The sequence below is a fragment of the Vanellus vanellus genome (assembly GCF_965231255.1).
Source record: "Vanellus vanellus genome assembly, chromosome: 5".
In the NCBI taxonomy this organism is placed as follows: Eukaryota; Metazoa; Chordata; class Aves; order Charadriiformes; family Charadriidae; genus Vanellus; species Vanellus vanellus.
In genome coordinates, this window is record NC_138910.1 from 74,959,665 (window position 1) to 75,031,753 (window position 72,089).

At 37.9% G+C, this 72,089-nt stretch overlaps 1 protein-coding gene across 5 annotated transcripts; it reads right to left on the reverse strand.

Annotated features, from left to right (window-relative positions):
• Nucleotides 1-382: 382 nt before the first annotated feature.
• EPS15 (epidermal growth factor receptor pathway substrate 15) lies at nucleotides 383-55,739 on the reverse strand. Of its 5 annotated transcripts, none has more exons than XM_082483422.1 (26): nucleotides 55,702-55,739; nucleotides 47,976-48,017; nucleotides 42,812-42,901; nucleotides 42,412-42,459; nucleotides 41,285-41,380; nucleotides 40,798-40,863; nucleotides 40,226-40,351; nucleotides 39,697-39,756; nucleotides 37,876-38,076; nucleotides 36,138-36,283; nucleotides 35,091-35,250; nucleotides 31,654-31,739; nucleotides 25,761-25,833; nucleotides 20,148-20,309; nucleotides 19,329-19,526; nucleotides 16,845-17,042; nucleotides 16,173-16,244; nucleotides 15,725-15,815; nucleotides 11,850-11,885; nucleotides 10,871-11,007; nucleotides 9,048-9,117; nucleotides 7,807-7,883; nucleotides 7,140-7,302; nucleotides 4,047-4,147; nucleotides 3,460-3,510; nucleotides 383-2,285 (listed from the first exon to the last, which is right to left on the reverse strand). In XM_082483422.1, the coding sequence occupies exons 1-26, from the start codon at nucleotides 55,726-55,728 to the stop codon at nucleotides 2,139-2,141; spliced, it is 2,724 nt and encodes a 907-aa protein (XP_082339548.1). In that variant the 5' UTR covers nucleotides 55,729-55,739; the 3' UTR covers nucleotides 383-2,138. The 5 variants fall into 5 exon arrangements, with proteins under 5 accessions (XP_082339548.1, XP_082339546.1, XP_082339547.1 ...); XM_082483420.1 differs by having other exon boundaries at nucleotides 4,047-4,225; XM_082483423.1 differs by having other exon boundaries at nucleotides 2,147-2,285; nucleotides 3,460-3,496; nucleotides 4,047-4,225.
• Between the last annotated feature and the right edge of the window lie 16,350 nt (nucleotides 55,740-72,089).

Below are 72,089 nucleotides of genomic sequence, written 5' to 3' on the forward strand. Positions count from 1 at the left end.
TTAGAAGAATCATATATGCTGGGTCAAACTAAAGATCTCTTAAACCCGGTATGTTGACAGTAGCCAGTAGAGGATGCTTACAGATCTTCACAGATAAATCTGAAGTATCTAAGTATCTGGGCTCTGCAACCCTCTGCAAAAATCCTTGGACAAGAGTAGCCTGAATTTTCTTTGAAGCAGCCACATCTCCTAATGAAGCAAGTGACAGCTGGGATTAGTGTGCACTTCAGCTAATCTCAAAATTCAGGCAACTTTTTTCCCTGAAAATTAACCCACTCCCATCAGACTACAATCAGAACACTTTATATTGTTTGCATTACATTTACATGTTGGTTTAAAGCTCACAGCACGCTTTTGAAAAAAATAGGCAAACAGGTCACACTTATGTACTTAAACTTTATTTTTTTTCATAATTACAGGCTATTGTTAGAATTTTTAAACAAAAGGGAAGTCTATAAATAGAGGCTAATCCCACCTGAACAATTTTAAAAAAAAAAAAAAACAACAGTTAAAACTTCATAATGTAATGCCATTTAGCTCACAGCAGTGGTTTATTGGTAGTCTGAGTAAAAGTACTATAGTCAGAGTCAGTAACATGAAATGTAACATCAAATGACTCAAAACTTTAAATTCCGTAAAGGAAAGCGGGAATATATATATAATATATACATATAATATTGTGTTGGTCCACTGAGTATACATTTTTAACAAAAGATAATCTATGTAATCCAGTTAAGCATATGATTTGCAAGATTAGTGTACACTCATTACAAAGATGTATAGATAAGTTATAACTATTTAATACTTGCAAAACTTTAAGTTACTTTTTTTGAGCAGGTGTTTAAATGCTCATTTCCCAGTGCAATAGAAAAACCATCTCAGTCAGGTTACCCATTTTTCCTGAAAAATTGAAAACTACCCTCAAACACGTGCAACAGCAGCATTGATAGGTAATGGGAAGAGCTTAAATATACTGAAGCATGGCTGAGTTCTCCCCTTTCCCTGCCCAGTGCTGTGGGTTGAAACACTTCAGTTTCCTCAACAGAAATACCACAGGTTAAAAGTGCAAGAAAAAAAAAAATAAATCTTTTGATGTTTACGCTGCTGCCATCCATTTTGTTATATAGGGCAAAACAGTATTCTTTTTGGAATTATTTTAATGAAACTGATTCTCCAGAATAGATTTCTTTCAAAATGAACAATAAGTTATTTTCATTAAGTTATTTTCATTAATATTCTATCAAACCTCTGACTCAGTGACCATAAAGAAATAATTCAGTTTAAGGTGCAACTATCAGTTGGCATTCAATAAATTACATATACAGAAAACAACTGTGGTTAAAAAAAAATATAAAAATCAGACTACCTGTTTTTTCTTTCTGTTCTCAATCCTATTTCAAATTGAACTTATTAACTTGCCAGTTCAGCTGCATATTTCACAGGCAAAAGTGGCTCAAATAGCAGTGGGGTCTCTCATTTGACAGTCGTCTTGGCCAACAGCAAACGCACATGTATCTTCAACTTAATTGCTTTATAAAACAAAATAAAAGGTCTGTCTTAAAATCTATGACCATGCAAGAAAAGCATTAAAGGTTTCAGAAAGACACACTCTTTCTGACTTAAACTCTATGAAGATTGTTCTTTCAAATCCAAATGCAGAATCTTCAATGAAGAGAAAAATCTATATGCGTACATATAAAATAAAGCACTCCACAACTCCGGCATTACTAAAACCTCTTTAGAAGGATAAAAGGTTTCAAATGACTAACTGCTTGATGGGAGACAGTCAGCCATGGCAGAATAATTGCTATGTTCACTTTATGCTCAATTACCAACTGCTGACAGATTACAGTCAAACTACAATCTCACTATCTGCATTTTAAACTGATTTGCTTACAGCTGGGAAAAGTACTTCGTTCTCCTGGAAACTTGAGAGAAATTGAATGCTAAACTTAACAGTTATTCAAACAATAACCAAAAGGATTGAATTTAGCAGAAACATTCACACCACTTTCAGAAATTTAAAACCTTTCATGGTTTCTTGTATATATGTATTTTCTGATTAACATTTAAATAGGTTAGGTATTCAGGAAAAGGGACGAAAACAGTTGACATAAGACAAAATCTTTTTCTAAACTTCATGCTTCTGATATTTCAGATTTACTGAGTGCAATAGCCAGTTCCAAGTCTTCTTGCTCTTGCTGTTTTAGTCTTGCCAATCTTTCTTTCTCTTCTCTCTCACTTTCCCTCTTAGCCCATTCAATCATGTCCTCCTCAGTAGAATACTGCATTTTTAAAAGACAAAATAAACCAGATTAACAATACAATGATAACCAATAATGTCAAAGTCCTTGGTTTAAGTGACAATTACAGTTTTTCAAAAATTGTATATATTCTAGTCTTCAAGTATTACTTGTTTTTTAATTTTAATACACTAATTTTAATACACTAAAGTGCTATAATTTAAATTCAAACTATTTTGGATAAAAGCCAGTCTATACAAGAAAAATTTTGAATAAATCAGGAGAACATTTCGCAAAATATACTCCTATCCACACTGTGGGACATCCTGCTTTACCCTACTTTCATTAGGGATAATTTTTTCCAGGTGAGAGTGACTGCAAAAATTAGCTGTAGAACGACTGTTTTTAATTGTGCAGATGAAAAATACTTCTGCCAAGCGACAGCAAAATAATAAGGTAACACTACAGTTTGAAGCCTAGTAGAAATACAGAGAAAGGTTGGTGTGATACAAGAGAAAAGAAGAACAGATTCTTTCCACGGATATTGATGTGAACAGAATGTGAACTAAATTTCTGTGGTACAATGATGATAAATCAGAGACAATTAAGGATATTATCTTGAATAAAATACAAAAGATTATGCTAGAGTTTGTTTCAAGTCAGCATGCAGTAAAGCTAAGAGAAGCCCATGTCTTCATGAATGTCCCAATGTTAAGTCTGAAAGGGTTATCATAATATACTCCAGCTAGTTTCTGCTTTGAGCTGCTGCTTTGAGAAATAAATGTAGAAAAGCTTGAGTTTTCTCCATAGTTCACTTAGTATTTTCAGTAATTGCAGCTGGAAAAGAATACTTTTTCCTTCATAAAGATAATGAACATTTTTTGTTTCTCCTCCACATTTCACATTCTCTCCTCCAACCTGGCTTCTCGGTTCCTCTAACTAATAACAGTGATAACAATAACAGCATTTCAGAAGTTATCATGCTACAAGACACATCAACCAGTGCAAGTCAATTTTGAGAGCCTGTCAATCCTCAGTTTACTTCAATCAAGCACAGTTTATTAGGCCTGAAAATAAAAAAAGCAGTATGATCAAGATACTGTAAATGCAAACTGCATTTAACAGGTATCAAGCTTTAAAGTGAGAAGATGCCTTTCAATACTCCTATTTGCAAAAGCTCAAAAGAAAAAAAAAATAAATAGAGGCATGCACAAACCTTTAGATTTGCTTCTACTGCTTGGACACCACGACTTCTATGAAATGGATTCTGGTTATAAAGAGACACTTACTACTTTTTACTTCATTGTACATAAGTCTGGAATTTACTAGCCATTCAAATCTCATCAAATTATATTTCATTAACATACACCGTTATGAGGCTGTTTATCAATATTTCAGTACATTGAAATTATGACCAAACAGTTCAGTGACAGCTAAATTAAAATCACACCTTTTGTTTTATTTTTAATTGAATAGTTAACAGTGTGCTTGTTATAGACACATAATTTAAATTTGCTGCATGCTCTGATGAAATGGATAATTCCTATTTTCTAAAAGGTAGGAGGCCTCCATGAAAAAACTCATGAAAAGCAACGCAATTTAGACATTAACTACAACATTTTGCAGTATTTTGTTTTAGGACAGCCTCAGCTGTAAACTAAATGTAAATACTGTTTTAGCTGGAAGCGATATCCCTTTTATACATGGGATATGTTTTAATGTTTTAAATTAGACTGAAGTCTTCAGTGTGAACAATTCAAAGCTGTCATTATACTGAAACAAATGTAAAAAGTGTTTACTCACAGTACTGAAGTTTGCAAAATTGTTGGGGTCAGCCTCTTTACTGATGCTGGTGGGAGCAAATGGATCACAGAATAGATCTGCTTCTTGTTCTTTGGGAATTTCTGGGGTGGGAAAAGGCTGAAATGGATCGCTCGGTTTAAAGGAATCTGAAGCGTCTATTTGATTGATAGGTCTTTTCCCTTAGATTAAAATGAATTTAAAATGAATTTTAGATAGCAGGTAATAACATGCCAAAAATAGTTAAAAAAACAAATTCAAAAGCTACTTGGCATGCAACCTCTTCTAGTAAACTAATGGAGTTGCAATCACTTCAGAGGAAGGGTTGCCAATTTAAAAAAAAAATAATGGTATGGTCCATAGTTTCTTAAAGGGTAATCAGGTAAAAAGGAACACATGTATGTTAATGATTCAAGAACGCAGTTATGTACTAATTAACTCTTTTGGGAAGAGAATTTCTAACAGTTTTGAGCCCCTATTCTATCAGCAGAGTACTTTTTTCTTCTGCTTATCAACTGTCCATGATCATTCCAGCAAGGCTCTCTTATTATTTGTTTTTACCAAGTTAACACAATTCCATTTAGAGACCAGAAATATATTCTTAAGTCTTCAAAACACGATGTCCTCTCACTCTGTTAACACCTGGAATTTCTGTAGTTTTTAAGCTAAGAGAATGAAGGAGTACGATAACAGACTTAACTGTCTTGTGAATCCTTGCCTAAGTAGCTGCAGATATAACAGAATCAGGCACAAGCCCCCACTTATCTTGTTCTTTTCTCAGCTTAACCCCAGTCAGCTTTCAACACCTTTAAGGACATTAACCCAAATATTTCCAAGAATAGTTGAGCTGAAATTCATCCTACCATTCTCTCCATATGTCACTGCTTACAGAAAAGGTTTCATTGCACTTTCCTGAATTCAACTAGTGGGTCCTGCAAGCGGTTCGACAGTTTATACGGTCACATTTTAAAGCATGCTCCTGTTGCCATTTTAAACTGCAGAATTGAACCAAAGTACTTATTATTTTGCATATCACTGTTTCAAGTTAGTCTAAAAATTCTTTCAAAGACCAAAAGAGATTCTAATTTGGCAATGAGAATCCTGCCTTGGGAATATATGATTTATTTAGACACTTCCCAGCTAATCATAGAATGGTTTAGGTTGGAAAGGACCTTGAGTCCTTTGATCATCGAGTTCCATCCCCCCTGCCATAGGCAGGGGTACCTCCCACTAGACCAGGTTGCCCAAGGCCACATCCAGCCTGGCCTTGAACACCTCCAGGGATGGGGCCTCAGCCTCTCTGGGCAACCTGTTCCAGTGCCTTACCACCCTCAAAGTGAAAAACTTCTTCCTAATGTTCAATCTGAACCTGCCCTCTTCTAGTTTAAAGCCATTCCCCCTCATCCTATCGCTACATGCCCTAGTAAAAAGTCCTTCCCCAGCTCTCCTGTAGGTGAGATCTTGCCATGATAGCCCTCACTCACTGATGATGTTCTATTTCTGGCAAACAACGCGTGTTTATTTCTTGAATAATGTGGGAGAAGCAGCTTCAGATGACATCCAGGGAATTTTATTTCTACATGGGAAGGATTAATAATTGTAAGAATATGAAATTTACAATCTCCAAATCTGCCCCAAAAAATCATTAAATGGGGGTGCTTATCAGTATCTAGAAAGGCAATAGCTTTCAGAAGCAAGCAAACAGCCCTTCTGCACACTTTCCACTGGCATGACGAATTAAGAGAAAGATTTTGAGGCATTTCTTTGCAAAAGCATTCCCTTGTTTTGAATCAGGCCAAGGGAGTACTTAAGAATATTTGGTTTTAATTATCTCCATTTTTTATTTCTGTTAGGAGAATAATTTATTGGGAACGGTTACCAAGATAACCACAGTACCATTTTTAATATGTGCAAATCAAAACAGGCTACTTTTTTTTTTTTACAGTCACCTATTGATAAGGATGCTGCTGTTCTGCCATTAGGAGTTTGCATTCTAAAAGCAGATCTGCACACCACGTCGTAGCCCCTCCCATACAATGAAGTCAAAAATAATTTTTTTTTTAAATAAGGCCCACCATAAGAGGAAACACTACCAAACATTCAAATTATCGCCACTTAACATTAAAACAGCTGACATGACATTTACATTGAAATTGATTATTTGCAAGGCATAAGGATGAACCAGATCTCACATCAACATTAGAAAGTAAACAGCTGAGCTTAAACTTTAGTATTAATACTCCTATGTTCATGGTATCCCCCTTTTGAGGAAAAGCTGAATGCATGTTTAAGTTTCATGCTACAATTTTCCAAAACAGCTTAAGATTCATCCATATAGTGTAATAGTGAAAAAATCATGCAGCAGAGTTTTTAAAGAAAATGAAACAAAGGACAGAAACTTAAAAAGGAATACTGGTAATGTATTTCCCGATCTACGCAAAAAAAAAAAAAAAAAAAAAAAAAAAAAAAGAGAGTGAGGAGTCTGCTGTAACATGGGCTTGTTGCAACCACTAGAAGGTGGTGTTATCTTTGACAATCATAGCCTTTTCTGTAAAGCGGAGTGGTTTGTGTCATGGAGTAGACTAGAGGACTCAGCTATCACTTGAACAGAAAATGGCATAGGAAACTTGGGTTTATTACTGTTCCATTGGCTAGGTTTACTACTACAGATCTCTGGCAAGGACACCCGGAAAACTTTAATCTGAAAACCTGAGATAGTCATTCAACCCTATTTAATTCATTTTGCATTAAACCCAGAGGTTTTGCAATGGATAAAAAGCACTGACTTCTCATTTTAAGCATAATTTAATGCAAGATTCAATGTGTCACATTAGTAACCATTTAATTTGTAGCCATGCTATGTTCTTGCAGATACTTGTAACAATTCTATTTCCCTGTTTTCCAAATCCTTTCTCTCTTCAAAAAACAAACACTGTGTAAAATTTAACTCTGAGGAAACAACCAACAGATCAGGAACGGACTTGTGTCACGTCTTGCTCATTCATTCTAAATTCAGACACTTAATCTCTTCATAATTCTCCCATTGCCAATCTTGAAGAAGCTAATTGTTAACAACATCACAGTATCAGCTCTTACCAGGTGGTGGTGGACAGGGCCGTGTGGGAGTTCCTGTTTTAGGGGGCAACGCGGGAGGAACATCCTCATTTTTAGCTAGTGGTTCCTCAAATAAATTTTTAGTTATGATCACACTGTTGACAGAACCTGATGTGGAAGAGCTAAAGGGATCCTCATTGTTGACCTTCAACAAAGAAAACAGCAACATAAACATTTTTCACTGCAATTCTACTATACTCCCCTTTCTTTTCAATAATGCAGTATTTATTTAGAACTTAAAGTTTGCAATAAGACAAAAAGAAAATACTTTTGTTTTATCATCCACATACTCCAGGAAATTGAAGAAAAATCTGGGATGGTTAGTGTGTTCAGCAATATAAAGTTGAGCGCAGTTGTACGTGCAAAAGTATTACTTTTGCTGTTAAATTCAGCAAACTTTTAAAAAATATTTATAATATCACTTCAAATACAGAGAAAATACTTATAAAGCCACAAAGATTACACTGCATTCTTTACAGTGCAATTCCAGGACAATTTACTATAAAGACCTCTTTTCCCAGAATGTCAGCCATTATACATTTTTAGTAGTGGCAAAACTGTAACGAAACTGTTGGTAGAGAGATTAAGCTATGTCTCGTCACTGTAGAGGTTCATGCATTTTCCATGAGTGGCAGTAGCTTCACATTACCTTTGACAGCGTGCTAAAGTCAGCAAAGCCACTTCCAAAGGGTTCATTTCCAAACAGAGAGGCAAAGGGGTCTGTAGCTAAATACACATAAATCAAGCAAAGAGAATGAAATTAAAGGCTAAATATGAAAGAGAGAGAAAAAAATCCTACAACACAAAAAGCAACTGTTACATATTTTGCAGGATAGACTAATTCAACTAAAGTATTTTATGAGGTGGGCACTTTAAGTAGCTTTTACAAAAACTCCAAGTGTCAACTACTGATTAAAAATAATAATTGTCCTGAACAGGGAGAAATTCAGAAGAAATACCGGTATTCTGGTTTCCTACATTAAAAAAATATTAAATTCCACTGGAAGTATCAAATAACAATACTACTTGATGTTCTGCCGAGATATACACACAGTATTTTTGTGTGCGTACACCCATAAATACACATACACAGACATATATATGGACATGAACAAGAGCTCACTTCTCACTGTAGGCCCACTTGTAGAACAAAGTATCTAACTTCCTATTCTCTCAGTCTAATTCAACAGTACCCTTTCATTCTCATGTGCTTCAAAAGGTAAAAACTGCTGTTCTACTGTAAAGCAAGAAGTACTGTCTTTACCAATACTCACTTCTGTGTCTCTAGAAAACAGTGGGTTTTTTTCCCCCTACAACTAAGCTGAACAGGTTTACAATACGTAATCACAAGGGGATTCATGTTTTGGATTACCACTTGTTAGTGCAACTTGGGAAAATTGCAGATTAGAGTCTTCTCTAAAACATTTTTAACACTCAGAAGAGGGCTGTAGCAAAACAAAAGGAGCAAACTTTAACAGTAAAAATTCTGGATGAAGTACTTATTCTATCCCACATCTTCTCTCATAGTACAAAGCTATCTTGTATGTTACTTACAAATCACCATGAAATCTCTAAAAACAACCCTAAGGGGAAGCACTACAAACCATTCAAAGACTCCAAACACTTAGATCGGTATTTCACCAGTTTTGGTAAGGCAGAGGAACATTTTTGTGGAATCAGTGATATGCACTACAGACAATGAGATGGTTTTGTTTTATAAAAATCCCCCCCCTTGCAACTTATGTCATACTTTACAGGAAAATTCAGAAAAATGTAGGAAATCCCTAAAATGCTCCATTGCAAATTCAGTTAAAAGACTAGAAACAAAAACCAAGCAAAAGCAAATAAAAATAAAACCCATGAAGTCTGATGTGTATAATCTACTCTTACCTAGATCATTTGATGCAGTAACAGTTGTTCCACCAGGAGCAAAAGGGTCATTCTTCTTCGATATCTCTGTCTAAAATAAAAAAATACCTTTGAAGGCAAATTTGTTTTACAGCTTAAAAGATTCCTCATTCTAAGAATACAATCACGATTTATTTTAGTTTAGATGTTTTAAGATAAAATATTTTGAAAGTAGCTTTTATCAGCATCAGTGAACAAATCTGTTAACAGAAACTCCTCCTCAAAACAGTGAGGATGGAAAAAAGTACAATAAATGCAACATACTTGGTAACCATTAGCGCAAAATTTAAGAATATCTACTACTCATTTTGGTCTCAAATTTCTACAACCAGAGCCACGTTCATGAAAATATAACCAAGATAACACCACCACAAAGGTGTGGTAAGGCATTTAGGATGAATGTGTAACTTAACTTCAGTCCAGAAATACAGATCTCACAAGAATCAACTGCCAATCCCACACCACAACTCTGACCCACCCTTTTTTTTCCCCTCCCTCTTCTGTGCTTCTCTCATTATCAGACTGTAACATGACCAAGAATTGGTTATATTAGAATATTAAGACTTGGCAAAGAATAGTGTGTTGAGTAAGTATTGAAGATTGTCGAAAACTAATTTTGTATGTTGGAGGTGTAGGCTGTGGTGCGTAATATGACCTTGAGATCTGCATAATGTGTACACCATGTGGAAGGACAAGAACACCACTGTTAGTGGTGCAGTGATTTCTCGTTATCTTTGCTGTTGTGAGTTCACCTCAGGCACACTCTACAGCCACTTAAGTTGCTTCCTAATCCTAATCCACATGTATCTTTAATTTTTATATATGTCTACACATATTTTATACACACACAAAATTGGAAGTGAGGCATAAACAGAAGCAGGAAGGAAAGGAGATGGCAAAAGAAAGGAGACAAATTTGTAATACGAAGAATTTCAGCTTCTTAGATTAAGGTTTGTCTATCAGCCCTAAATATTACCTCATCTTCATCAAGAGGCCCAGTCCCTGGAGGTGTTCAAGGCCAGGCTGGATGTGGCCTTGGGCAACCTGGTCTAGTGGGAGGTGTCCCTGTCCATGGCAGGGGGGTTGGAACTCGATCTTCAAGGTCCCTTCCAACCTAAACCATTCTATGATTCTAAGTTCTATCCTACATCAGAAGGTTTCATGCCCAACTCTACCTTATTATAGGCTGAAGACTAATCAGTAACTGCTCAGTTACCATGTGAACAGCTAAAAGTTACACCTGAGTACACTTGAAAGAGGTAAATTCAGAAAGAATCTCCATATTATGAAAGGGCTTCAATGACTCAGGTTAAAAAAAAAATTCACAACAAAACTCAAACAATATATACCTGTAAAACAATTTGAGTTTTCAGAGGGGAAACCCCATACCACATCAGATTTCAGATAAGATACAGAACATACTTATTGATCCTATAGGCTTTGGAGGCAAAAATCAAAGTGTCTCAACATAACTTGGTGAGATTCTTGGGATTCTTACAACGTTCAGTAAGTTCCACCAGCTACCAACTGAGCTTAGTTTATTATTCTCAAATGTTTTTACCTGTGGAGCAATGAAGCTCCACACTGAAACATTTTTAAAATGTTTTTATTTTTACTTCTACCTCACCTGTGACTATTTCTAGAAAACAGGACACAAAAAAGACAAGCCAGAGTCATGGGGTAAGAGGTAACCTTTTATCTATATGATTTCTGAATATCAGCTTTTCAAGGCATGTCTAAATGCTCAAAATAGGTTATTTTGTCCAAATCATATGTAGATGTAAAAGGTATGCTACCAAACTTACTGTGATATTATTACTGTTGTCTGCGGTGCTAAATGGATCAGTGCCAGCAGTCGCAAAAGGATCAGTGGAGGATTGTTTGAAAAAACAGTCAGCTGCAAAAGGGTCTGACCCTTTGAAGGGATCACCACCAAAGGGATCTAAAAAGTAAACAACTCATTAACATTTCTGCTGGCTTTACTTAGCTTGATACCTTAAAACCTAAACATTATATTGCTTTTTCCATATTACAAGAAGGTGACATATTTAAGACCAAAGATCTTTGAATTATGAAATTAATCTGTGAATAATTTTTATTCTGTGATTCAAAACATTAGACAAGCCAACATTTTCTGCACACCATGAAAACTTTGGATGGTGCCAGTAGTTCAGTTCCAGAATCATCTGAGCATATAGATTCTTTAACCAAGCCCCCTAAAAATGATGCATATTACAAAACCTAATGTTTCTCAGAACTCTCCTACCCTCACAATTGATGTTTTCTTATTTGGCACTCAGTGCACAACGCTATTTTGCTATAGCCTTTTTACTGGCCATTTTGCCTTTTTCTCACTAGTTACTCCATTCAGGACCAAGCAAATAACATTGCCTATACAGCCAGTCTAGAGACTTCTCCCCTTTTCCAATATTTAGTTCTAAAGAAAGTTGGTAAGTTACGAGCCTTTAAAGGAGTACAGTCCTACTCCTTTGCGTACAAAATAGGCAGCAAGAGTTTGGGGCTTTCTGTTCAACCACCTTCACATACTTAAATCCTAAGGATACTTCCAACGGCAAGAGGAGTTCACTGGCAATAGGCTTCCCTGAAAAACTTTAACACAAGTGGCCAGTTGCTACTGCCATATCTATGTCTATCTATCCTATGGTGGCTTTTTGTGTCATTTCCACCTTTTTTTACACTGGAAGCGGTGACACCTTTCCCCACATACTCTTCTAGGAGGAATCATTTAGAAAAACAAACACATTAGAACACAAAGTTACTTACCAATTTTCCCAAAAGGGTCATCTTTGAAGGGATCGCCTGTTTTGTTTTTGTTTTTTTTTTTAAAAAAAAAAAAAAAAAGTTACCCGTCACAAAGCAAGTACGCAGTTTAAGTCTTTCACAAACACTAATTTCTACAGCTAAAATGTAAACAACTTTCACTCAGAGGAATATTTTCAGTGGAACTACAAGAACTAGCATTAGACGAAGCAAATATTCATTAAGTAGCGTTACCAGCATGAAACACACACAAAAGCTGCCATCTTAAAGATGTATTTCTGTTGGGTGTTGTAAGTAAACACCCACGCTACCCCCCCCAATAAGCAAGACTGGCAAACTGGTAACAACAAACAAGGAGAAGGCTGAGGTACTCAACAAATTTTTTTGCCTTAGCCTTCACTGACAACCTCTCTTCCCACACCCCTTGAGTGGATGGAACACAAGGGGAAGCACTGGGGAAGCAAAGTCCCTCCCACTGTAAGAGTACATCAGGTTCGTGACCACCTGAGGAACCTGAACATACATAAATCTATGGGACCCAACGAGATGCATCCCAGAGTCCTGAGGGAACTGTTTGATATAGTTGCCAAGCTACTCTCCATATCTGAAAAGTCATGGCAGTCAGATGAAGTCACTGGTTACTAGAAAAAGGGAAACATTGCACCCATTTTTAAAAAGGGTAGAAAGGAGGGCCGTGGCAACTACCGACCTGTCAGCCTCACCTCTGTGCCTGGGAAGATCATGGAACAGATCCTCCTAGATGCTATGCTAAGGCACATGGAGGACAGGGAGGTGATTCAAGACAGCCAGCATGGCTTCACCAAGGGCAAGTCCTGCCTGACCGACCTACTGGCCTTTTATGATAGAGTGACTACAACAGCAGACAGATATCATCTAGATGTCATTCTGTAAGGCCTCTGACACAGTCCCCCACAATATCCTTCTCTCTAAATTGGAGAGATATGGTTTTGATGGGTGGACTGTTCAATGGATGAGGAATTGGTTGAATGGTTGCATCCACAGGGTAGTGGTCAATGGCTCAGTGTCCAGATGGAGACTGGTGACAAGTGGAGGCCCTCAGGTGTCCATATTGGCACCAGTACTTTTTAATATCTTCATCAATGACATAGCTGGATCAAGTGCACCCTCAGCAAGTCTGCAGACGACACCAAGCTGAGTGGTGTGGTTGACACACCTGAGGGATGGAATGCCATCCAGAGGGATCTGGACAAGCTCAAGAAGTGGGCCCATGTGAATCTCATGAGGTTCAACAAGGCCAAGTACAGGGTCCTGCACCTGGGGCAGGACAGCCCCCAGTATCAATACAGGCTTGGGGATGACGGGATTGAGAGCAGCCCTACCAAGAAGGACTTGGGGGCACTTGTAGATGGAAAGCTGGACATGACCCAACAATGTGCGTTTGCAGCCCAGGCAGCCAACTGTATCCTGGGCTGCATCAAAAGCAGCATGGCCAGCAGGTCAAGGGAGGTGATTTTGCCCCTCTGCTCCACTCTCCTGAGACCTCACTTGGAGTACTGTGTCCAGCTCTGGAGCTCTCGGCACAGAAAAGACACAGACCTGTTGGAGCGGGTCCACAGGAGGGCCACAAAAATGATCAGATGGATAGAACACCTCTCTTATGAGGACAGGCTGAGAGCATTGGAGTTATTCAGCCTGGAGAAGAGAAGGCTCCAGGGAGACCTTATTGTGGCCTCTCAATACTTAAAGGGGGCCTACAGGAAAGATGGGAACAAACTTTTTAGCAGGGCCTGTTGTGACAGGATGAGTGGTAATGGTTTTAAACTAAAAGAGCATAGATTAGACTAGATAGAAGGAAGATTTTTTTTTTTTTTTTTTTTTAACAATGTGGGTGGTGAAACACGGGCATAGGTTGCCCAGAGAGGTGGTAGATGCCCCATCCCTGGAAACATTCAACATCAGGTTGCATGGGGCTCTGAGCAACCTGATCTACTTGATTGGGGTTGGACTAGATGACCTTTAAAGGTCCCTTCCAACCCAAACTATTCTGTGATTCTATGATTATGCAGTATTTACCACCACACTAATCCAAGCTAACCACTGATAGAACCTTAGTCCCAGTTTTGATTAATTCTCACAAGCACCATGGATGGTAGCTCCTACGTATTCATTTCTGTACTGAATGCATGGTCCCAATTGCATCAGTTCTACTCCCTCATCTACATCTAAGAGACTTAGCTGTAGGTATCTGTCTGTCTCTTAGCTGTAGGTATCTGTCTGTCTCTTAGCTGTAGGTATCTGTCTGTCTCTTAGCTGTAGGTATCTGTCTGTCTCTTAGCTGTAGGTATCTGTCTGTCTCTTAGCTGTAGGTATCTGTCTGTCTCTTAGCTGTAGGTATCTGTCTGTCTCTTAGCTGTAGGTATCTGTCTGTCTCTTAGCTGTAGGTATCTGTCTGTCTCTTAGCTGTAGGTATCTGTCTGTCTCTTAGCTGTAGGTATCTGTCTGTCTCTTAGCTGTAGGTATCTGTCTGTCTCTTAGCTGTAGGTATCTGTCTGTCTCTTAGCTGTAGGTATCTGTCTGTCTCTTAGCTGTAGGTATCTGTCTGTCTCTTAGCTGTAGGTATCTGTCTGTCTCTTAGCTGTAGGTATCTGTCTGTCTCTTAGCTGTAGGTATCTGTCTGTCTCTTAGCTGTAGGTATCTGTCTGTCTCTTAGCTGTAGGTATCTGTCTGTCTCTTAGCTGTAGGTATCTGTCTGTCTCTTAGCTGTAGGTATCTGTCTGTCTCTTAGCTGTAGGTATCTGTCTGTCTCTTAGCTGTAGGTATCTGTCTGTCTCTTAGCTGTAGGTATCTGTCTGTCTCTTAGCTGTAGGTATCTGTCTGTCTCTTAGCTGTAGGTATCTGTCTGTCTCTTAGCTGTAGGTATCTGTCTCTGAATATACTGAGCACACAAAGCCCAAAAAGCTGGCTACTAACAGACACACCTTTCTCCTCTGAAAGAAAGGCTATGTCACGTGCTGTAAGGAGGACTACTTTAGTATATACAAAAATGAAATATCTACACAGAAACATTCAAGCTGTTTTTAATTAGTTTAGTTTATTTGTTAAAAGTATTAATCTGCACTGATATTTTTCAGAAGCAAAGTGAAACAAATTTAGGTTATTTTCCTTTTGAAGTGATACAAGCTAAGTTGATCAGGCCATGTTGATTCTGAAAGCATGTAAAATCACATTAATGTGGCTGAAAACATCTGCTTCAGCAGTTAATCCAAATTAACTCCCCTTCTCCAAGTGGCTCCATAGACAGATCATTTCTTCCAACACAAAAAAAAGATAAAATCCGAGCGACAGCATTCGTAAGTGGCAAGCTCTTAAAATAAAGCATAGCACTTCCACAAGATGAACAGATGGTGCAGTTCCACATTACCTTTTTCTGAGTGCCAAACTCACCACAAGTAGGCCACAGCCATTCATTCTCAACCACCCACACCCTCCCTACACCACAGCTCACCGAACCCTCAGTTGATCTGTTTGTGGATCTGTGCTGCAAATTAGTTTAACGACACCACATGTATCACAAGTATGCCCACACCTTTAAGACCAAAATGCAACTGGGTTTGGGGTAGGGGGAGGTAAGAGAAGTAGTCTGGAAGAGCAGTGAGGGAAAGGTAAAATTTTCACAGCTAATTAGAAAGTCAAGATGAAGGAAGGAGAAACACCATGGAACTCTCATTTCTATAATTTCTATTTTTTTTAATGCTATTGGCTCCACACACTCCTGTCACTCAAACACCTTCACATTTATTCTATAAAGAGCAGTTCCAAGGTGAAGATTTGTCTGAGATGTGTTCATACAAGACCCATTTCTGGAAATCTGCACTTAAAGAGAAAAGTTTACTTACTGCCAACAAAAGGGTCAGACTGGAAGAACTCTAAGCTGGCTTCAGAAACTAGATCAGGCAATGGATGAGATTCAGCATCAAACGGATCTTCCTGAGCAATGCAAAAGAAGTAGAGAAAGGCATTAAATTTTTAAGACGTGCAGGACAAAAACCACTCGTGTCGTCTTGTGTTATCATTTAGTAGCTTCCTGAAGCTGAGGAAAAAAAAAAAAAGAGACAGCTAGAATTCTACATAATTCATCAACAGAGATCCAAAATATTTCTCAACAACAACCTGCCTGCTACATGAGATAAAGTGTTTTCATCGCACTCTAAATAAAAACAAGAAGAAGTGACAATTTTATTTCTGTTGTTCTATGACCATGATGCAAGCCTGAAACAGTTTTAACTAGGGTTTTTTAAATTTTTTAATTTTTTTTACTTTTTTCTCTCCCAAATCTGAACTCACTTTTTTGGTAATAGTTGCAGCTGGGGTCTCTTCTTCCACAACAGAGGCTGTTGTTTCAGGACTATTCCTTATCTACATAAGGATAAAAGCAATTCACCGTAAGTAAATAGAAGACTACATAAAATAATTTTAAGTAATAGCTAAATAGTAATTTAAATAATTAGTAGCTAAAAGAATACACTAAAGGATACTTCAAAAGGTTTATATTTATTATGGAACATTCAGAAGTGTTCCATAAACGCTGTAAAAGTTTCTTTTAAAAAAAAAAAAACAAAACAAAACAACAGTCAAGAATCTACTGGGACATAAGAAGGGACATTTAAAGCAAGACAGCTTTAGATTTGCTATTCTATTCCTTACTCCATTCTTGTTGTACCAACTGGAGACAGCTGCTCTCCTTTAATGTTAATTCTACTATTCAATTTATGATATTTTGCTTTGGAAACAAATACAGAAAAAATTTCATTGCCATTTTCCAGCCAAGCTAAAATTGCCTCCTTTTCTGCTTTATCAAGCTTTCAGATTGCTAAAACGTAGTCCCTCAGAATAACACCCTGAAATTTCACTTGTGCAACTGTTTAAAAACATAATCAATCTTGATACATTCTTAACTTATTCCAACTTCACAGCTGCATTGCATCATGATCAAGTAGGCAAAAAAACACTACTCACTGGAGACACACTGTTTATTTGTTCATCTTCTGCTATACTTTCCCTTTCAGCATTCTCATTAAGGTTAGCAGTTTCGCTGCTGCTGTTGCTAAGACTAGAATGATCTGCAGTTCCGTTAACAAGTGTATCATGAGGCTGAGACTGCCAACTAAATTGGTTATTCTCCAATTCTTTCAGTTCAAGAAGTTTTGTCTGCACCTGTAAACAGAAATAAGTGTATATGTATCAGTATGGCAGTACACAGAAGCCTGTATATGACCATCCTCTCCTAAATATAAAATGGAAGTTGTATGTCTGAAATTGTTATTTTCAAAAGCAAATGTAATAAACCACATGTTCTATCAAATGAAAGGGTGAAATTTGAGAGACAAGCACAAGTCTGATTTAGAAGATATATAATGTAATTGAAGGATCGACCTGAGAACCTCCTCCTACCAAGGAAGCAGACTGCATCACTGGCAACATCAAGACTTGCTGGGTTTTTTCTACTCAAACTCATCAGAAGAGTTGCAAAGCTTTGAGGGTTTTTTGTTTGGATTTTTTGTTGGTGGCTGTTTTTGTTGGTTTTTTGGTTGTTTTTTTTTTTTTTTTTAATTATGCATTTGCAATTGCCTTAAGCTCTAAATTAAAAAGGCTGCTTTATCAGCGTTCTCATCTTCCAAGAAGGGAAGTTACAAATTCATTATTTTCTCCCACACAGTTTTTGAAGATACATTGTGGATTTTGTAGACTTCCTAAGCAGACAGTTACATTCATGTTACTATTGCTGCAGTATGCTTAATGCAGTGCCTCAGAGCAAACATTTACAACCAACCTGCCAGTTATGAAGGAATTGTTGGATTTGGCAGATTATGCAGAAGGATGAACATAGTTCAGATATTTAGGTGTCTAAATCCCACTGATGTCTGCTAGGTCAGTCACCTAATAAAGTTTTCATTGCCTTGCATATGTCACAAGTCATTTGGCAGCAAAGACAACACTAGGTGTCTTTCAAATACACTGACCTCAAAGCAACCATTAGATAATCTTACCTAAAGCACCAAAGCACCTATTGTTCATTATTTGTGAGCCAAGAGCAATCAAGTCAGGAGTACTGATATAAAAAGGTGTTTGTAGTACAATCAAGCATAACCACTCATCAGCCTCAAATCTGTTCATGGAAGTACCTCTTGCTAGTATATTAATATTGAAATAGCACAACCTTCTCTCTACTTGTGATGAAACAATGGAAAATCCATTTGTTTACTACTCAGTTTCTAAACCCCAAAGCCAAATTTAAAAGTTTGGAATGTTATAAGGCTTTTCAACAGAAGAAAGTGTTCTTGCATGAAGACTAGCCGTGGAAGTCTTAAGGAAAAGAAAAAAGTTGTTAACAAGTTAGACATGAATTGTGTGAAATGACCAACCCAGAAGTTAGCCATTTCTAGGGTTCAAAATTAACAGGAAGACTTTTTGTTTTGTTTTTAATTTGATAATGATATGACTGTGGCTCATATATTAGACAGCAGGCAAGTCAGAAAAGAAGAATGATGAGGAAAGGGCGTGCAAGATAACACATCACAGAAGTAATAATAACTCACTGATTACAGACAGGAGCTGAAAGTGTTGCTTTAACTTAACAGCAGACACTTCAAAGCACAGTTCTGTGCATAAAAATCAGCACAGCCACCTCTCTGCTTCTCAGTATCTAGTCTCAATCCAGTTTATTCTTACACTCACCTTACTTTCCCCCTTCAACAACGCACTAAGTAAATGTTAGCAAAGTTATATTGACTTGGCGTACAAGTATCTAAAGGGTGGGTTGAAGGAGGATGGAGCCAGGCTCTTTTCAATGGGTCCCAGTGACAGGACAAGGGGTAATGGGCACAAGTTAGTACACAGGAAGTTCTGTTCAAATACACAGAAAAACTTCTTTACGGTGAGGGTGACAGAGCACTGGCAGAGGCTGCCCAGGGAGGTTGTGGAGTCCCCTTCTCTGGAGATTTTCAAGACCCGCCTGGATGCAGTCCTGAGTAATGTGCTCTGGGCAATCCTGCTTTAGCAGGGGAGTTGGGCTAGGTGATCTCTAGAGGTCCCTTCCAACTCTGAAAATTCTGTGATTCTGTGACTTCACATCAATTAAAGAATAGTGAGAGCACGCCCCAGGCCACGGCTGAGCAAGAACACTTAAATAACTACAGGACACAGGGACTTTAAACATGCATTATCTATTTTTCATTCATTACATTAAGACAAATTATTTATGAAGTATAATAAACTAATCCCTTTTTACTAACAAAACTTGGAGAAAAATCATTAAGTATCTTGAGTGACTTAAGTCAGCCTCTAAGAATCCTAACAACTACTAGCTCGGAAGGCATGTGTAAGCAACTACAGACATGAGCAAACAGTGAAGAAAAAAAAGAAAACAACGCCTTCCCCTTAAGAAAACCACACTAAAGGTTGTCAGCTAAAAAATTTTTTTTTCCTTTCACACTGCCTTACTGAATTGATTTCCTGTTGTGAATCCTGCAGATGTTGCTGAAGAGGTCCCAGCTGTGCTTTCCCAGACTCTATGCAATGCTCAAGCTCTGCAGTTTCTTGCTGCAGGCGACTCAGCTCCTCTTGAGCTTTGGTCAGTTCATCTTCATATGCTGAAATCTTTGATTCCTGGCTTGTTATTTCAGCCTTCAGCATGGCAATCTAAAGCATGAACAAATAATTCAAAGCCAAATAAAAAACAACAGACAAACCACCCCCAAACACATCCAAATACTATTATTTATGACCATAAAAAGTAAAAACCTCATAGCTATTGCAGAGATTATAGATCGCACCTGAATAAAAGGTTAATTCTCTATTGGTCTAAATAAGATCATGGTACTCTAGCTGTTTTCCTGACCAACACAGGTATTTCTAATACTGAAAATATCCTTTTAGTCCTTAAAGAAATACTATTGCTTAATATTAGAAAAAAATTACATAACCATAAGATGATTTTTTTTTAATGGTGAAGAAATCAGTGCCAGTAATTTGCGCTTCTAATTACACTTACATTGCATTATAATTTTGCATTAATTGTTTGCACTTAACATTATTTGTGCGCAAGTATATCTCGGCAAATTTGTTGACTCTCTGCTACTAAATTAGGAAGTCACTGAAATGAGTGTCACATTTTCTATTCTGTTGGCCACAAAATCTTGATGCTCAGACTGCTTATTTGTTAAAGTTTTTTGTCCTGCCCCAACAACTGTAATGCTGCAAACCTGAGTTCTTCGAAATGAGGCTTTTACTGTTTCAAGTGCCTTAGCCACTAGACCTTACCAAATGGGCCTCCTCCACACACTTCTGTCTGATATCATTAAGTTGCTCTTCCAACTTGGCCTTCTGCTCATCAAGATCATTAAGGGTTTCCTGCGCTTCCTGCTTCTGAGCTTGCAGTTTTTGCAGATTACTGCTCTCCCGCTTCACTTCATCTTGTAGATCCTGTAACAAAACAGATTAGCTTTGCATTTGTTCCCTCTATCCTCCTAACCACTAAATTCCACAGCATAAACTGCAGTACTAACTCAGATTTCAAAGTATCAACAAATTATCTTTCAAAAGCCAGTATTTATAACATGTCAGACAAGCAAGTGTTCTCAAGTTTTAATAATAAGAATAATCAGGTTATTTGCTTTTTCTTTTCTTTAGTAAAAAGAATCTTACTGAAATATTGAAAATCATGCATCAACTCAGATTAACTGTCTTACTCACTGGGAGGTTAGGGTTTCATTTTTGATTTAGAAGTTGTCTTTATTCAGGCTGCCACATTGTCTCTCCTATGTTTTAACGATATGTTTTACTGAGTTCCTTAATAATAGAAATTCCCTATTCTGTTCCCTCCCCCTTCAAAAACACTTGGCCAAAACCAGGAAACTTGTTTAGCAACATGGTAAAGGACCAAACCAGTGCATTATTAACCCAAATGCACTCCCTTCTAGAGGCTCCCTGTCTCTGATTTTACCAAAAAAAAACCAAAACCCCAGTCAAAAACTTATTTTCCATTTAAGAAATGCACGTTCCATATGCAACAATACAGTATCTTTTAGTTTACGAAACAGCAGTATGTATCTTGTGTTCTAAATATATTAAGTACCGTCATATGTTAATTAATTCATTTCTGAGCAACAGGAAAGGTTGTACTTCAAACTGCATAGATAACATTGAAAAAAGTGTCAAGAGAAGAATTTAGGAAGAAGAAAGAATCGTCAAAGTCAAAAGGAAGAGATCCTGTATTACAGGGAGATCAAAAAGGATTAATACAAAAGGAAAAGTATTAGATAAAAAAGAGAAGATTGCAGCCTTTCTGAGAAAACATGGTAATTGAAGGAAGAATCATGAACAACAGTAAAAAATGACTAGAGATAAAAGAAAGTTAAGGAGGATAAGAAAACAAGCTGATGTGAATTTCTGATTAGATCATACATTCGTGTGCTACTCTAAGCTAAGATCCTGTGGTCCTTTCCTATGGGTGTTTTGTTTGGGCTTTTTTTTCTTTGTGAGGGAGATAAGGTTATCCACATGTGCTAACACCTCCAGATAATCACGACAAAGAAGCCAGACAGAAATAGAAAGGCATATGGTGCAGCAGTCAGATGCTAGGGAAATAGGTAACCTCAAGACACTGGAAGTCTAATTAAAAAAACAGCATAGATGCTTTTATGAAAAAAAAAAAAAAAAACACAAAAAAAACACAAACACAAAACAACCCAAAAACCAAACCCCAGAAAAAAAACAAACCCCAAAACACCAAACAAAACACAAAACACACAAAACCCCCCGAAAATCACATCTGAAGTTCAGTAAAGGCGATATGACTGATGTACATCAGTCAGACTAGCTGAATTACTGGTTATTTCTAATCTATGAAAGACAAACCACCACACACACACAAAAAGCCCTTACAGCAGCTACTGACTTGGATAATTGGGACACTCTCAATCCATTCATATTTTACATCGCTTTGAAAAGCGAGCATCAGCTGACACTCAACCCAAGCAACGGGGGAAAAAGTAATGGCTTAAAGAGACTTCAGCCTCCTTTCACCAAAAGGAAGCAAGAATTCACATACACACAAGTTAAATATAGATCACCTCCACTCTTGCTACTGTTCCTTGAATCCCAGTGTCTGTCCTAGGCACAGCAGTAGAGAAGCACTGAAGAGACCTGACTAAGTCTGATGGTTCCCAGAAGAGAAAAGAAGGAAAAAACAAAACAAAAAAACCCCAAACCCAAACATGTTCACATAACCACTCCAAAATTAAAGGTTGAAGTAGATACAATGCACAGAACTGGGGCTAATAGTCGAAGATACACCTTCATAAAGTAAATCAGGCTCCAATTAAGCTTTGATTTCAAAGACAACCCTCAGCAGAGAAGCAGCATCTTTATGTTCAAGTACTGAATGAGATTCTATATGAAATCCATTAACATATCTGAGGTGGTATAAACTAGCATTTTTATGATAATAGTAATCCTCGTATTAGATTCATTCATTCCGTGACAGAGCACTGGCACAGGCTGCCCAGGGAGGTTGTGGAGTCCCCTTCTCTGGAGATTTTCAAGACCCGCCTGGACGCAGTCCTGAGTAATGTGCTCTGGGCAATCCTGCTTTAGCAGGGGAGTTGGACTAGATGATCTCTAGAGGTCCCTTCTAACTCTAAAACTCCATGATTCCGTGATTATTATTATGACTCTACATACTAATGTAGTGTAGGACAAGGAAAGTCTAGAGATCTGTATTTCCACAGATAGACAATGGATTTGAGAGCTTGTCAGTCTGTACTTCACCAAACAATTCACGTGCTAAGACTTGTTAAGCCTGAAACTTCACTTTCTAATGGCTTTGGTGCACTGCAACAAACAAATAGCGAAAATCCAATGCTGAGTGGGATACTCTCAGGGCATAAATCTGTTTAAGAAAACTTAGGCCAACATGGAGATCAAAAGGCTAGAAGAGAAGGACAGAAACATTCTGGACTACTTGGAAGGTCACAGTCCCAAAATACCTTTCACTTCCCCCCAGCCTTCTCCGAAGCAGTGTGTCACCTGCAGTTAGTTTTTTTCCCCAATTGATGTAAACATGTATTATGCTTTGTTCAGAAGTTACATGTGTTTGTTCTAAAAAATTTCTTTACAAAGTTTCAGTGTCCCACTGAAAAGTAAAACATAGACCTTTTGACTTCATGTCAATAACATTTTGGAGAACATGCAAGTAATTGTTGGGAAAGACAGAAGCTCTACTTATTTCAGAGTCTCAGCAGGTAGACTGACAAACCATGCCCATACATGTGAAATGCTAGATGAAGACGAGTGTCTTGTGAATGTGTCCAAATGCCCCTTGCTTGAGGCAGTGTCTAGCTGCTCAGCCACACTGTCCTTCAACATCTCTGTCTAGAAGAGGAAGCTGGTGATGAGAGAGCAAGGGGACAGCCAGGTAAAGGCACTTTCAGATGCCACTTGGTATACAGTCAAAACCAAATGTTTTAGTTACACGTTCACAGATGATAGGGGTTGGAAGGGACCTCCAGAGATCATCTAGTCCAACCCCCCTGCCACAGACGGTTCACCTAGAGCAGGTTGCACAGGACAGCACCCAGGCAGGTTTTGAATGTCTCCAGAGTCGGAGACTCCACCACCTCTCTGGGAAGCCTGTTCCAGTGCTCTGCCATTCTCAAAGTAAAGAAGTTCCTTCTCATGTTTAGATGGAAGTTCCTATATTTAAGTTTGTGCCCATTACCCTCTTGTCCTTAACACTGACTCTGTAAAACAAAGTTCTCTACTGCCAAGAGGAACATTTCATAGATGAGTTTATTGCTCCTGTATTTATAGGAAAATGCTAATCCAATCACAGAATAAGTTAAGGAAATGGTGCCTTAGAAATGTCTTGATCTTTGTTACTCTGCCCATAAGGGATGTTTTTTCATGAAAAGTTAATCTTTCCTACTAAAGAGCTGATATTTTAATAAGCACATTAATTCCCACCAGTGTGCTATGTTTTTGCTCCAACTCTTTCTCTGTTTTTGCTTTTTAGTATCTATTTACATAGTATGTAAATTATTTTAGAGATGAGAAACTGTCATTCTTTTCCTCCTCCCACAGAAAACAATTCAATCCACCACAGACCATGGCTATATTTGAGATCATAATTTGTATCCATGAAAGTAATTCTGGTATCAGAAATCCTGGAGTGTGACGCCATAAAATTAGCTTGATCCAAAGTGGCAGACAAGAACATACTGGTTTTGCACATCATCTTTAGAGATGTAACCATTAGAATAAAATCAGAAGAAAAAAAAAAGCATGATGTAAAGATATTCTTAGTCTGTTACCACTATTGTCTGAAGTTCTAGAAAGTTTCCTGAAACATGCAGGTCCTCCAACATTCAGGAGCAAGAAAGGGACTAGAGATAAAGGGCCACCAGCTTAAATAAATGCTGCAGCCATAGCCTATTTAATCCTGATGGTTTCTTACTTTTCTGACAAGCCAGTAACAGCCTGTTCCCTCTCTGCAGACTGACAGAACTCTATTATTTAACAAGGGACAAATAGCTTGTGTGGTCACTAAGAGGTTAAAGACCTGAGACAGTTGCTTCCAATATCACTGCTCTAGATACAGTGACTTAATTGATTCTGTGATGCTGCTGACTATCAAACACTAAACATATGCAGGTGACACTAATACTGTAACATTAACAGTAAGGTTTTTATTTAGCTTTACATACCTTTTGTGCAAAGGCACCAGAGAACTCAACCTTCACATGAACACACACAGATTCCAGAACACATTAACAAAATCCTGTTTGGCACGCAGGAATACCCAGAATAATTTTTAACAGCATGAAAAGGCAATCTGCAGAGTGGGGAGGGGAATGCCCGCTGCACACATGGACAGAATCATAGACATGGGCAACTTCTGCATGCATTCCTGCAGCTGCTGAATCTGGCTGCCATTGTGACTAACAGGCCAGCATCTGATTATCTTCTGGAAGGTCAGACTATTAATTATCATCCAGGTTTTAAGGATATTAAATAGCCAAGCACTAAATTCACAAGAGTTGTAACACATTGGCTCTTTTTATGCCCAACACAAAATAGAATGCAGAAATCTTGTGTTATTTGCTCTTAATCAAATCAAGATTATTTGTAATAATAAAGATTCCTAAAATAAATGTAAGTGATTAAATATCACACTGAAGTTTTTTCTTAAAGCAGCAACTCCAGCTGCATTTGCAGCTTAAAATTTAATTGAAATATTGCTTTGCAGCATTTAATTCAGGGCTTGGCTAGACTGTTAGCACCCTAAACACTGGTGCTAACTGTATAATTTTTAATCCCAGTAAAACACTTGTAAAATTTAAGTTTTCCACCCAATGTCATCCTTTTAAATAAAAATAAAACAGATTATTTCTAAAATTCACTTATGTTAAAAATTAACTTGAGGCAACATTCCTCCCAAGCTGGTAATTACTGTGACTCTCAAGAAGCAGCCCCATATACAACCCTTTTAATTCAACCACTTAAGTTTATTAATTTGCAGTGCTACAATGTCTCCTTTAGTTTTAATTATACATTAGATAGCCTTACTAAAAATCAAACAACAACAAAGAAACCTATTCGTTTATAATATTTTTCATTTAAAACTCCATGCCAGCTACAAGTCCTAGCAGCTTGCACATTTATATAAATATACACACCTACAACAACCCGCATTCATATAGAAAATCCACTTCAAAATACATTCTTTTTCTTAGCCACCAATTTTTTTTCTTTTCGTAGTGATGATCACATCACTGAATAAGTGATGTGATCTTAAGACTCCGTAATCCCACTGCCATTAAAGCACCACATGGTGCAACATCAGGTGCCGGAACAATAATTCTGTGTCTTATTTACCTGGACCTCACTTGTCCTCTGCTTGATGGTGTCTTCTTTCTCCTTCAGGTCTTGCTCTACATTATTCTTTTCCCTAGAAGACCAGCAAACAATGCAAGAATACTTAAGAACATCAGCTACAGCAGGTACAGTTATCCAGCCCCCTAAACCTGTATCTCTCTTTAAATACATAGTGAAACATTAAAGACAAAAGATGTAAGGGACTTCTGCTTTCCAAATTATTTACAAGACAGAAGCCCACATAAGCGTTCTGCATAAAACCCCAGTCTTTTCACCCAACTGCACTTCAGTGATAAGAATGGCTCAAAAATGGAAGGGGGCGGGAGGGAGAAATCAATGAAATACTGTCTCCAGTGATCTCACTGTTGCTATGGAGCACTTGTCTAATGAAAACTGCTGGGAAAAGTGGGAGGGATTGCATCAGATTCCATCTATTAACCCCTGAAAACACAGTAATTCCTATGCTAAGAGCAGCTAGAAAACATTTCCAGCAGGCCAATCTAGCTGATTAATTAACTTTGACTATCAGATTTTGGATACATCTGTTGGTAAACTCAGTCACAAGAATAAAGGTTAGCTTGCTGTAATCACTATCCGCTTAGAGACACCATACGTAGCTATTTGCTGTGTCATAATCAAGTCTGTCTCTACAGACATTTATTCAAGTTTAAAAGTGGCTACTGATGACAGGGGAATTATCATCAATAAATTCTTGGCAGTCAAACATAACCATAGCTTTAAGAAAGGGGGAAAAAAAAAACCTACACAAGTTGGAAGTGTTACTGTTTTAAAAAAAATCATAAGAGCATTTATCTCTTGACAGCATATGGAATCTTTTCTCCTTTCACAGATGCAGAAAAGCATTAAGCTTTACAGTTTTAAAACTACCTTCTGTATATATATATTTACTTCATAAAGACTTTGTTAATAAATTGGCACGCACATTAAAAGTTAGAATTTGTACAACGATAAACCTAGCATTTCTAAATGAAATACCAAAGTGAAAAGCCATCAAATTATATTACTAGTACATATTGAAATTAAGGTAACTTCATATTTTAATAGCAGCAGATTGGTAATCAATCTAAAGCTATTAATCTTATCGTTTACTCTTATCTAATACAGAAGAAAGCATTTCTGTCTCCAAAGTAAAGCAGGTCTACTGTAAGTTCTCTTTACTCAAGCTGAGGAATAGTTTAATGCTAAACCATGTACAATGGAAAATAAAAAAAAAAAAAAAATCCAGACATCACAGATCTTAAATGAACATTTGCTCTGAAAAATAATTACTATAGATTATGTTCTGCTATTATTTATCTCAGTATCTGATTAAAGAGCAACTTGCTGCATGTGCTCAAAGGGAAGGTTTACATGGAAGGAAGAGGGAAGGTGCAGAAAGAGAGACTTTGAAACACAAGGCGAGTTATTTTCAGTATGAACCTTCAAGTTCATAAAATCTTTACCATTTTCAAGGCTATAGCACACTTCTCTAGCTAAATAAACTACTATCGGTAGCACAGTTATACTTAGATATTTAAAGCACTGCAACACAGGGTTGAAACAAGTTCTGTTGATTTTGTCTTCTGTAACTTCTCTTGAACAAAGGGCCTCAATATCAGTAAAGCTCTTCCACAGATCTAAATACAAGTCAGGCTGAAAAATACCTTCAAGCCCTTAGACACGCATCAAGCACAGCAAACATTCAGGCATATTATTCCTGATTGAAAATAAAAGAGAATAATTGACTAGGTAAACAAATACTTGTCATTTTTTCTGCTTGGGTATGAAAACTGAGCAGGAAATAGAAATGCAAGCAGGTATATAAGCTTTAATGTACAGCCCTTCCACACTGATGTCACTGATACGTCTAAGAGGCTGTCAGAAATGAAGATCACTTTCCTTTTATTTCAACAGAAGCCAGGCACCTAAACCTTGCAATCTGGAGTATGCTAAGCAAGCAACAGGATACAATACCCACCCACGGGCAACTTACCCTAGCCAAATCGCTACACAAACAATGAATTGGAAAAAAATCAAGTGAATGAAGTATTGTCAGGCAGAACAAGAAAAGCTTAGGAAGCAGTCTCAGGCAAAGGAAAACAAGCTGAGTGTATATAGTCCACACATAATACATCCCCTCCTCCCCCCCAGTAATGGGTCTTTGTTTCAAAAAAAAGACAACACAGACCTACTTAATTCACTAATTCTTCTGAATGCCTCCATTTCTTTTACAAACTATCTGGTATGCCCCTGTAGGAATGCTCAGCAACTGAAAGAACCAAAAACAAGTAACAAAATTGATTTATTGGATACGAGAGATTTCCTGGATCATAAAGTCCTTTTCCACATCAGCACTTTAAAAAAAAAAAAAAAAAAAAAAAAAAAACAAACAAACAAAAAAAACAAAACAAAACAAAAAAACCCCAACCCAACTGTGGTCTTGCCAATAAAGGACACTTGTAACCAATTCAAGTCAATTTATAAAAGCAATACATTTTCCCTATGTGTTTTAATAGTAGTCAGGTTAGGAGAACCTCACATCAAATAAATTAAAAGCAAGGATTAAAAAACCTCAAAACTAATAGATGATTTCTCCAATGATTTGCAATCAAATAATCTTAGTAAATCCATAAGTTTTATGCTATTTCTGAATGGAGTAATTTATAAATGGGAGCCAGCATATTGCAAATATTTGTGATGGCTGACAACTGAGGAGTCCCTATGTCAGTAGACACATTCAAGCCAAATATGAAGCAACCCTGGCCAGGCTTCTTGATGGCCAACACTTAGAACCACCTTAGTTACAAAAGCAAAAAAATCATAGTTCTTTTCCATAATAAGTGGCAGATGACAGAGCTGGTAACATTATCTACACTCACAGTTGCCCAACAGTTCTTATTTTCACATACATTTGTAATTTGAGGGATTCCTAGTGTTGTAGTACTTCAGTTTGGCAATGCTAGAAGAAAAAAATGCCTACGGTTTGCCCAGTTTATTCTCCCCTTTGTTCCCCCAACCTTTTCAGCTGCAACAGCTCAGTTACTTCCAAACCAGAGGTTAGAAGAAATAATCTAGCCTACATTAAAATTTTGACCATTGCTTTGCTAAGAAGCTGTAGATCTCTGAACTTTGAAAAAATGGCTTGATACAAGTGTATGGCAGGGTAAGGTTGCCCAGTTCTTCTGGGGACATTTTGCTATTTCCTTACTTTTGAGAGACCAATTTACCAGCTTTATGGTCCTTTTAACCTGACTTATATTCAAAGCAATATAACTGTTGCTATCCAACATATGTGAAGGTTGGCACCTCTGGTGAGATATCCTCAGTTAAGCTAAACTACTTAACATGCTTAGAGAGGAATGCAGTATTGGTAAAGCTTGAAGAAATTCACAGAATCACAGAATGGTTCGGGTCAGAAGGGACCTGTAAAGACCATCTAGTCCATCCCCTGTGCCCTGGGCAGGGACATCTTTCACAATTCCACAAATTTGTGGGCCGTATCTAGCTTTGAATGCACAAAACCAGATCAGGGTTTGCTGGGAAAGAAAAAGGTTTTATGGCTCAAAAAATGAATATTAAGAACATCTGGTCTTGCCTCCCACAATGCTGATCAAAAAAGCTTCAAATAGCTTTCTAAAAATATAGTGCAACTGAAACAGAACTTACAGGCAGCAGTGCTGACAGGCTCAAAATGATGCGGATTCCACAATGTCCCCAGGCAAATCATTCCCTCTACCAGAGGGGAATTATCCTCTCTAATAAATGTTCTGCATTTTATTCTTCATCTTATGCTCAACCTCCACCTTCCTGATATTGCTTTTATTGAATTAGATTAAAAAGCTATTGGCTAGCAGAAATCTTTCCCACATAAACTACTGAGGCACAAACACATCACCTCTGTATTCTTTGCTCAGCCTCTTAAAAACCAACATTTTCCAGACATTGTAATTATTTTGAGGCATTTCCTCTGTTGCCCTTTTTTTTCATATGACTTCAAAAATACATTCAGTTTCTGTTACTGGGTCTCAGAAATGGAGCTCTCATGGACACTTCTCAATGGCATCATGGACTAGAATTATTACATATTGAGTTCAACAGCTGAATAATATATCTTGTTTGATAATGAACTTAAGTTTAAATTACGTTTTCATATGATAACTATCAAGACTGAAAGTGTACTTCACCAGTTATAACAGAAACGCAGATTTGCCAAAGATGAAAAGTTTCCTACATTTACCACAAAGATTAATCTGTTGCCTAGCATTGCCACCTGTGCTCAGGGAAGGTACAGAAAAGTAACATTTACTCTGCTACCAAAATAACTCTTCTGCAGTGGCCAAAATATTTCCAAGTAATCAAAAAATTAATTTTCTTTAAAAAAGATAGATAAAATTTTACTTGAGCTACAACTAACTTTATGACATTGTGAGTTTGACAGTCATTCTCTTACTATTATACTACAGTTTGACAATACAGGTTTAAGCCTCTGATTGTTAATCCAGCTTTGTTCTGAACCTCTAAATTGTGTCTCAAAGTAAACTTCACCCCCCTAAAAATAAATACCTACTAATAGTTGCCCCTACCATATCTTCAACCTAGTATCTTCGCATGTGTCTTGAATAATTGTCCAAGTATATTTGCCATGGAAGAAATGGAAACAATGACTTTCCGAAGGCCATGGTTCCTTCATACCTCACAGTAGGAAAAGATAACAAGACATAAACAGACTGGCTTGCATGTTAGGCTGCAAGCCCACCTACTGAAAACTAACTTCAGCTAAAAATTCATCATGCCTGTGCACAATTTCTTTCCCTCTAAGATACTAACAGCAAATATACATGTATTTCAGGTCAGTAAATGTGAAAGTCCAAAATTGGAATTAATACAAGCTAAAGAACAACAGAGGAAGGCAGAGCAGGAGAACTGAGGAGGCAGTGGGAGTAATAAAAGGAATAATAAGCAGTTGAAATGAAAAAAAAACATTTATGTATTTAGGAAACAGACTGTGCTTTGACACATTGCCAAATTAAATCATTCCTGCCAGTGACATGAATAATACAGGCAGATTTCATCATGACAAAGCATCCTCACTTATAAAATAGTAGCATTAACTGTTCTTAATAGAATTTTCAGATTTATGATAGTACCAAAAAAAAAAAAAAAATCACTGAAGAAAAATATCTGCTATGCCTTGAGTGTATAATGAAGACTATACAACATATATGAACTTCATTTTCGTAGCCACTTGAAGTCACCTTCTTAATTATCTTAGAAATAATTAATGGAACCCAAGGGTCTGCAGACCTCAAATTAAAACAATTTTTCTCCGTGCAACAGTTTATTTTACTAAACAGAAGAGAAGCACATCCATTTTTATCACCATCAAAACCCTAGCAGAGGTCCACATACGAACTGTCAGCTTCCCGCTCTCTACCCTACGTACTTCTTGATCTTTCCCATCACAATTCTTTACTGTCACTAGAAAAAAAATCCTTAAAATTCCCTCTATAAATGAGAGACAACTAATACAAATTTATATCATGGTTCCAGCACCCTAAGGATCTGCTGCGTTCTCATTTGCCAATAAAGATGAGCAAGAGAGAATAATTCCATCTCAGGATGCTAAGATATGCAAGTGCGCTGAAACACACCCAGAAGGCATGATGGACAGACCTCTCACAGACTTGCTGTTATTAAATGCCCTCATCTGAGTGAACAAAGAGTAGAAGTGTTAAATGTTAATGTAATACCGTTTACAGACACGCTAACCATTTATTTTAGCAAAGCAGACTATTACCACCTGGTTCTCTCTTATGCATTGAATTGTTTTTGGAAAAACAGTAAATAGCACAAGTGCATCTAAGGCAATTATGACTATTCCTCCTTTACCTACCTCTGCAGGTCTACTATTTCATTGTTTAATGTATCAAGTTCTTTAATCGCAGAAAAATCTGCTACAGAATTCGGTCCTTGAGTGCTCTGAAAGATAAAAAAATAAATATTGTTAGTTTACAGTTTATGCTGTTCAACAACTACATTCACTTCACTTTTTGTGACAGCATGAGCTATCCTCTTGCAACAACTGTTGGTACCACTGTATTTTAAATCTTCAATCTTAAAAAGCCCAAACCAGTCCAAATCCTATATTAACAGAACACAACATACATCCAATGCATCTAGTAATTAAAACAGAGTGTGCCTCCTTGTAAAGTCTTGAAGACATCTTCCACAAAAGCACAGGACCACCTGATCATAAAAAAAAATAAATAACTCTAGCTCTAAAATGAGATTTAACTTACAGTTAACATTTAGCTGGCTTCCTAGCATTCATTTAAGAGTGGTTTGGTTTGTCTACTACATTTATATTTCTTCACCTTGGTGATCCTCCTGTTGCAGAGTACAGCCGCTTATTTGCAATGCTTTAGGTGATATTGAGCTAGTTTAACATGAATGTCCAGAATACTGAAGGAAACTTTGATAATACAAAGCCATAGGTAAGTTATATCCATGAGTTCCCATTTACCTAATGTCTTCGTAATAAGACAACTGTAATACAGATTATTTCTGTTTCAAAAAAGTACACATAAATTACTAGAGAACCAATGCTGAAGATACAAATTAGCACATACTGTAATTGTTCTACCATGCCTTATCACAATGTGAACATGTTTAGGAAGCCATAGTCACTGTAACTACCTTCTATAACTACATCAGTTCCTTCAAGTCATCCAGGACAAAACACAAAGTTCAGAGGAAAAGTATATACATATAATTAAAAAAGGCAAATGGTACTCCCAAAATAACACAGAAGTCTTTAAATGCTGAAGTTTCTCTAAAGATAAATCAAGATACTATTAACTACGTGTTTATTCAAACTTATACTTTGGGGAAAAAAATCCAAAACAAACCATTATTCATTTTATTCATTCATATTTTACTAGAACAAATGGCATGAGCTCAGAATAAAGAAACCCATACAGCTATTCTTAAACTGGTTAGTGTACAGCTTCTCAAACTGGCAAAACAGCTATGAGGTTCAATCCTGTTCTAAAGGAACTACACAGGAGTTTTGTAGAGTGTTCCAATGAGAAAGTTTTTATTTCTCCTAGGAAGGGGACAGAAGGAAAACATGGAACTATTAGCTACAAGTACAAGTTCTTTCCAGGCCTCCTTCTCTCATCAGTTAAATAAATTCAGCACACTAATACTAGCATCACACTTGAACAAAATGTAGTTCAATCTTATTTTCAATTGTTCAGGACAACTGGTGTGGAGGAGGAACATAAAAGTCAACATTTTTAGTTTCAATATGCAAGTTAAAGACAAAGGTTAGAACTATTTGCTGCCATTTACTACACTGCAACATGCATGCAAACCAACGCTCCGAGTTTCTAACTCAAAATAGTAATTAAAGTAAATTCCTGTCAAAATTTTAAAAGGAACTTGCATGTAGTAATGCAAGTGCAATTTGGTGACTACAAACAGTTCTAGGTAAAGAAACACAACAAGTATGACACTGCTGCTGTATCCCATTCATGGGATCTGCATTCAGACCCCAAACTTGAAATAGAAGTTACACTACTGTGGTAATAAAAGTCTGTAATGAAACCAAACATTAGATAACAGCAATATGCATTCTGAACATCAACCAAGAAGGACACACGTTAATTTTTTTTTTTTTTTTTACAGTGTAAGCCATGCCACTTCAAGAAAACGAGCAAAAAGCCTATTTCTGCCTACTGTTCTTATTATTGCTCAAGAATTGAACCAAAAGAATCTTGGACAAACAGGTTCTTTCATATCAACAAAACAACATCTCTTTTGAAAAAGCTCAAAATGAGCTGAAGGTTCAGCTCAATCTAGTAAAACAAATTCTTGGTAAGGATTTACAGAGCTAACTAAAAGCTGACTTACCTTCTTTCACAATAGTCTTATCACTTATGTTAGTAACGCAAAAAAAAAAAAAAAATCACAATGATGTCTTTGAGAGTCCTATAAAAACAATTTATGCACATAGAATAGCAATAACCAACACTGATCTCACCTAATACGTTCTGATCACTACATTTTCGGCCAATACAAGCAGTAAAAGCATGGGTATTAGTCCTAATGATAACTATCAACTATCACATTGGGTTACTACTGTCACCACTTCCCCAGCAATTTCAACAGGATAAGACATCGCATTTTCTCTTTTAAGTTGAAGCAGCATATATTACCAATAGGTAACAGCTACAGAGGTCTGGGTTCAAGGAAGAACCTTGGGATTCTTCCAGGTGAACACTGGAAATCAGCAGTAAGCCATATACTGTGACACTTCAGAGAAGTGCTGTGCTATTTCAATGATTATGTAAAAGTCTTAGAAGGATGTTCATAATTAAACTAACAGACAGTAAATATTAGAAAAGCAAAGATTCTCTAACCTTGAGAAAGCAGAGTTAACAAACTGACAGAATAATAAGGATGAAAAGCAGAGTGGTGCAGAATGGAAAAAACAGTCCAAACTAGAAAAGAGACATAGAAAGGAAAGCAAACATACAAAAAAGATTAGTAGAGTTGCAAATAAAGCAATTACTTTTTAAAAACAGAATGTAAAAAGAAATTAGATACCAGTTACAGAAACTCAAAAGTAGTGCCAAATTTTGAGTTTCATTTTTTTCAGGTGCAAATTTTTCATTCTGTTTAAGAAAGTTGTAGAATTAGGTCAATGTTTTGCACAACCAAGAAAAGGTAACCCACGTCAGACTTCACGATGTGTAAAACAAGTAAGAATTTGTGATGACCTCTACCATTCTGGTAAATAAAACTTGAACTGCTGAGGTATAGTCTACTGCTGGATAAAGATAGATGGCAATTAACAGACTATGAAGACATTTAAACTATCTGCGAAGTATAAAATGGAGGACCATTTGCTTTCAAAAACTTTAAATATACAATTTTATTTAGTTCACATTGTTTCCAGACTTCTTAAAAACAAAATGTAAAAAAAGTAATTTGAACACATTAGGAAAAAAACATTGAACTTGTGCACACTATTTCAAGTGCAAAGTAAAATTTCTTTAGACAGCCGGTAGAAGGATTATTCTTTCAAAATAGAAAATAATGCTTTCTCAACATAAGACCTCTCTGCTTGGTTGGCAGGCATAATAAATGACAGCTTCATTTTAAAACATGAATGGATCAATGTTTGTCAATTCTTTGCATTGAAGACTTGTTTTCTTCATGATATTATGATAAATTTAAGGTACGCCAGTACTTGGAGTTTCTTGTGTAGCCTTTGAAACTAACATTCTTTGAGATTTATATCAAAAATGCCAAACCCATCCTTACCTTCTGTAAACTGACACCCCTGTCTGAAGGTGGAATCATCTCTGGAGTCAGAGTCTGAGGTGGATCAATGCCCTTTGTTAACTTCTGATTAATTAAATAGAAAGCCAAAGCAAACTGTTCCTTTGAAAGCTTTCCGCAGTCCTTTGTATCACAGAGAGCCCTGTACAGAGATGCACATGAAATAAATCAAACCCTCATTTTTGCAAGCACAGCCCCGTTTATTATACTTGCTGTCATTTAAATATGTGAAAAATGCTATTGTTTATCTCCCCCTCTAAAAAAATGTAATATAGAAGTAAGGCATGAGAATAAATAGGAAACATTACTCAAACATACACAACCACTTTCTCTTTGCATGCCACAGTCCACAGCTCTGTTACAGTAAGTTCTGACCTGGTGAAAGGCAGAATCAGGGCTATGAATAGCTGTAACTGAAGTTCCTTCTAAATTAAATAACTTTTCACAGCCAACACAAGTTTATCTAATTTTCTTAAATTTACTAAGCTAGAGGTTGTGTTAAACATACCTTGGGGGGGGGTGGGGGGGGGAAGTAGTTTTTCCTATCAGAGTGCCCCACAATAGCTTACACTGGGTTAAGGATTAAAAAAGCAGTGGGTGTCACTACTAGCTGTAATGAAAGACAAATAAGTTGCAGAATGAGATGGGCCATAAGTCTTGCACACTATGAATTTTATACAGATAATTCTCTTTACCAGTGTATGGATAGCATCAGTGTTTAGATACACAGCAATGCTGATGTCCTAAATACAGAGGTTTAGCTGAAGCACAGTATTTGTAACAATATGTGTTCAGGAGCTGTAATTCCTCCCCTAGATGATGACGCATAGCATAAACCTGTTTTCCCCCATTTCTGTCCAAAAGTAGAGGCAAGTAAGTTACCACTGCTTATATAGAAACCATGTCATTATATACAAAAAACAGCTTTTACTTTCCAGAAATGTCAACATAGCACTTTTCCTGAGAAGTGCTAGGAAGGAGCGAGAACCATGCCACCGTCTAAAGAGCTGTCGTGAATAAAAACCCTACCAGATATGCGCAAGAAGAGCAGAAGGCAGTCCTGTCTTCAAGAATAGTTCTCTGGCTTCCACACCTGACACAAATCCATCCATGTCCTTGTCAGTTTTCACAAAGATCTCATCATACTTAATTTTGTCTGCAGGTGATACAACCCACTGAAAGGGGGTGGGGATGGAAGGGAAAGAAAAAAAAAAAACAAACAAAAAACAACAAAACCCACAATACTAAGATACAGGCAGTTCTGTTTTCAGATAGTTACTTTCAGAGTTACATAATTCAAGGGCTACAGCACAGATTTGAAAAGTGATATAGGCGCGTAGTTCATGAACCAGTTTTATCTTCCAAAACAGAGATGCACAGATATCCACAAGCAATTCCAAAACCAGCAGCAAAGTATTTATACCAGTGAAGCACCAAGGCTGATTGGTACTGCTCCGCCTCTTTGCCTACGCACTAAAAGTATTCCCTGGAGCCTAGACCTCCTCCTGGCATGGGGCTGAGCCCACTGTGCTCAGTCATAGTCCTGCTTACTGTCTGGCACTATCAATCTTATTCCTCTTTACAGAGCTGGAGAGCTTTAGTTGGGGAACTGAAGAACTGCTCAAGCCCAGACTGTTAATAGTTGGCACATTTTAAATTGTAGAGTTTACCTCAGATCAAGGTAAAGATGGGAATTAGAGCCACTTCTCTTACTTCAGCAGTTTTCTCCAAACACTAAGCTGATGTAAAGATGTTTGGGCTTTTTTTGAGTGCAAAATGGCTTCAGGTGCACCCTTATGAACGCTGATTAATTTCAGCATACAAGGACACTTAACAGATGAATCCCAAATGGTGTTGTACACAAAACACACTGAAACACTCATCCAGAATGGCACTGCTTTGTAATACAAACAGCAAGACTTACCATCAATCAAATAAATTGCCAGATGAAAACCTTGGAACCTCCAGAATTAAGAAGCCAGTTTCTTGCTGATGACTCAAATATGGATACCCAAATGTCCAAGCAGCATCTTATGCATTAAGTACTACAGCTTTTGTTTTAGATCCCCTTCTCAATTCTTTTTTATTTTGACTAGAACAAGTTAGTTATAATCTACTTGGGAAGACATTCACCCGAATTCTGGATTCTAAAGTGACCAGGATTTAATAATATGCTTGGGGAGGATGGGAGGCGCTTCTTAATAATCACATTCAGAACAAACACCAACTCTCATGTATTTAGGTGGATACACCAGACCTTTTGTTTCCTTTCCCCATTGCTTGCATTCATCTACTCTATTTTCATTAATGTCTTCTTCAAATTGCACACATGTGCATACATACAACTGCACATATATGCCTGCGACAATTTAAGAACTTGTCCATATTCAAAATCAGTTTTCAGCCAGAAGACTTATGTTCTGCAGATGTGTAGCTGGACTACATTTTTAAACTGTCTTCTTAATATTCTGACCATTGGCTTGAGCTTGATGCCTTGAAGTAATTTATTTTAAAAGTATCTTCAAAATCTTTACTAAATAATATTCTTTTATCCAACTGTTTATATCTGAAGGCATCTAGAAAAAGCAGAACAAGACAAATTTCATACCTCTCCACCTAGTGTTCCCATCAGCCTCCTCAAATTCATCAACCAACCAACAGAGCAAGAAGGAAACTAAAAACCTGTATAAAGATTCTTCATACAAGCAGTGTCCAAACCACAGCATTAAGAGAAGAAATCTAACCCCAAGCAACTTCAGAATTGTACCTGTGTTAATGGTGTTTTGGCAGGTAAAATGCCTAGAGGTGGCAAGGACTGATGAGACTCTTTGGTAGATGTTGAAGATGGAATTAATGGCATTGCTCCTGAAACACTAATAGGTTTTCTCTTGGATGGTGGCACCAAAGCTGCAGGCAAGGACATTGGCACTGGTTCTTTCTCCAAAGCACAGTACACCAAAAACATGGCCTGAACAAGAAAATAAGGTGTGGATGTAAATATATAAGAAATAAATACACATAAGTTAAGGAATCAGTTAAGAAAGAAGTTTGTAGCATTTTTTCACTACATTTCTCCTTTATAAGCCCCCTCAACTGAATTGCAGCTTATCACCTTCTGTGATTATCATTACTACTTTCTTTAGAGGTTCAGTGCTTGGCAAATGAAGTTTAGTGTCTTTTAGAACATTAAAATGATTCTCCTAAATATTACCAAGCTTGTACCACCACTTGTGGAATTTTATTTGAAAGAACACTTCAAATACTTAGTGAATACGTTTAAATCATTTTTCCAAGAATCACTCCACTTAGCGACTATTCTTTTGTTGCTGTTGTTGTAGTATGTCGTTTTAACAATTTTATGACTGTTGTTCAAGACACAGAACTGCATCTTAAATAAGGTTTCTAATACTTTACAGATTATCTATTTAATTTATCTCAAACATTTCCCTAGTGCATTTCAATCCTCTAATCTCAAAACTAAAAGTCTGAAGAATTACAGCATAAACACCAGAAATCCAATATAGTAATAGTTAACTACTAGGGTCTTAAAGGAATTGGTTTCAAAAGAAACTGAAGCATATAGGCGCCTGAAGATGACTAGAACAATATTCAAGGAAGCAATTTTTACACTTTTATCTGTTCTCAAAAACACACATGACAACAGAAAAAGGTAAATTCATCATATTTATATTACAAAAAAACAAAGCAAGGTTTTGACATTGTCCATAACATCAATCCTCGACAGTTAAACAGGTATTCTTAATTTTATTTTTATTTTATTAATTTTGACTCTGAAAGGATGAGCAGAAGTTTAGTTTCTAGAAATTACAATCGAGTGCTGGCTTTAGCCCCACCCGAGGGCAGAAAGGTCACATTAAAGGTTTGAAAAGGTAACAAAATTTCTTAACTGCATTCTGAACTGCAAGAATCTTGGAAAAGTAAAGATGGGTTTGATATTTCTCTACATAAGATGAAACCATGCCCTCCAGAGTGAACGCATAATTCCTTCCTCTCCAATTCACTTACATGCAAAAACAAGCTGAAAGTTTTGAGAAAAATTTGATGCGTGGTTACTATCACATTCAAGACTTACACAGCCTTTGAAAGCAAGAGCCTCCCACCTTCTTCTCACTTGCCACCTCTTGGGGGAAGTCAAACTTATTTACCACTTCTTAAATTATTTCATCATTCCTGGCATTAATAGTGTTAAAATTCTAACTTGCTACGAACTTTTGAAGAATGTATACATAATTCCTTTAAAAGTTTTCCTCAAAGGTATCCGGAGGTGTTGAAGTACTATAAACACTAAAGGTTAAGTTAAAACTTATTCAGTGAAAACTCTCAGTCTCTTGTGGGACAGCAGATCACAGGTATAAATTTTTAATGGCTCATTTAGCCCACAAAGTTGCTGCTGTGAGGGACATCCAATAAACCAACAGAAACATTAACTAGTACTAAAACTTGATTAAGATCTCTGAATAAAGGCAATAAGTGAACAACACAAACAGTCAAAAATTAATACACAATGCATCTATTTTAAACCTCTGCCATTAGGCTTTCAAAATCCCCAGAGGCAGAAGATACTTACGACTGCAAACTCTTCTCGATCCAACATTCCATCACGGTCAATATCACTCAATTCCCATACCTACCAATAAAAAGCAAAATATAGGGATGTTTGCTTAAACTGCAGCCATTTCCTATTTAAAACCTCATTAAAAACAAATGTGAGAACAGCCTCCCTCCACCATATCCTAAGTTCTATTAAGATTAACAGCATTAGTTTTCAGTGAGCAACATATATTCATATAAACCATGCAAAATAAAGAGAGATTCTTAAGCTGGACACAGAGTGCACTAATGGCACCTTGCCCTAAACCAAGTGTTAAAGAGTACATGTAACTAATCCTCTGGGGTAAGAGGCAATCTATCATAATATCAAATTTTTTTTTTTTTTTTTTTTTTAAGAGTTTAAGAGTTACACATGTGTGGCCACTCCATAAAATATTATTTAATAGTTAGCCTTATTACTACAAATCTTCAGTTTGAAAAACAAATATTGGTGAGTGTAGCACAGTTATTTGTGAATTAACAATTAAGTAGAAAGATATTCTTACTCGTCCTAAGATATCCACTGGCAGTTTTGAGTTAAGGAGTACAGGTTTCACCTTATCACCTGACAACAGTCCATTCACAGGATTTAGGCTGTCAAAAATAGCATCATACTTGGCCTTGTCTTCCAGCTGCAGGGATGGAAATAAAGTATTACTTATGGAAACAGTCACACTTGTAGTCTAAGCAGCAGTAGTTCTTTCAAAAGTATTAACTTTTAAGTTACAGTTGGAAACCCACAGATTGAAGATCCTGATGCTTAAAAGAAAATATGAAAAAGATATTATTTCTAAGTCAGCTAGACACTCACCCAAAACCCAGCGAGATTTATTCTTCAATTATTTTCATGGCTTCAGGTAACTATTCCAAATAAATCAAATTTCTAAGCACGAAGAAATTTCCCAAGGCACAAGTGGTTTTATCAAATTAGGTCCACGAGCCCAATTATATATTTGAGATGAATAGTGATGTATCATACTTTATAAACTATAGCTACCAGTAGCATTACACTCTTCTCACTTATGTTTTCTTGCAAACTACGTCATAGTTCTAGATTACAGCCTCATCTTTAGTTTACCTTAACAGCCCATGGTACATCACTTGATGCTGTTCCACTGAGTAGCAAAGGACTGTTAGTATCAGTCTAAATAAAAAATAGGAAAACAAAAAAGCATTAAAAAAAGACATGGTTATGACCTTGCAAAATCACTCCCTTATTTGAGAAGGTGCTCCTTCTCAAAGCCGTAACTGCATTTTAGTCACTCCTACCTTAGTTAAGGATACCAAAATTTAAAAAAATTTAAAATGTTTCTTCTGTTAAGGACAACACTAACAGAACAAGTACCATATATAGTTAAATTACACACAATTTTATATTTGAATCCCCACTAGAACATGTAGATTCTTATTCCACAGTGCTTATTTTTCCCCCCATTGTAGGGCCCTATTGCCCTACAACAACACTTTCAGAAGTGTTTGGTATTTATATTGAAGCTTTCTAACTGTTTACTTAAAAGCAGTTCTTATTAATGAGTTGATATGTTCAATTAAAAAAGAAATCTTACAAATCTTGGTGGAGGAACAGGCAAATTAAGACTACTCAGGGAAACATCCAATCCGTTCTGTGCACATGCTACAAGTCGTAAAGCCACAAAAAATTCCTACAGAAAAAATGAAATTTTAAAGGATTTATTATATGAAAATACTCAAATTTCAGAAGAATTAAGAGCTTTTCTAATATTGCTGTATATACAAAGGGTTGCAAACAGCTTCAAAGGGAGTCACAAAGTGACAGAAAGCAGCAGTCAGCAACTGCTGAATTCCTCCAGTGAGGCAAAGTTTGTAATTACTAGCCCCGAGCATTTAGTAACTTCCTGGTTAGTGTAGTCAGTTCTCAGTTCCTCTATGGCAGAGCAGTGAAAATTTAAAGTAGCCATTACAGCTGCTCTTGGAGAAACTGAGTTGATCCCAAAGGTGGCAGTTGATGGAGTGGGGTGAAAGAAAGGTACAGCACATGACAAAAATGAAACAAAAGAAGTCTGAAAAAAAAAATAAAAAAATTGTTTGGTAGATGCTACAAGCTCCTCCTTTTCCTGCCATGGGATGAAGCAGCTAGCTCTCCACAGGCTGTTATTTAAATAACTACACTTCAAACCAAACAGCAACGCACATTAGAGCTTTTCAGTAGCACCGCTGATATGCTAGTCTGACTGCAATACTGCTTATTGCTACAACTTTGGAAGAACAACTCCAAACAGAACGTACTATGTCAAGTCCACCAAAATTAGATAATTAAGAATTCTGAAGATTTTACTAGAATTTTAATTTCTGCATTGTTTCCTCCAAGATTAAGAGGAATTTCTGCATTGTTTCCTCCAAGATTAAGAGGAAAAGTCACCTTTATAATAAATACAGTAGATTAACCCTTAAATTACTTTTCTGTATATTGCATTGCACAGCTACACAGCAGCTTATTTCATGACTTGAGGAAAAACTGATGAGGTAGCTGAAGGCTGCTTAATTTGTTGTAGATTACACTGAAGTGAGAAGTGTGTATCTAGTTCCAATCAGAAAAATTTGAAAAAAAAAAGTTAGAAAAACTGCTTTCCTGAACCAGAAATCTTAACTTTTATCTTCTTTCAAGGCTTGCTAATGGTTAGAGTAACCTCATACATTATATAAACAATCATACCTGTTTATTCAGGATACCTTTGCCATCAGTATCAGCTAAGTCCCAAATCTAAAACATAAAAGCATAAAAATAATAAACACAAAGTATTCAGTATTCCACAGCACTGAGAGGAAGCTGGCAAGCTCTCACTCCATTTAACAATTTATCCTTGGAAGAAAGTCCAGGTCTTAACTTGCATGACAGCACTTACAGTGAAAAATTTAAATATTGTTTTAATTTAGACCACAAGATACATATCTAGTGAATAAGCAAGGATACTGAAGTTGGAGACTGTTAGATAGCACAACTGAAAACACATTAGGGAAGATCGCATATCCTGTAGTACCACTAAGTATTTTAATTTACACAGGATACTACGTGAAGCAAGAGACAGGACAATTAAATAATTGTCATTAAATACCTTTCCAAGTACCAAATCTGTTAATCCAGACTTTTTCAAGAAAACAGCTGCATCGGAAGCTAACACTCTTCCAGCATTAGCAGAATCAACCTGGGGGGAGAAAAAAAACTCGCATGACAAACTAGCCTTTGAATTGATGCAATCTCTTTACACAGGTTCACAAAAAGCTAACAAAGAAGAATGCTCAAGTTAACATAGTCACTTTGAGAACAGTCTTCAGACTTTCTTTAAAAAAGAAAACCTCCTTTTCATTAAAAAAAAAAAAAACAACACATTACATTAGAAGTAAGACAATTTGAACCAGCTGCTCCAGATTTAATATTACCAGAAGGGCTTTGGAAGTTGGTATCTTAAACTAACACTGCCAAATTTAAAATATATCATGCATACATATATAAGCATCTTTCACACTCTAATATGTTTTACAATGTTCCAGAAAAATACACTATTATCCCCATCTCTCAGTAGACAACTAAGACACAGAGAGAGTAAGAATTTTGCCTAGGTGACCCAGTCTGGGACAGAAGTGAGGAAGGTAATCTCGGTCTCCCAAGGCACAAGCCAGCACCCCAACACAAGCTTACACTTATAGGTCACCAATGAAGATTTAGAACAATTCCACTTAAAAACTGAGGGAAAAAAAAAGATTAATCCATATGCAATCGACCAAACATCCACTGCTGTAAGTTTCTAACCATTGTTTACACCTGGATTTTGACATCTCCAGTAGTAAGTGCAAACAAAGGCCCAAGAATTTCTCCAGTTATGCAGTAGAGAGGGAAGCTTGTTCACATTAGGCCACCATCTGGACCTATCTTATTATCCCTTTGGACAGAGCAAGTCCCAGAGTTTGATTACATTTAATTGTCCAGCTCTGAATTCATGACTGTTACGGTCTGAAAAAGATGTCTCTGCTTGAAGATACCTTTACCACCCTGGAAAAGGGAAACATTTACTCCCTAAAGTGAAAATTATTTACACAATGAAGAAGTTGGTGATAGTTTTGGCAGAATATCATCAAACATGCATTTCTCCCTGGGTCAATAGGGAGATCATTAAAATAGATTGTTATTCAAGTTCCTAAACGCAAACAGTACCTCAACTATACCTTCAAGTGGAAGAAGCAAGCAGTAAAACTTACACCACTTACATGAGGACACGAGAGGAAAAGCTGCCAAGTCTTTGGGAACCTAAAGTCATAGGATGCCTAAAAAGGCCACAGTATGGAGAAGAGGTCTAAGGGTATTTTCAGTCAATTCAAACTGTCAGGCTTACTACATCGGACAGGTAGCTGTACAGGTCCAACAAGATCTAGAGATCAAATAATATCTTACATTTTATAGATAAAAGTTATACAATACTATCTTCAAAAACAAACTCTTCCCATCCATGATCAGCTGAGATGCCCTGAAACTCTGAAGAATTTGTGACATGATAAACTTTTCAAAGGACAGGAAAGAGGCAACAGAGGTCACTTACTTTCCACACTTCCCAGAGAGAAAGAGACAGAGAACCAAAACTGAAATCCTATAAATAAATAAGCATGCATGGAAAACTAAGTACACGCACAGAAAAAAATAACTTGACATTAGCATTAGATTTCCCAGTACCCTCTTTGCTTTTGATCAATGCTTTTTGAGCACTTGCTGAACACTGAGTCATCATGGCTGTCTTTGATACAGCCTGAGAATGCCTAGTGAAAACTAGTGCTTCATATAGAACAGACAGTTTGGGAATATACAGCAAAACACTTGAGGATGATGAAGCATTGCTTCATTTACAGTCTCAATGCTTTGTGTTTAAAAAAGACTATATTCAATATTTAGTTTGGAACATAAGACCAACCTTCCAAGTTCACAGACGCAGCACACGCAAGGTGCTCAAAGCAAACAGCTCCTGAAGATGAGCTTAGAACTAGCTAGCAAAAGACTGCAGAGGATTTATCATTTGGAAAGCATGCTGCAGCAGATTAAGGTTGTCTGTAGACACTCCTGCTTCTAAAAGTGAACAAAATACCTGAAAACAATCCCAAAAGCATCATTTAAGACGAAACTGAAAACATCTTCTATTTTCAACATAACTAATATGATTTTAATTAGGAGAGGCTGTTTTCTCTAATTGAGGATTCCCTGGTCAGGGGAATAAAATCACAATGCTACAGCCTTGTAATTAGCCTGCTTCTCAGATTTTTAAAATATCTAATTCAGTCTGTATGAGAGAGCTGTTCATATCACAAGCTAAAAGTTGCCAAGACACTGCATCAAATCCCCTTTTCAGTTAGTGGAGTCGACCTTGCACATAAGCACAGTAATCTTGGCACCCACTCAGAAAACCTCCAGCCTAGGAATTTTCTACTCTTTCGGGAAAGTCAAAGCAACACATTATCAGCTGTGTTTGTGTTTCATTTCTTCACCTCCAACCCAGAGGAAGGTGACTTTAAGGGATTTAAGCGGCATTCTCATTTAAAACAATATGGGCGCAGTTCCTTTTTGTGCAACTAATTCCCTAAATTTTAGTAACTATTTTTTTAAAGGGCTGATTTTGATTTCTTTACAAACTACTCAGTCTTGCATGCTGGGATCAGGGTACTTACCAAGCATTAAAATAGTGCAGAAAATTGGTTTATGTTTGACTATCGCACTGACAAGATTGTTGGTGTTTTTCAGTTACACACTGACTTAGTAGAGCTTTTCCTCTGATGCGCAAAAAGCAGTTTTCATAGCTGTACTGGCCAACAACTCTCTTTTTGCAAGTTGTCTTTTGTAGAGCCAGAAGTGATTAAAAGTTAAAAACATACATCTGATGTCATTGGGTCACAAGGTAACAGTGAGAACTACTGCAACTCAGGATTCATCAAGAATTCAGCAGCAGCTCAGTCATACTGCTTACCTACTACACTGCATTAAGTAATTTCCTACTACTTTATCACACATATTTACATTTATCATTTAACCTCAGCCTGTTTTGAGAGTCAGTCTAGAAAAGGTTAAACAGAAAAACTTTTATTTGAAAGAAAAGTGTCCCTATTGAAAGGTTAAGATTTCAATCGCATTGTACAAAGCCCAGGATTTATGCCCATTTCACAACACATTGTACCAGATGAATTAGTTTAAATTTGTGATAGAACTGAAAGTGTACTAAGCTTCAGAGCTATTTCAGATAATAAATTTATTCTCAAGTTGCATGGAACACACTGAAGTGCTTCTGGTATGAAAGAATAAAAACACACTCTACCAGCACCATAGGACAAAGCGGGAAAAGTCTAACATTTCTATTCTGAAAGTTGACATCTCCTTAAATAAGGGAGGGAAGAAAAAATATCTAGTGCAACTGAAAGTCTTTAGACACAGTACATTCGAAAGCCACTCTTTAGGAGAAATGCTTGTAGAAAAAGAGTTTGGCTGAGCAAGTCAGAAAATTAATCCTCTGGAAAACAAATCCACTGGCACAACTTCACTACCAGTAACATCACGTTTAAGGAATCCCCGTTCCTCTGTACTACTGAGACTGCTGGACAACAAATAGTGCTCCAGTTTCACCAGGCTGTATGTCCCAACAAACGCAAGATGCTAAGTGACTTAGGAACCAGTATCACATTTGTGCTTAAGTTCAGTTTCTTTATCCAACTTTTTGCATCACACTTCAGTGATTAGGCAATTGCCATCAGGAGGAAGAGACAAACATGATACATGACACTGACAGTCAGTAGTATTGAGCTAGGAAACCTAACATGCAAAAAAAAAAAAAAGAGTTTCTTGCCTTTTCTCATAACCTTATAATGATCACCATAATATGGGATTCTCCTAAGGCTTTTAATCCAATGCCTAGAGATAGACACACAGAGGATTTGTCTGTCAGACTGAAGGAAAACTTTGTGAGGGTGACACTATCTCCTTCAACCCTCAGGAGCCATCCAAAATCAGACCAAGGTAAACTCTTCTTGTTTAGCAATTTCAAAATTGCTGCTCTCCTGCAGTGGAGAAAAACCCTTGTTAACGTGAAATAGAGCTCAAATTTTTCAGGCATCATAGGCTAATACACTTTAACTGCTGTTTTACGCGCTCGATAATGGGACTAACCCTCTAAGCACAATCCAAAAATAGAACGTGGATAGAAATCATGGTTTTCTCTCTTCCCCAGCAGATAAGCTTACATTTTAATGTTGACAGCCAAAAGAAGTTCCTAAATAAAGAGCTCATATAAACTATATCCTGTCTTACAACAAACAGACATGAACTTTACTAGTTGCACAAAGGAAAAAAACACTTCCTATAAGGTTGGGTTGTTTTTTGGGGTTTTTTTTGGTGTTTTTTTTTTGTTTGTTTGGGTTTTTTTTTCAGGGTTCATCAATTATTCATCAGGTCTTTCTATTAAAAAAATATTTTTAATTGTTTTACAGTCATTACTTAAGTATATGAAAACTTTTACAGAAATGTAAACTAATGTTTGTACAATAACATATATTACACACATGATATAAAATATTGCTATTATAGAGTCGCCAATACAGCTGTTTTTCAAAACAAGCGGTATTTATAGGAATTAATACACCTTATTTTTGCTGGGCATAAATATAAAAGACAGGTGATAAAATGCATATTACTTTTGAGATGTATTATATTTTATTTTATAAAGTCAAAAGATTTGTATCAGCTGAGTGAAACTGCAAGAACTAAATGCATTCTTTTGGCATTCAGTGGCCTTCCACCCAAATTTCACTCCTTACAGCATCCTGTAAGAACCTCTGGGGAAACTCCAAGAGAGATGCAAATCTTCCATAACACAACTGCACTACAGACATGGCAAATTCAGCTTCACTTGTAAAAAGTAACAAAGAACATATCAATACAGTATTTCTCAAGAATTTACTCCACTCTAAGAGCTAACAGTATAACTAATAACTCATAACTGTAGAGTGATGTATGTCATACATACCTGGTAGTTCCCTAGCAAATTAAATAAGTCATCTTACAACCAATATTAAATTTATACAGATATAGCTCAGACCTAAGTGTTAGTTACTATAAAAATATACTTTAAAGCAGAATAATTTTTCTTGAACTTTGTTTACACACTGTTGACCATGCTGAAGTCTACAGCAAAAGAATATTATTTCTTTAAAATACAAAATAAAGTTTTTTTCTCTCAGCAAGAACATACATACCTGTCGATAGAATTTCTCATACACAGGATTTGCACTCGATAGCTGTGAAAGAGAGAGAGATAAAGTTAACCCTGAAGATCCATATTTCAATCCCCTTCTCCCTGGATAAATAAAGATAGAAAGCACTTTTTACTGGTCTTCAAAGAAGCATGAAGCATTTATATAACTCTGTTCTCTAAAATGATGAGGACTATGATAGCTCTTCATGCCGTAACTTTTAGAAGACTACATTATTGTTTTGAAGTCAATGACACTAACCACTATCAGATTACTATCAGACAGGTCACCAGGTTAGGCAGTGTGAAACAAGAATTCTTAAGCAAGATAATCTATAGGCAAAAGAAGAAACCTGAAACGATACTGGCTAGGAAGTGCTCTCTAATGAATACAAAACAATATAACTTTATTTAGTTATCCACTACATCATTCTTCAGAATTTAGTGACATATGCAATGAGCCTGTAAAATTTTCAGATATCCAAATTAATTTCTGGATTCACAAATAAATCCAGAGCAATGGTGCAATATTAAAAAAAAAGCTTCTTTGGAAAAGGCCCTTCCTTTACAAATTTTTTTTAAAATCATTCTTAGAAACTAAAAAAAAAACCCAAGACCCGAAACTAATATCCTGGTCTACACCAAATACTCTCGCCCAAGAGATTTTCAAGACCAGTATTGTTAGGGTTATCTCTGTCTCTTTACAGACCTTTCTATAAACTGAATCCAAATAAGGTAGCTTCCTCAGCTTTAAAATTTAGAAGTTTGCATTGAACTATGGAAACCAACAGTATTCTAGATGTTGTCATCAATCATACAGTTGTGGAAAACACTTTAATACAGTGTGTATAAATGGTGACAGCTTAAGTAAAACCACATACATTTTCCTATAGCAACAACAAACACAGTTGCTCTTTTGGCAAAGCACTTAGATGTTCACAGGTGCCGATCGTCGAATACTAAGAGGGGAAGTTTGGTAGAAGTCAGGGGGTTAGTGTGATCCTTGTTCAACTACAGAAAGTATGCAGAACATCCCAAAAGACAAATTATAGAGAACAGCTAGAAATAACAGGAGAACTTTCATTCAGATCTTGACATGTGCTTATTCAGCAAGTATGGTGCCCCAGAGACACACAGTTTCTTCTACAAACCACATGGCATTTCTGATTCTCTAGGTTTTTTGTTTTGTTTGGGGTTTTCGGGGGGGGTGGGGGCGGGGTGGGGTGAGGGGGGCAGGTAAGTTTTTGTTTGTTCGGGGGTGGGAAATACCTCTCACAAAGCAAAAATTACATAGGCTGGTGTCATGGTTTAACCTCAGCCAGCAGCTAGGACCACACAGCTGCTTGCTCACCCCCGCTTCCCACAAGGGCAGGGGGAAGAGGGAGCAAAAGAGGGGAAAGGGGAAAAAAAACAACTCATGGGTTGAGATAAAGACAGTTTAATAGAACAATATCAGAAAAGGAAAATAATAACAATAATAATGGCACAAGTCACTTTCACCACCCAGTGAATTGGCACCATTCCGAGCAGTGATCACAAGTACCCACTCCCCGGCCAACCCCATTTCTATACAGAGCTTGACATTGACAGTACAGAAAATTCCACTGGCCATTCCACCGCTCTGTCTAGGCTTCTTCTCAGCTTCTATGGGAAGCTGAAAAAAAGTCCTTGAAAACTACAAACATTGCCTGGCAACAACTAAAACAATATGTATTATTGACATTCCTTTCATACCAAATCTGAAAGGCAACAGCTACTAGAAAGAAAATTAACTCACTCCCAGCTGAAACCAGAACAGCTGGGAAACCATCGTTGGTATTCACTGCAATACATCCATTTATATACCTTAACCTTGCTCTGACTTTGCTCTGGTACCCAAAGACTTTTATTATTTCAGCCACCAACTAAGCAGGAATTTACACATCCCTTAAACTAGCCTGATGAAATATTTTCAAGTTTTGCCAGACCTTTGACTACCATAACACCAATATAACTGCAACACTTTAAATCGCTTTCCAGCATGCTCCAAAGCACACTATATTTTCTTAACTAAACCTCAAATGATGCTGTGCCTACCAACTCAGCTACACAATCTAGAGGGGTAGTTCTCCTAAACATTCGAGTATTTTACTTACTTAGTATTACTTCATTATAATATAAAAGCATAGCCACAGGATCAAATAAAAGCTATGAGCAGAAAGCTAGAGTAGAATTGGCCAGCGCATAGGCCAGAAGTATCAATTCTCATGCATCATCCCTCTTGTCCAATATCATCGTTTGTTCAGCCAAATGTTTCACTACTACAGCCAAACTGATCATTGTCACTCCTGGACAGGAAACATCATGTTGAAGTCCTGCAATGGAAACACTAAGTGCAAAACAATCTTTTCATTCAGTACTTAGAGTACAAGCCAGTAATTCTAATTTATTTCATTAGTGTTTCCAATATTCATTTTAACACTAGTATCACCGCAATAACTGGAATTTCCTGTGACGCCAAATAATATAATAGTAGTAAAAAAAATCCTAGGCTGTTTTACTAGTAACAGACTTGTTTTTCCTTCAAAGTACACCCCACAATAAAGCAACAGATACAAATATAGTCTAGGATATTCTCAATCTTCTGGGATAAAAAGAAAAATACTGCTTAGCATCTTTCAAACTGCTGCTGTAGAATTTACCTGGCAAAATTCTTTTTATGGGATTTATAACAACCAATTGCAGAGAGTCAATTCAACTTGTTTTCTATGCAAAAAGGAAGGAGGGAGAAAAGGTCAGATTCCACAGCATACAAAAATAGAAATACGTAATTATGATTCCATTTAAAAGTTTATCACTTTAAGAATAACATCTGCTCTAGTAATTACAACCTTTGTTACAAACCTATGAACTTTAGAATACTAACCTAGGAAATAAAAAACACCTTCAGGGACACCTGTCTTTTTCATCTTCTGGTGTCAATCAAGCCTTTATATCCCCATGTTTTCATCCCTCTGGCACACTCGCATTTAAGTGTAATAAGATACTACTACCAGTCTGTCCACCCCATCCACCCACAACCCTTCTTCACACAAAAAAGGTTTAAAAACAAACAAACAAAAAAGCTATCCATTGAGACACACAAAAATAAATATCTCCTCCAACTCAAATGAGACAGAATAGCTTGTTTCTCCCCTTCTATCTTGATTAAAATCCAAAATACTGTATTCTATCATGATGCAAAGCTCTAGGATTAAGAGTTTTCCAAACGACACAACCTGGTCAGAAACATTCCTTGTGTAGTCCCTTGCCGTTTCCTGGTTCCCAGAAGGACTCGGTATGGAAAAGAGCTGTTCCTCTAAAAAACTGCAAGAATCCCAGCTCTGTATTTCCAAGAAGATAAGAAGGGAAGGGATGGAGGAATAACATGCAAGCAGTTCCTCTCAGTACTCTTTCACCATTAGGTGCAGCTCCTCCTAAAGTTTGACGATGGTATGAAATTAATCCAAAGAGAAAACCGTAAGTACCAGGGACTATCATACTTGGAACCCCTTCTCCAGCAGTGGGTAGGCAGCCTGGACACAGTACTGCTAGGATGACAAACAAGACATAAACCAGTAAAGAAAAAAAAGCCAGCCAGCAAGCAGGTAAGTTTAAAGTAAGCTGCTTTTCTTACAATGCCCTTTTCAAACAATAATCAACTTGTCTTTTTTCCCTATTGCTTTACTGTCTGATCTGAAGGGTTTAATGGCAAAGCTTTCTACCGCTTTCCATTCTATAACTAAGCATATCTCCTACAGCAATAACAAAACTAAAGATAAGAAAACATTTACTATAAATTTATATACAAATATTACCAAGTACTTCAAAATTCAGCACTTTCCTTCCCACTGAACTGCTGAAGCATGCACAGAAACTCTGCCATCTTCTCTCTGCATAGATGTCTGTCACCGCATAATTAAGAATGGTTCGATTTAATTTTCAAATCATTACAGGAAACCTACACCATCTTCTAATCAGTACTGAACGAAGCCTGTATAACATTAAAGAGTAGCTTCACTGCCTTTCTAGATGCAGCTACTCTCTAACATGGTTGATGCAGTATCAATCAATAAAAATTAAGTTCTACCTGCTTCAGGAGCAACCAGCCTCCAACATACACAAGTTTAAACACACATACACATACTCAGATTTCCTCATCTTTCATGGAGGACAGAAACAGGAACAACAGATCTCTCACTTCAGTAAAAAAAACAAACAAACAAAAAAACAAACCCCAAACTAAGATCTTAATTTTATAATCTTGTTGATGCCTTACAAAAAAAAAAATAATCAGAAGTTTGCCAGAGACCTCAAAAGCTTTGGCTCTACATTATAGATAACGTATATATTACTATAAGAGTCTCATTCATACTGTAAGTATTTACATCCTATATATTGCAGTAACAAGACATGAATCCTGGCAACGCATGCACTAGACATACGTATCTAGCTTAGCCTCAGTTGTAATATTCAATGCTTCCCTTTGACAACAACACACAGTTCTGGACTCTGTGACACAATACTGAAGTTTAAACTGAGACTCTCAGCTAATTAGTATACAAACTGACATTGCATGACTTTGTCCTGTTTACCAAAGCAGCCCACAAACACTTTTTAAGATGACTACCACATTTTTCACAAAAAGTATTTCACGACATCGAGAAAAGAAACACACAAAAAAGTTATCTTCCCATTCTGCCTGAATCTTTACAGTCCTACCCCAAACTGCAAGTTTCCTCCTCCGTTACACATCGCCAGTTTTTCAGAATAAACCACAAGTTCAATTTTCAAGAGCAACAAGAAGTTTTTGAATGTCTGTATTACACCTGTTTTCAACAAACATATCTTCCCCACTCTCAAAATGCAGATTTGCTGCATACTCAGATTCCTGATCTTTCTTCCTCCCTAAATTAAGCAGGCCAGATAAGCAACCATCCTTGGAAGGTCAACAACACAACTCCTCATATTGGCTACAGCTCAGAGTTTTCCAACAACAGATGACAATTTGCGAGATAGGAACAGTTCCTTCTCATTGATACTGCTAGCTTGGTTCCAAACTAAAGGCAACCACAACAAAACATTTACTCGGTAGAAGTTCCCTCAGCAGCTCCCTATTAAATTCACAGTTATGCTCAGACCATAACACTTAGTGAGCAAATGCAAGTGGCAACAAGATGTTGCAGAATGAGTTCAATATGGGGAGGTAAAAGATATTTCAGATTATTACTAAACTGGGGGAGGAGGGAGAGATAATCACCTTCAGTTTGCAACACCTTCAAGCATACTCGGTGTAATAAATTTTGCTACAGCTACACAGGCCTGAAACATTTGTAGTAATCAGCCAACAGAATACAATTAGCACCAAAAAGTTTCAAATTACTTAAACAGAGCTTTGATATGCAAATAAAAGATGCCCAGCCCTCTCAGACACTGCAGCTGCAAAGTCATCTGAAAATACCCTAGTCTCATTTGGAAATACCCAACTTCCTAGCTGTGTTAAATCACAGTCAAACCAAACACGGGAAGGGGAAAAGAACATTTGACAGAATTGTGAGTTTGACTGCAGGTTAATATGCCTCTTATTCTCTGCACATGGTCTACAGCAGAAAGTACCAATCTGCATACTTTTTATTGCTGGTGTTAGTAACTGATCTAACTGCAGCGAGTAACTGTACACCACCACCCCCCATACTGTCATTTTCACTTCCTCATGCTGACCTAAACAGATTTAGAACACTAAATTTGTTATGACTTTTCATAACCCTGAAATTTCAGATGTTAGAGCCTACATTGAAGAAATGATCTTTAGGCTTGCTGGACTTTCTAAGATGATTCTTATGCAATGCAAGAAAAAAAAATAAACAAACAAACAAAGAGAAACTCGCACACAAAGGGTCAACAACAACAGAAATAGCTTCCTCAATTTAACCACTGATGTAAGCTGTAGTCACAATGGTTTTAAGGATACTAGTGATTTTTCTGCTTCTGTCAACATTATCACATTTGTATTTAGTCCCCCTCCACATGACCAAAAAAGTAAATAAATTCTACAATGACAGGATTACACAGCCTGTAAGCAATAATGTCTTGCTGTAGAATGTACTAGAGCAGACACTCCCCCCCTCCCAAATGAAGACCCAGAATAGCCCAGGCCTTTAGACCAACAGAATTAAGGCTACCAGCCTATAAAAACTTTTTCCCTCTTCAGTAAGGTGTTCTAAACTTTTTTCTTTTGTTGGAAGACTGTTGAAAAAGAGACACAGAAAAGGCTAACCTAATGTTAATATTAAAGCAAGCTTCCACAGAAGGCACTACTTCATAACTGTGTATCTTTAGACCTTTAAAGAGCATTTATTTTCTCCACATATTTGAAGTTCGTCTTTTCGCTGAACTATCCTCCTTTCTTTCCTTGCAATAGTTGATGATTTTTTTCAAAAGTCAGCTACACAAGTAACTGCAAATTGAGTAGTCTCGCTGCCAACTTTTAAAGTTTACTTATATGTGCTTAAGCGATTCATACTTATTTACCAGCTTTACTCTCTGTAAATGTGACAGCTGATTATTGGATTGAAGCACCCCAAACCGGGAGTGTGTGCGCCAAGAGGCCCACCTCAGGTTTATGTCAGGTAGGAATGCAAATTTCCCATGTCCCTGCTAAATGAAACAAAAAAAGTACCAAAAAGTGCAGTTTACTAGCTATCAAATCTCTAGGGAATAAGAGGTAATCCCAACAGCATGAAGCAATTCTACCACCATCAGGGAAAAAAAAAAGCAAGCAAGAAAGATTGGGGCAAAGTGAGATCCCCTGACCACCAAATGGTGCCAATACATTCTCCAAGTTTTCAGACCATCACCTGCAAAGCTCCTCACCATTAGGCACCTGCACGGGCAGAATGCAAAAACAGTGTCCCCACACCACGGGGACCACAAAAAAAAAAAAAAAAAAAAAAAAAAGAAAAAATAAAAAAGGCAAAATTACTTCCGAGCAATACCTTCGGAGTCAGGTTTCTGCTGAAACGAGAAATTAAGGTCTCCCTTCCAAGCCCTCCTCCTTGCCCACCGACCGGCCCACGCCGCCAGCGGGGCGCGGGTACCCAGCCCCGGGCTGCCGCCTTCCGAACCCTCCCCCGGCCCCCCAGTTCGCCACCTGCCTTCAAAAACCCACGGGGCGGGTGGGTGGGTGAGTCGGGGTTTTTGTTGTTGTTGTTTAAACCCGCGTCTTTACAGAAGACAAAAGACCGACCGCGATTACAGCCGCCGCAGCCCAGACCTCCGCGGCGCTGCCCGCTCCGCCAGGCCGGTTCCCCCCTCAGCCCCGGGGCAGAGGCACCTGCAGCCGGGCGGGATCTCGTCCGAGGCCCGCGGCGCCCCTCGGAGCTGCCCGGTCGCCCCCTCACAGACACCACACGCAGCCCCACCGCCACCTGACAGCGCCGGCGGCCGTTATCGCGGCGGGGCAGGGCTGAGGGGCGGCGGCGGGCACACAAAGCCACGCTCGCCAAGGGGCCCCTCCGGGCAGCACCGAGCCGCTCCCAGCGGCGTCGAGGCGGCCCCGCCACCCGCCTCAGGAGCCAGACAGCCCCAGGCCCTTGCTTCTGTCCCGACTCCCACCCACCACCACCCACCCCCCTCGGGGAGGCACCCAGGCCCCGGAGCCGGCGGGGAGGGGCGGGCAGCCCACGGCCCGCGCGGAGGCTGGCGGGAGGTACCTGTGTCAGGGAGAGGTGGGCGGCCATGCTGCTTCCATCATGCACCAGCCGGGCCGCAGGAAGGACGCGCCGCGGCCCCGGCACTCGCGGCCCAACTTCAGCAACTTCCCCAGCCGGCACCGGTCAAAACCCGGCACAGGATCCCCGCCCGCCCGGCGGCCGGAGCCGGAGCCTCCTCCGGCAGCACACGGCAGCGGGAGCCGGAAGCAAAACCGGGCGCCGGAGCGCGCTCGCCGGAGCCGGAGCCCACTCGAGGCAGCTGCAACAAAAACCCGGAGCCGGAGTTTTTTTGGCCCGATACGGTGGCCAACACCCCCGCTCCCAGTTCCCAGCTTTTCCCGTACCGTCTCTGTTGGCCCTGCTTCTGCTGTAGGTGTTTCAAGCATTTTGAACGGTTACAGTCCCCCAGTGTAGTCATGACACAGGTGGGGGAAGTCCCAAAACAGGAGGTGCATCAGGTCGGGGCTCGGTTGCGACAGAACTGGGCGGAGAGCCCAGGAGGAAGCGGCGCTGAGCCCGGCAGGATGTCCTGACCCGACATGTCCTCTCCTGGCTCGGCAGCAGCGAGGGGCAGCCCTGGGCTTGGCCGCCTGCCTCGGCCTCTCTCCGCTCACAGGAAATTATACGCCCACCCGGGGCAACTGCTGGTTGTGCGCGTCCTTCCCCCCGTGGGGCTGTTTGCGCCCGGTGGAGCAGCACGGGGAGCAGCGGGTCTCCTGGGGCGGGGGGGAGCAGAAGAAAGGGGACAAGCAACCTTTACGACAGGAGGAACAGTTAGACAGACAGCACAGGCAGCGAAAGACAGAGGAGCAAACTGCACCGCATTCCCCTAACCCGCAAGAAACAACCGTGCACGCAGTGGCTGGAAGCGATATTCGCAGCACCGCCTATTCTCCTGCTCCTTCTCCCGCTCGGGGCTCCAGCTGTGCCCTGGCAGGTCTCCCTCTGCCACCGCAGAGCCAGGGACGGGGAGAGCACGAACTGATGCTCCTGTACCTGCTCACACCCACGCACGGGCTATTTCAACTGCTATTCTGGGTGCTTTGCGCTACCACATCATACCTCCGTTGCTGAGGGTGGAGGGAAAACATTCCTATTCTTTCACTTTACCCCAAGATGGGTTAGGCACAAATTTAAACTTGAAATGCACGTTTGGACCAATAAAAGGAAATTACCCAGAGCTATACTTGATTATTGGAAAGGTTTCACAATGTGCTTTGTTTTCTTTCTCTGTTCTGAATTCTCGATCGCTCTGCTTTCTTTTGTCCTCTTCAGCTCAGTTTCATGCTTGTGCTACTGCTCGTGCCCCACCTCTGCGTTCTGTCATTCCTCAGCTGGCAGTCACGCAGCCACCCCGCGCTGCTATTTCTCATCATCTGTCATGAAACGTGTGGGATCCCTCCTTCCCACCTATTCTCTAATCAAGGTTTTATAGAAGCTCTGCTTTACCGCCCTGTTTCTCAGTCATCGTTTCAGCAAGAAAAAGAAGATATGGAGGGGAAGAATATACAGAGCAAACAGAATAGATATATAAAAATATTCACACCTCACTGGCACACCTCTACTCCACCTGACACTCATTTCCTCCTAAGTAAAATCCCTAGAAAATAGCACAGGCTGTATTTCTAGGTTGATTTTTTTCTTCTTTGATTAAAATTGGACTACTATCCCACAATAACTACCACCTGGAAATTAAACCAGGAGACTGTAAAACTACAGCTGTGCCTCCTGGGGACAGCAGTATTTGAGCCCGTTAGTATTTGGGAGGGGGCCCCTCGGCAGAGATTTGGAGGCGCCGGGTTTCTGTTAGCCGCCATGATCTCGCATGGATGCCCTTTGTTCCGTCCGGTGTTTCTCCCCTTCTCTCAGTCTCCTCTCCCCAGGTGAGGAGAACAGCTACGGCTTGGCAGCAGACTGGTGGCCTCTCAGGAGAGAGGTTACGCCCAGGCTGATGTCTTCTCATCGCAAACAGAAGGAAAATGCAAAGCAGGGTAATGGGACCTGGCTCTGGAGTTAGAGGCTTGATGTTGAGAGCTGTTGGGAGCTGGATTTTGTGGGCAGGCTATCTGACTCGGCAGATGTGTCCTTGCTGCTGTTCCCCTTCTCTCTGCTGGGTATTGCATCAAGTGTTTCCCATCTGGCCCAGGACTAGACGCACAGCTGCACCGAGGCCACTGAAATAAGGGTGTAAACTGAAGGAACATCTGGGACTTGTATGGGTACTCACCTCTCCCAACAGAGCCCTTCATGCAGGGCAGCCTCACCCAGAGCACAATTAAACGTCCCATGTCCACTCTGAGCAGCACATGCTGTCCAGAGGTATGTCTGCTCTGGCCCAGTGACTGCCCCTGAGGGCCTGACCTTCCTGGAGCCTCTGGGTTAGAAAATAAACACAGCAAAACGCACGGGTTTCGCTCCCTCAAACTGAAGTGCAGAGCAGTCTTTTCACCTTCATGCCCTGGTCACACGCGTAGCACGCTTGGCTGTGCCAAGAGGTAGACAGACTTTCAAAACACGTTGTCATCATGCATGACCACTCTGCCCACAGTCAGAGTGCAAAAATCACTCAAGGCAATCACTGTGGCGTCTGCAAATTAAAATAATAATAAGTTCCATTCAATCAGTGCTGGATTGGTGTGGTCACATAAAACTTTGCTGTTGTTGAGCATTCTGTGCCTCCCACAGACAAATACTGTCCTGGATGCCTCCAACCACCTGAGTTAAAACAACTACCTCATGGCCCCGGACATCTCTACAATAATTACAACAGCAGTTGTCAGCCTGCTGACAGTGAACTGTTGTACTGCAGATTCGTATGAATCTAGAACGAGCTCCCAGAAGGAAACAGCTCTCTGCTTCTAAGCTGGAATCGAAATGTCACCTTCTAAGGTCATAAAACTGGACTTCATACTTATTTTCTGTCAAGAGAAAAATTAGGGCTACTAAAATCTACCTAAAACCTTTGTCAGGTTTGCAAAACAATGCCCTCCGACTACTTTCTTGGCTTAGCCAAGAGCAGCTCACGAGGGTTTGGCTACGGTGGAAGGGTTCCTGAAACCTGGAACTGGGGGAGTTAGGTCAACGTACCTCTCCCCTTATTTGCTCCTCAGTGGAAACCTTGTTTTTCTATCTCTCCCTTTGCTGACCCCGTTAATCTTGGCCTTTTGTAATATCTCCTGCCCTGAGAACTGTGTACATGTCGAAGGGGTGGTGGGATTGCGTGCTGGGTTTTTGGGAAAGCTTAAGAATGTAAGAAAGTCAAAAGGTCAATGAACTAGGTAAAAAATTAATGGTTTCATTTTATATCGTCTAACATTCAACATGAATTCTCCTACAGGAAATGTGTTTATCTGTAATCTGCTCTGTAATAACGGCTATAAGTTGATCTATTTGTCATAAGAAGAGCCTCTAGTACAGGACACTGTTGGTACCAAAAGGACACGGAGAACAGTATTATTTGTAAGTATAACAGGATTTTCTATGATTCTCAGTACTGACATTTTGGCAAATGGGCACCAGATCTCAGTGTTTTTTATTGTTTCTTTAAAAGTACAATGCACAAGGTTAAGTCTACACTGGACAAACGAGTGACCATTCATAAACCAAGTAAATCAAATCAAACCCCAGCCAAATAGCTTGTGAAGAATGGAGCTTGCACTAGTGCAGCTACAATAGCAACAGCATAACCGCTTTGGTGCAAATCCTCATTGTAAGATACTGTGTAAGTGTATAAAGTGACTTGTTCTAGTACAGTTGACTTGAATTTGAAACCTGTCCTGCAGCAAGACAGTATAGAAAGGCGTTACACAGGTCAGAATCAGACACTAATGACCCCTGTGTTTTATAAATCTCTTATGATCACCAAATATCTCTGTTAGTAAAGCTAATAATGTTTTAATCATATCCACAGGTCTCCCTGGAAATAACAACTTAAGTGTCCATCCCTTCCTTTATTATAGCTTTGTTTACATTATGGATCAGCACGCAGGAAGCCCTTTTTTTTTTTTTTTTTTTTTTCAAAACAACACGTAGGCATTTAGTATGACTTGTTCTGCTCGTTCTAGGAAAAGTATTATTACAACCCCTGAACACTCAGGAGGCTGACTAGAGGAATGACTCACTCCTGCCTCCTGCATACCTGAACATGAGATGATTTATCCAGCTTTCTGGAGTTTCAGTGCAAAGCAGATTGGTAGCTCCAGTACTACAGATACAGAATTAAGGATCTAAATGTCTGAAGGATTCAACTATTTTGAGTTTTACAGAACAAAAGGAACCATATGCCTGAACACACAAAATCCTGGCAAAAAAAAAAAAAAATTACTATTTTCTGATCAAAGAATGAAATGCAAGGGAACTGGCTCACAGGTAAAGAGAGACTGTCTTATGTTGCACAGGTTTCAGAAAGCCAAGCAACAGCCACACTCCTGATACAAAACAGCATTTTCCCACATTTAGATTATTGAGAGATCCCTCCTGAGAAACGAGGAATATCATCATACAAACCTCAAATGACCTTCTGGACTGAAGGTACCTTTTATCAGACATCTCAGAGTACTTTCCAGGACTAGTGACATAAGTTGTTTTAGGAAGTCACAACTGCAGGCGTGCCTTTAACTAGAAATACACCCCAGGATATGCTTTATGTGCTCTTTACGTTTTATGCAGCTGCAAGTTTTCTAGACGTAGGATCACTGATAGACTGGTATGTTTTAAGGCCTCAAGAGACCATTACAATAATCTAGCCTGACCTTCTTCATCAGGTCTTCCATGGAGATCTGTTAATTTTTTGTATAAAACCTGTAATGTGCAAGTCCTATGGTGTATCTTCTAGGAGGATGTCTAGTTACTAGAGTATGTACACTGAGCCTTATGAAAACTGCATAGGAATAATCTGCTAATTCCTCTTGTACTGTGCTCTTGGCTCTTCATGGTGTTTTGCAGACTTTCAAAGTTACAGCTACATAGAAAGTGTTTTAGTGGGTTGTGGGATGATCAAATTTATACAAAACCGTAGCAACATTAAAGAAGCACAAATTAAGATATTAAGGTATCTTTGTGTATTTCTTCATCTGGACAGTGTTTTCTATTCAGAAATACTTGAATGTATCGGAATTTAATTTCTTCATTTGGCAGTCTTATGTCACATAGAAACAGAGTACAATCTGGAATAATCGTACCTCTTTGGTTTTGTAAAGTGATGTCATTTATATTGCAAATATTCAGAATCCCAAAGGGCAAAACTATTTTTGAACAGTGATAATTAGAACAATCTTGAATTTTTATTAAGAGATTGGAATGTTACAGTCGATAATAACCTGAATAAGGCTTGAATTAATCTCTTCAAAACAATTATGTTTGATGTAAGAGTTGGCAAATTTAAAACGTAGCACTACAGACCCATCTATACCATTTTAAAACATACACGATTTATCTTTTCATTAAGACTGTAAGCATATTTTCTCCAACTAATTTTTATGAGCCAATTTCATGGGGCTATATCTCATGCTCCAAAAGAATTAGAGAAAATGTAGGTATACACAGGAGGTCAATTTGACCTCTATAAACTAGGCGGGCGACACACAGCAGAGTGACATTTTTCACATAGGATTTAATTTCTAATTCAAGATCATACTTGAAACCCAGTAAAATCTTCAATAGGCACTAATTTGACATGATGTCCAGCTAATACAGCAGTTGGAGATTTAGCCGTTCCTTGTACAGCTTAATATATGCTCTGACAGAAATAGAACAAGCGATACCACTGCTGAAACAGCAACAGTCTTCATTATAAATTAAACACATCAATATTGTAATGTGTATTGTATATTCAACCAAAATGAGGGTTGAAAACAGATATTTTTACAAAGTAGCAGGCAGAAAGGCTTCTACCAACAATTTCTTCTGTTCCCTTTTTTCTTAGGCATGAGTGCATGGCTCACCTTTCTGAAACAAGTCTATTATGTTTTAAGTAGAAAATATTGGAAAAAAAAAAATCTACCCACTGAATTCCCAGCATTCCCCTAACCTAGAACAATTCACTCTGCACTTCAAAGATTATTAATTCATTTCAGAATTATAAGATACATGAAGTAATTAGGTAAAAGAGCATGTTATTGACCATTTTTCTTCTCATGAAATGGTTTGTCTTTAAGACAAACTCATGACTATTTATGGCATGACGCCATTTTTATGGCATTACTGTAAATCTTGATACTAGCAAGTGTTTCTTCTTGAGACTTTCCTTTTTTTGTCCTACTAATTCATCTTCTTATATACTTTTACTTTCTCAATTTTCTTTCATTTTCATCTAATCTTAATTACAATCTTAATTACAATGACAAAATTATTTGGAAATGACGAAAATAAAATAACACTGATGCGATAATGTTGGTCATAAGACCAAAAAACTAACTTTCCCAAATCACAGTAACCTACTACGTGCAACCCAATCTTCAAGCTGAGCAACGATTCAGCCACTAACACAGCAAAACACTTAAAACGCACATTTAAATTCATCCTTATTCAGGACAACACAATAGTCATGTTTAATTTTACACTGGTAGTTAAAAACTTCCCTAATTTAAATCACATTCTGCTTGGTTTCAGTAGTAACCTCTCTTGTGTATGTGAACTACAGTGACAAGACCACTGGTGACAGAACAGAGATCTCAGCTGTGTTACAGCACTGACTGCCAGGAGGAGATGAGTCAAAAGCCTTAACAATAGTGGAAAATCTTAAAAATAAATACTTAAAATAGTATTTGAAAAGGTGTTAATGATTTTTGCCCTCAGAGTAAACAAGAACAGAGACGATCCGATCATGTTAGTTAACCATGATTAAGCCGCATTTAAAACTGTGCTAACTAAAATATGTGTTTTGATGTTTTTGTTGCTACGGAAAGATCACAAATTATTGGCAAATATAGTGAGAAGTAAGAGCAAAGCATCACTTGCCTACATCTGTATCAGTTGTGTGCTGTAAGGGAGACTGCAGGTTGCACATTGTGAAAGCTATGAGATACCACATGCAGCGTTCTTTCTCCAGACAGAAGGAATTTGGTGTGATTCTGCAGGAATCTCTACAGATACTCTTTCTGCTGCACTCCCCCTTCTCAGAACCACAATCCTGCTGCATGTCCATAAATAAGAAACCACCATGTGGGATTATTTTTGATTTACGGCTCTGTAGCACGGAGAGGAATCCGTTCTGTTACTCGGACAACTATTGCACAACACCAGCAGGCAAAATGTTCCTTTAGTGCAAAACACATAATCCCACTGGTGTCAACATGTAAGACTGAGGAATGTTGCCTTAAAACCTTTCTTTGTTTTCTGGAATCTTGAATTATTGACGTGTAATTAATTTTTTTTCTTCTTCTATGTCAGTTTGGTACTATCAGTAATAGTAATTTAACTTGACCGATGAGATAGCACCTAAAATATTCCCCTTTATGAAAAATGTTTTAAATACATACATAACTATCACTGCTAAATATCAAAGACTGAATATTATCTCATTGCTGTAAAGTATGTGTGCAGTGAATAGTTCACAATTTAACATATGTTCTCATTTGGTTGCACACACAATTGAAACACAAAGTACCCTTAAAGGTGACCAAATTATTTGCTTAATGCCTGATTTGTTATCTATTTGTTTGGTTTTGGTTTGGGTTTGTTTTTTTTTTTTTGTTTTTTTTTTTTTTTTTTAAGATTAAGTCGCAGAAGTAATGTAGCAGTGATTCAGCCTTGATGGAACTGTTTAAGGTTTGCATGTGACTGATCAGATGCAAAAGAGCATTAATTGAATTTGAACTCCATCAGCTGACAAGTACTTGCTTACTTCTGTGTCACCTCATGCTTCTTTCCTATTATCTGTAATAAAAGATATTTCATCATCTTCACCTGTTGTGTCCAACAGATGTAGCTACAAAAGTCTGGTGACCATTCATAAAACAAGTTTCTTTGAGTTTTAGTAGCAATTAAAGCAGCCATTGAAAATACTTCCAGTGTAATAATCACTGTGACTGTGAAAACTACATTATGTGTTTCAGTAGTTTCACAACAGCTTTTCAATCAAACTTGCTCCGTTTACAAATAAACCTTCATTTAAATATATTCTGGCCTTAAAAATGCACCCCAGAAAGTGAAAGACAAGCTGACTTAACTCCTGCTGTTATTGGTAATATTAATTTAAATTAGATGCACAAAAGCTGAGAAGCAATTGAAGAATGTATCGGTATATTTACACATAAATATCTGTATCAGATTACCAAATTTATTGATGATGCACAAGTATCAAACCATCCAGATTTTTCAGATTTCCGTATCAGTTTAATGTGCATAAACATGACAAACAAATTTGTACTTCCTTAGAAGGACAAACCCCCCAAGGTGCTCTGAAAGCAAATAGATATGATGTATAAAAATGATAAAAAGAACACTGAAGTCCAAAAGAGGAAAGTATCAAGGTTTTAGGTATAAGACAGAGGGAAGAAGCCATATAAGACAGATAAGACCAGATAGCTAGATGAGTTTTGCGGAAACCAAGGATGTAGTCTTCCTAAAAGAATCTCCATGATTCAAAAGGCATTCAAAGTACATCCAAATTTGAAACATTCTTGTCAGTCTCTTCCTGTTTACTGAAGAGATGTAATTTGTTCCTGTTCAAATCAAGTTTACCCTAATGATTTTCCTTAGAGAAATATTTGTAAAAAAGGATTTTAACAAATTTGTCTCCTTTCCTTGTGATAGCATTAGATGATTGTAAATTACATCTATACAGATGATCATGAGAAAAAAAATACTTCAAAATTATCAGTAGAGCTATTTAGTTAACTGTAAAATGAATATATAGATGAGTTACTTAATTTAACTCCAATTCTCCTCAGTAGGGAATAAATCCAAAGCTACAAATTAGCTGTGGGTCTCTTAGGTGGCAGTACAGAACAAATCCATTAGCTAGATGGCACAACTGTTGGCCCAAAAATACAAACCATACAGGTACCTTGTAGAGATCAACATCAAGAAAACCTATATTGTTGAATTTATAAACACAGGTATCTGCTGTTTATTCTTGCTTTTCAGTACACTTATTTTTGCAGTTGGGATTCTCAGCTATGCAAGACGTCTGTTAACTCTAAACAACAAAAGGTTGGTGACAGGCCTGGATGATATCACGAAGTTTATTGTATTCAAATAAAAGTCAACACAATATCTAATTCTGATAATTTCAGATCCCTTCTTCCAGTATATGGAGTTCCTACAATCGCAATTTAAAAATCTACAATTATCCTCAATATAGGATTGAGACTTGCATTTACAGAATAATTTAAAAGATTAAGTGAGTTACCAATATTGTCACATAGACACAGGCTTTGAAAAACCTTGGTGTGACAGATTTCTGTCTTTTGCAAAAATAAAGCACAGGAAAAAAAGGTGCTATGCATGGCATCTCAGAAAGACTAGTTACTAATTAAAAGAATGAGATAGAAGCTCTGGGGGTGGTGGTAGAGTTTTGGGGGGGGGGGGGGGGGGGGGAGGGGGTTGACTGTATCATGTGCATTGGACAGCAAATTGGAGCAGATCCTACAACCAGGCTTTTTTGCTGCCAGTGAGGCTTGAAAGGGGAAAAGCATCCAAAAATTGCTTCAGGACATGGATGTGGAAACTTTTGATCAAAGTCTCAAGCGCAGAAGCTTGGATGGCTCCCTTGGGTTTCTAAATCACTTAATAGGTATGTTTCCAGTCAGGTAACTGGCAATTACCGTATTTTAATCTAATTCCTACTTCAAGAAATGCAGTAGAGGCAGGACAGGGGGTTGGCCTATATAACAACTGGCACAGACAAAAGCCAGCCAGATGGCATTAGTCTAAAGAGGTCTCTTGCCCAAAACACAGCACCTATGTCCCTGGCAGATACTAAAACCAGCAGAGAATCTCTCCCTGCTTTACCATTATCATACAGCTGACTTTTTAACATATCTGCAGTTCTGTCCCCTGCCCTTGTAGCTTTGTAATAACTTAACAAATTGTTCATATGAGAAAAACATTTATTCTACTAACAAGATTCAGAAAGGCAAAATTTTAATTATATTTCTTTTTTCTTTCAGGTACCTCAGTTTCGTAACATTGCCAAAATAATGTTCATCAATTCCTGTAGCTCTTTTGGGATTGCTAATTTAAAAAGTAATACAACTTAATACTTGAGTAAGCAATGAATACAAAGATCTGGTTTTGATCAGATGAGCAGATTAAATATATTACAAAAAGTAAAATTTCTAAAATTTTACATGTGCAAATTGTGCATATACAATTATTTGATTAAATGAACTGTGTGCTACTTCTAGCAGGAAGAAATATTTCCAAGCACCTCACTCAGCCTAATGGCATAACTGGACTCTTTATTGAATCAGATCTGCCCAAATAATACAATAAATCTACATGTGATCAACACTGTTCACAATTTATTATAAACAATATTACTTAGGTCTGAGCCTCATCACCAGAGGACTCAAACTTTGCTGATAATGCAAACAATCTGGGGTTTTGGCTAATATGAAAACCTGTAAAAAGGAAATATAATAATATAGAAAGAGAATTTATGACCAAATTTCACTTATCCCTCAAGTCTCCTGGGTGGTTCTAGATTTACCATTACTTCTACCACCGCATTATGTGAGCCAAATTTCCTTATCTCACACACAACTGCACAACTGCTACCCAAGTTGATAGTTTCAGTGTATTCCATGAAGAGAAGATGGTCTTACGTCAGTATCTACTGCTTGTAAAGAAATCTCTTCCATCTCCAGCCAGCACATTACTCAACAGCCACAACAGATCTGCACAATGCTCGTGAGAGGGAAGTAATGTGTTCCCCTGAAAACAGGACAAGGAAATGCCTGAAACTGCAAGCTGACTGAAAGAGCAAAAGGAAACGAGTCAGCATTCTGGGGAAAGGAAGGAATAGGGAGGGGTGGAACAAGTAGTATATTCTTCAAAAAAAAAAAAGTATGTTCAAAGCAGATAACATATGAAAAAGGTAAGTGCTATTAGTGTGCCATAAATAATATAAAATTTACCTAATGCACCATTAAAGTTTATGGATCAAATCCTCTTTCCTGGCCAAGATGTACCTGCGTAACGACAGCTCTCAGAGAGGTGGTTATAGCTTTCTGATTCACTACCTGGTTCATCTCTGGCACTGTGATGGGACTGGAGATGATTCATTAATGGAGGTAGCCAAACTGCAGTTTCTCTACCCTATAATCCCTTTAAAACACTGTTTAAATGGGCTGTAAAAATGGTTACTATATCAGCTCTTAGTCCATTAAGAACCCTTCAGTCTGAAAGAGGAATTTCCCAGCTGGGGCCCTTGGGTGGTTTTCTCTTATTTTGCACTGCTGGAGCACTGCACAAGGGACACAGGACAGGGAATATGGCCTAAGGCTTTCCACTTATAACCTCCTCAGGTTTCTCCAGCTGTATGAATGCTTCAATTTCTCCACAATAAACAGAGTTTATTTAGATGTATGATTGCACATCCATGTTTACAGATCGCTAAACTGCAAATCCAATTCAAGTTTCTTATGTTCAGGGGAACTGTATCCCTGGATGCAATGTGCCCTCTGAGCATGCATAATTTCAAACAGATGGCTCAACCGATGAGCTGCCAAACACACAAGGCCAATTCAAATGCCATCCAAAAGTAAAAGTTAAGTGGGATAAAAGTTTTCCTTGTCCCATTTTAGATAAACAGGGCCTATCTGCTTGGAAGATGGTCTTTTCTCATTTTCTGCCTTTCTACTTATTCTTTTCAAATATGGCATGATCTAGAAAAGAAATCCAGTTTTACCAGCTACCAAGATTTTATCATATATCTTCCAATTTTTGGTTTGTGGTTTGGTTGTTTTTTTTTTTTTTTTTTTTTTTTTAATAAAGGTCCAGCTTCTGGAGTTAAGAGCTTGCATGGGTTATTTGAGCTTTAATTCAAAAAAGCCAACAAGAAAGCAGCAAAATATAGGATATTTCTGGCCTTCAAGGTTGCAAAGAAAAGCTTGAAAATGTGAACCCTGAAGGTTCAGAGACCAAAATTCCTTTTTAACTTATGCTTTAGTTGGCAGGGCTTAAGTACAAATAAATAATTTAAAATGTCTGGAATATGAAGTCTACTGATTTCCCATTTAAAAAATCTAATATAGGAACAGCTACCAGAAAGTTCTCCCCAGCTTGTAATACTTCCTAGCCTTTCCACAGGACCTGCTGCCAAACATTGGTCCATGGCTTGCCTAAGTGGAGATGTTGTTCCTGCTGGCATTATTATGCCTTAGGCAATGCCTTCACTTTAAAGTAAACCTGATTTAAAGCTACCATATGTCTCAATTTTCCCAGATATGCCCATTTTTTTCCACCTGAATTCTTTTCCTGAGGACACACGCACATCTATGTACATCTGTATCTTTCTATTAATCTGTCCATCTCCCCAAACCCTGTATCCTGTTGTCTGAATTTCTTAACATCAGGAATCCTGACACAGTACATTCAAAAAACCCAGAGAATGGCAGACTGCATACTGCAGAGTTTCTCTGTGCATGAAAAAAATCGAACATTTTGAAGAAGTAATTACACTGTCTGTAGCATTCACTGTACAGAATATGCCTATGTTGCTACTGGGAACAGAAATGACAGCCATCACTTGAGTCAGCCAAGCACTACTAAGATCAGTTACACTGCAGAGCTTCACACAGTCACCACATCAGCTGACACTGCACTGAATATCCTGAGAAATTTTTAAAGCCCTACAATGCTACCATCAAGGATTTGTGGGTATACAAGATTCAAGCTAAAAACCACAAAGACATTGTAAGTTTACTTAACTCTACAGCCAAGACAAATACTCAGGGTATAAGATTGGCCCACTACCTATAAAAGAACATCATCCTCCTCGAGTTTTAGAAATGAAGTGAAATGAGTAAATTTAATGCAGCAACTCCACAGTGATTAAACATATGAGACATCACCCCGATATTTAATAGATTAAACTCCCATCCAAAAGTGTAAAGCCAAGTAGGCATAACATTTTACAGACAGAATGGGTCAATGTTATCAATATGTAAATGATAGCTGCACCAGGGAAAACTGTGGGTAGGATTTTGTTTTGTCTAAAATTGTCAGATATGTAAACCAAAATCTGAAAGACTGATAAGACAACAGTCCAATTGCTACTGATTTTGCTGTATTCAGAACTGCATCTTTTCTCTAGTTGGCATACTAGAAACAGCGTCCTTAGAACTAGTCAGCATAAACTGGAGAATGAATACTAATACTAATGAAAAACTCCTCTTTTCTCATGCAATATGAATAGCAGAACTTAACTTTGGGTATTTACATGCATTAATTAATAAGTCAATGGGATAAATTTTGTTCTTGATTACATACACGTAACCACATCAACACCAATGGAGCACACAAGTATGAACAACTTTTGGCCTGTTTGGCCTGAACTGGAAACACCTGACTAAACTCATGCTTTCATTTGTTGATATCTTATTTTGAAAGACTTAATGTTGCTAATCTACAAACGATATTGCAAACTTGACCAGTAAATTAAAACAAGCTATCTGTTGTGTATATGTCAAGTAAATACATAACTGTAAGAAACTACGAAACTCTAAACATTACCAGCTTCAGCTTACGCTATGGAAATCAAAGCCTTACTGTATACTGCAGACTATTTTTATAGTTAGACTTGCTTGTTAGTATATTACTCACAAGTTTAATTTTCAAAAATTAATTAATTAAATTAATTAAATTAAAATTAATTCTCTTGGGCAGTGGAAAGCAAATGATGTAACACTCCATTTTCTGACAATTATCCAGAGAATTCAGTTAACTCCCATAGCATTTACAGGTTTTAATAGTAATGTTACTGTAGCATTCACTTAGAAGTTATGTTTGCAGTTACTGTTCAAAGAGTTTATCAGGGCACTGGGAAGTACAAATAAAACAGAGTGAACTTTTGAAAGTTTGAAGCAAACAGATGCAAGAAGGCCTGGATTTTCATCAAGTTCTTGGCTTACAAACTGAGCAACAGAGCCGCCTGCCCGGTATGTGCTGCTGCCTATGGGCTGAGTAGGATTCCCTTTGTTTCAGTCCATGACATCTGGGCTTATTTCAGCAGTTCTGAGCAACTTCAGCTTCAGTGAAAGTCAGCGAAACTGCTATTGTTAAAAAATGGGCAAAGTAAGGTTTGACTACTATAATGTAAAATTAGTCTACAATATCATTAAAAATCCTTACAGAAATTCCACTCTTTTACTGGGAAAAAACAACAACCAAAGCCCTCCTTGAAGGGTACCTATACAGTCCCATAGCTAACTTTGTGAAAATAAGAATATGAGACTAGAGGTAGTGGTTCAAAACAAAGGTCTAAATAGCCCAGTGCTCTGTCTCCAGCAGTGGCAATAGTTAGTAGCTATGGAAGATAGTAGGAGTAGGTAAGCATGTAGTGAGACTGCCCTGGTGTACTTCCCAAACCTCCAAAAAATTTACAGGTCAGCAGTCACCTAAGCTGCAGTTGTTTAATTAGTGTGAGTGGTTGTTTTAGTCTACACAGCTGATGAACGGGTCCTATAGTATGTCCCAGGCTTTTGTCTTCATACTGCTAAGACTGGAAACCTAGCCACGGTGGGCTAGGGCTTTTCCCTAATCTTTGAACCTGGGTTTTCTTCCTGCTGATACCAAGCTAATGAAGGTGCAGGAGGTGCCACTGTGAAGCGAAGTCTCACTTCATCTGGAAATCAGACATGGCTGCATTCAGCACAAGTTTGCTAGTTCACGCATAGCCAGAATAGTCTCCTGACAGCTCCTGAGAGCTGTCAAAGTAGCAAAACACCCATCTGCTCTCTAAATTGAGGCCCAAGTGCAGATCATTATTTCGGGGAAGCAATCTGAATTTATTTTGCCAATTCTGGTGGCTACTTATTTTTCATCTACTAAATCAATTCTCTACTTCTTTCTCCATTTCTCATGAAAGACAGAGAGAGTTGAGTAGGATGAAAAAATAATTTCTGCATTTTCGCTTGCATCAGAACAAGGAGGAAGCAAATACTTCAAGCAGGCACCAAAAATGATTATTTTAATTCTCAGATAAGAAGAAAAAGATTTCTCCTTTTTTTTCCTTATACAAGAAACAGTAAACCGTAAAGAAAAATCATTTTGGCATCCCAAAATCAGGGCAGTATTACATGAGATGATACTGTATACAGGGATCCTCCTATGTACAAATTACTAGGAGTGATTCTAGACCTAAAGTAAAATGATTTGGCCTTAAATTCCAGAAGGAAATGCAGAAGGAGCTGGAAACTGATTCTAAACTGACATAACTGAAACTTCGTTTTAACAAATACCCCTTTAATAGTTCTAGGTGTGGAAATAAAATGAGTAATAGAAGCAGTCATAGGATAGTGATTATTCTATATACTCGTGTTTTATGATCGATTGCTCAGGTGTAGATCTCCTTGACTTTACTTTTATCCTCCCTTTCACCTCCTTAGATTTCCCACCAGTACCCTTAAAATTACCATGGTTGGACTTATGCTAATACATTATTTCCGGACATAAAAAGAAAAATATACTTTTCCTCTAGATTTTAATAAGACTTTGTACCAGACAGCATGGATACTGTTCATAACAGCCTAATAATATGCATATATTTTGGAACCTACTTGTGTATGCAAATACACTAGCTTTAAATACTAGCTTTGATATTGCTGTATCTATTAATAACGAATAAATACAGTGTTTAAAGAAAAAATAAACACTCCTTACTGAAAATAAACATAGCATATAATCCTTATGATTAACGACAATGCTCTTTAAAATATTAAATCAGTTCTTACCTTTTCCCTTGCTAAATGTGCTACACATGAAACTGTAAATAGTCTGATTTTGTGAGAAGACCATGTGCCTATTACATTATTGCAAAAGAAATTGACTACAAAGAGCAAGTAACCTTACTTGAAACATATTAATAGGCCAAACGCTATGAAAAGAACCGATGGTGGGAAAGCTTTCAGAAAAGAGATTATGCTTATTTGCCTTTTTGTACCGAGGCTGCAGTGAAGTAAACATTCCAGTTGAGCAGCATTCCTCTATATCTTTTCAAAGTCTCTGTGGAGACTAAAGTAGAAATCACTTATTTGCGGTTGAGAAAATAGCATGGACTTCTGCATTAAATTTTAAATAAATTCTGCCCACAGGATGATAAGATGCTTAAATCAAATGATGAGACGTTATCCATCTAAGCAATGCATTAGGAGTATAAAATGTGATTCAGCGTGCTGTGAACTCTAAACTTTTGTACTCAGCAAAGACATCAGGTCTGTTGT

Bases quoted from the DNA above. Each gene is read 5' to 3' on its own strand.
- EPS15 (XM_082483420.1), bottom strand. From the start codon at position 55,728: ATGGCCGCCCACCTCTCCCTGACACAG. The intron at 11,008-11,849 runs GTAAGTAACTTT...TTTACTTTTTAG, and splicing joins TGACCCTTTTGGGAAAATTG to ATCCCTTTGGTGGTGATCCC. The intron at 4,226-7,139 runs GTAAGAGCTGAT...TTTTAATCTAAG, and splicing joins GCCCTGTCCACCACCACCTG to GGAAAAGACCTATCAATCAA.